The 72,089-nt window shown below is 41.1% G+C and overlaps 1 protein-coding gene across 2 annotated transcripts; it reads left to right on the top strand.

The window, feature by feature from the left end:
- Positions 1 to 24,732: 24,732 nt before the first annotated feature.
- Positions 24,733 to 41,422, top strand: LOC117704606 (uncharacterized). 2 transcript variants are annotated; one of them, XM_034496816.2, is made up of 4 exons: positions 24,733 to 24,876; positions 36,660 to 36,786; positions 36,979 to 37,039; positions 38,112 to 41,422. In XM_034496816.2, the coding sequence occupies exons 1-4, from the start codon at positions 24,874 to 24,876 to the stop codon at positions 39,052 to 39,054; spliced, it is 1,134 nt and encodes a 377-aa protein (XP_034352707.1). In that variant the 5' UTR covers positions 24,733 to 24,873; the 3' UTR covers positions 39,055 to 41,422. The 2 variants fall into 2 exon arrangements, with proteins under 2 accessions (XP_034352707.1, XP_076786051.1); XM_076929936.1 differs by lacking the exon at positions 24,733 to 24,876 and adding an exon at positions 24,919 to 24,995.
- The last annotated feature ends 30,667 nt before the right edge of the window (positions 41,423 to 72,089 follow it).

The raw sequence follows: 72,089 nt of genomic DNA, 5'->3' as shown, positions 1-72,089 counted from the left end.
TTACCTACAATATGACTCAGGGATAGAGTTTGTAATGAGGAGGATATGACAACAGAAGAAAGAAGCTGACTGATGAGTTTCAACCACAACACAGAAGACATAAAGAACAGAAAGTGGGTTGAGTGTATTGAGTACATTGTGACTCTGTTCACTATAGATTCATGGTCATCCTCTCATGACAATATATTTGTCTAAATTCAATGGTTACAACAGCCCCTGCACTGTTCAGATTCCAAAGACTCCTTTGAGTGTCGCCTCAAAGGAGTCTTGTGACTGCCACATCTTGTAAAATTAGAAAAGAAATGATATCTTTCAAATATACAATGGCACAAACAACCCTTTCGATTCCAATATGGAGGAATGTGTACATTGGACCAAGGCAAGAAAAACAATAGGACAAACACTAAATCCCGTAGTTCTGTCTCAGACATTTGAGGCTTCAGGTTCAAAGTGCTTACATGGCTCTGTCCCTGCAACTTCTCATATATCTCAGTTTCTGTACTTCCATTCCCTATATGCATCTCTCCATGGCAGATTCTCACAGCTTAGGTATCTCAACATCTTGTGGTCTCAAAATACAGGTAGGCATCATCCTCACAGCTTCATTAATGAACGCTCACAGTATCCTCACTGGGGCTGTGACTCTGCCAAACACAGAAGGCTGGGACAGTGCTGAACTGAAACCAGAAAGGAAGGAATTCAGGACCATAATTTCACAACTTCCTTGTTTCAAGAGCCAGCACAATATGGTTGAGCCTGTGAAATTTGGCTTCTAAATTGGGATGGACCCTGCCACACAAGTACCATTGTTGCAGCAGGTTTTATATGAAGTTCCTTCCTGGACTAGGTCTCACTTTGCCTACTGCTTTCATGAACTGAAGGCTTAGCAGGAGGGATTATTACTCCTAGGGCACCTTCTTGGGCTTTCAATCCAAAGCAATGGTTTTCATGTTAGTGGTGATAATCATGAAAATTTTTGCTTCTGTTTAAGCACTGACTGCCATCTGAAACTACCATGTGTGTTTTTTCTCTACAAACACAGATTTGCATTTCTTTTATTTATTTATTTATTTATTTATTTATTTATTTATTTATTTTTTATTAGATCTTTCATTTACACTTCAGATACCATCCCGTTTCCCCATTCCCCCCCCCCTTAGAAAAACCCTATCCCATGCCCCCTTTTCCTTTTTGCATTTATACATTTTTTTAAGAAATGTTAATCATAGGCTTTATAAGTTTGGTATTGTTCAATCAGAGGTGTAACCCACTACCCAACCTAGATATATCAACTATCTTTGACTGGTGGAGATACATAAACGTCTGCTTCCCTGTTTCCCCCCTCTATCTCTCTTTCATCACCTAGCTTCTCCTCTCCTTCTTCTTCTCCTCTTCTTACTCCTTTTCTTCCTCTCAGTACTCCTCCCACCTTAGCTCCTCCTACACATCACCCTTCCTGTTAAAAGGAAACTTTTCTCTCAAAATACAATTAGAGCATAATTATGCCTATTTGTACCAGTGAGGTACAAGATAGTCCTAATACCCAGTCCATCCTTTTGTTGACTAACCAGCACCTCTGTCATCTATCCTAATTAAAACACTTAGTTCTGAACCTGGCTTTTTCCTTGGCTTTAGGATGAATGTCAGCTGATGACCATACACTCAGATCTTTTCTCTCAAAGTAAATAGCTATAAGTTTTCAACCCCATCAGAAATCCAGAATGACTGAGTTGACTATAATTGTGGGAAGCACCAAGCATAGCTTCTAAAACTTAGCCAATTTATAGAGACCTCTGAACACCTGGACACTCGCTCTACTTCGAAACGTTGGAGCATCTGTTCTTCTGCCTTCTGGCCCAGGGTCATCTGACAGACCTTAGTGCTGCAGAATTATTAAGGGCTGATTACTCTGTCTAGGCAGATATAATCAGTCGACTATTCTGCAAGTGTGTCCTTTTCTGGACAGTAATTTGTCTGTAGAAGGAAAGTGGCAATTCTTGCCTAGTGGCTGTCTCACCACAACTGGAGTAACTCCAAGGATGCTCAATTTCTTCTTAGAGTTTAACATAGGAAGCTGTCCGGAGCAGACAGGTCTCTAATGAAAATGAACATTAATACTGAAATGTTTGTCATGTCAATTCTAAGGATTTCTGATGTTTTGAAAACCAGCTATCCATGTAAGGTAATCTGGAGTGTTGCCTGTTAACTCCACTCAGCTATTTCTAAATAAAACATAGAGAACACCCTTATAATAAACTCCAAGTCATGAATTTGCTATAGTCCCTTAACTCACAGGCTGACCATCTCAAATCAGTTAAAAAAGTTAAAGAAGGACTGGGTCTAAGCTTTGTATTCCTAAGTGTGTTATACTGGTACAATGCCTATGAGAGTAACAATATTCATCTCACTCTTATATCACTAAAAAGCTCATGCCACTGAAAACCTTAAAATTTGTAAACAAAGTAAATTGGTGCCATTTAAGAATTTATATCTTCATCTTGATATTAATTATACAGATTTCTACTAATAGGTTATGGCTATGCAATAAACCCTAGCTAATCCTCTCTATTCCAACAAAACCACTACTTTTTCCTAGGGAGACAGCCCAACATTTACCACCTTAGTCCCCATGCCCAGGGAATAGGGGCGCTGACTCATCATTAGCTTCTTCAAGCTGATTATGGGCGTTGAGATATTAGAAGAGGGGTGGGGGGGGAGTGCAAGTTGACAATCCTCTGATGCTGTGTCTTCGCTGCCTCCAGATAGAATTCACGGACCTCAGAGGTTTGAGCAGGTCTGCCCAGCTTGCTTGTTGAGTAGATACACCAAGGTTGATCATTCTGCAATATACAATTCTCAAAACACAGATTTGCATTTCTTTCTACCCCAATTGTTGCTTTTTTTTCTACTGTAGTTCCTTTTTTGTTTGTTTGTTTGTTTTTAGAGACAGAGTTTCTCTGTATAGCCCGGGCTGTCCTGGAACTACTCTGTAGACCCGGCTGGCCTTGAACTCAGAAATCCATCTGCCTCTGCCTCCCAAATGCTGGGATTAAAGGCATGCACAACCACTGCCCGGCTCTACTGTAGTTCTTAATAAGTCAAGGTAAGAACCATCCAAAAGGTTCAATATTCCAACTAAGAATCAAGCCATTATCTTTTAATTCTGCCCTACTCAGTTGCTCAGGGCATTAGCAGAATAAGAAACATTTGTGACCAAAATAGCACACATGCTGCTGGGTCAATTCCTCTGTTTCTGCATGAGTTATAGATTGACCATCAGCCAGTTGATCCCGAAATATACCTCTTGCTGATTGCATCTAGATCGGTGTCTTGTAAATTATTGGCTAGCCATGACATCCTGAGACTTGAGTGAGGGTCTCCCTTCTCAGGGTCTTTCAAAACCATTTCCTTGGTCACATGTTCTTAGTAAAACAGTTTCTATGTAGACACACCTTCCACTTTATTGTACACCTAGAAGTAGAATGATTAGACAGATTGTTGCCTTTAAATCTTTCCCAAATTGTACTGTGCTCTAAATATGCTGACAAAGATTCCCCTGGTATTAGATTCCCATAGTCTGATCTAGGTTGACAAAGTCAATCTGCACTGTTTCCATTCTCATCTCTTACTGTGGTTTGCTTTCCTATCTGAAAGTTGCCGGATCCTCTCAACAGAAGTTGGACCCTCAAGTGACCCAGGATACCTTGGAGAGGAAACATTAACAGGAATAGAAAACTTGAGATAGAAAATACCTCAAAACCACACACACACACACACACACACACACACACACACACATACACACACATACACACACTGGAAAGAAAAAGTATTGTAGATAAAGGGAGCACTGGAGAATTGAAACAATACAATAACTCTTAAAATCATTTCAAGAGTTTAGAACCAGTGCCATGCAATCTTTTTCAAAGCGAATATTGCAAAATATGATAGCATGTGCTATCAATCCCAGCACTTTAGAGGCAAATTCATATCCATAAATTTGAGGCCACAGTGTTCTACACAGTCACTCTCATAACATAACCCATCTCAAATAGACCTTCCCCCCTCCCAAAAGTTTGGATATAGTTGCCCTGTCAAGAAACAGGAAACAAGACCTAAAATGATGAGAGGTAAATTTCTTTTCTAGGCCAGTATTACAGGCTCCTCTGAATTAGCAGTGAAAAGCAACCCTGAGTAAAAGAAGAGGAACTTTTTATATTCAAACTCAAGGCTAAAGTACATAGTGATTACTAAACGGGAATCTTTGCAGTTATTGATTTAATTAAACATGTGCCAGTTCTAAAGCTGTACCAGGAACAATGGAAACAATTTATACTCTGTAAATCTCAAGATTATACAGGAAAAACAAGTAAAAAACAACAACAAATTGACCTTCAACTTGGAATGTGATTAGAGAAAACACCATAATTAATCAAATTTTATCTTTAGGATTAATTAGAAGAAAGATGTTGTCAGCTGGCCCTTAACATATCTAATTTTGACTTGTTATCTTTGTTTTAGTTGAGATCTCATTTAGAATCCCAGTCGACCTTGATTCATAAGTAAACTATAATATATACTACACACTGAATCTGGAGTAAAAAGCAGTATATAGCTAATCCTGTGAAAGGGTTAAAAATTTTCAAAAACTACTAACAGGCAGAGCAGAGCCAAGAGTACAGGTCAGCTTGGTCATGAGCTCTGTGTTTCAGGAACTTGGCTGACCACAAGATAAATGGTTGATTACGTACAGGCTCTTAGAGAATAGCCTATACAAAATGTTCTCCCTGATTGTTCCTTGTACCCTGTCACAAACTGAATAATGAGCTGGGACTTTCCACAGGTGCTCTCCAATAACCCTCCTTCACTCCCCCTGGGTTGTGATTCCCCCCCTGAGTTGTGGTTTTTTGACTTTAAATTCTCTGTGTCACCAAAGCCTGTGTAGGTCATGGGTCTTGACCTCAGTATACTGATGAAATATACCTCTTGCTGATTGCATCAAGTTCGGTGTCTTGTGAGTTAATGGATGGCCACGAATTCCTGAGGCTTGGGTGAGGTCCTCCCTTCGTGGGGGCCTTACACCTGCACTTTTGTGCCACCATTCCTAAGCATGGCAGTCTTCTTTGGAAGATGGACCTAAGAAGTTATTTGATATTGGTTGGCTTAGAAGTAAAGGGGAATTTTCTTTTTTTATGTTTATGAGTATGTTGTTGTTGTCTTTGGAGGCAACAGAAGAGGGCATTGGACCCTAGTAAAGATAATTGTGAGTCTCCTTGTGGTAGCTGGGAACTGAACTTTGGACCTCTGAAAGCGAACCCATTGCTCTTGACTGCTGAGCCATTGAGGGACCCTAAGGGTTTTTCCAGTCCCACACCCTCTTTATAGCTTCCCCTCCAGCCAGGGGGCAAGGCTAGGCCAAGTTCCATTCTCCACCCACAAGAACATTCTTGAGTAAATAGTTCTCAGAATGTACTGATAGTTAGTTACCTGACCCTCTGGAAAGTCCCAGGTAGACTTCAAATGGGTGTCATGCTTGCTAGCCAGTAGATTTAAAGGTCAATATGATTAACCAATAAGTTTCAACTATAACCTTGCTGATATAACCTGTACCCCTAAAAAGTATAAACTGCTTGTAATAGTTTTTGAGGGTTACCTTCTCGTCACTCATCCAGTGACTGATTGAGGGTTGACCCTGATGTGCTGGAAAATAAAACTGTTGCTTTTGCATTGATCTGCATCTCAGTGTCTCACTCGAGGGCATCTTGAAGTACGTACCAGTAACTGAGGATCTCTGTATTACATTATCTCTCAAGCTCCCAAGGAGAATGTTCTTAAAGGGTTGCTTCTTTATGAAAGTCTATACTTGTCAATCTTGGGATCATTCCTAACTTCAAAGGTGTGGAACAGATCATAATTACTCTAGAGATAAAGTTTGAAAAATATTCCTGGTTTCTATGGTTGGAAGGGAAGATTTTCTGTGTTCTGATCTTCCAAAGAATCCTTCTTTGTATTTACTTGTCTATTGTTATCATAAAACACAGCATGGACAAGCAGATTATAATTGAAGGCGTCAAACTGGGCTTACAGTTCCAAAGAGTTAGAGTCAATAATGACAGCATAAACACCTGGCATTGAAAGATGTAGAAAACTTACGAAAAGTATAGAAAGTTTTTATGACTCCTAGACCTGAGCAAAAAAAAAAAAAAAAAAAAAAAAAAAAAAAAAAAAAAAAATGCAGGCCAGCTGGTTCACTAGTTCCACAAAGAAAGCAGAACTGAATGTGAGATTTTAGGTCTTCACTGCACTAGGATATGATACACTCTACATTCCATTCCAGGAGGAGTACATTATCCCTGAGTCAGAGGACACTTGCTGGATTAACATTTAGGAAAGGAGGAGAGGGGCTGATTAACATTCCTCAAACCTCAGGGAAGAGAACCCACTAGCAGGTGGGGAAGGCTCAAAGCACAGAGGCACATTCCACAAGGTGAATGGAACAAAGAAAGATGAAAGTCATCTGGGTGGTTCCAGGAACTAGCTGACTGACTGAATTATGGGCTGAGACTGTTTTTGTGATATGTTCCCTTGGTTACTCCCTCACCCCTCCCCGTTTGTGGTTTTACCCTTTAAAAGTCCCCCTCTCCCGGGCTGCTGGGTCAGTTCCTCTGCTCCTGTTTAAGTTATGGATTGACCATCAGCCGGTTGATCCTTAAATATATCTCTTGCTGATTGCATCTAGATCGGTGTCTTGTGAACTATTGGGTGGCAGTGACATCCCGAGACTTGAGTAAGGGTCTCCCCTCTTGGGGGTCTTTCAGCAGCAATCTATTTCTCAAAGGAAGCTCCATTTTTTATTGGTTGCACAACTGCAAAACAGCAGTTATCTTGGGATCCATGATCCTTGAAACACACAAACTCTGGAGGATATTTCACATAAAACTCTATGTTACAATGGTAGTGAAGACCTCCATAGTCGGGAGACCCTTCCTCAAGTCTCAGGAAATCATGACCACCCAAAGATCACAAGAAACCATACCTGGATGCAATCAGCAGAGGCTTTATTAGGGAAGTAGGCCGGTGGTCAAACCACAAGCTCTCTCTCAAGAGCAAGGTTTGGCCTCGAGTGGCGGGCTAAGGGGTCTTTTAAAGAGGAAAACCGCAAACCAGGGGAGTGAGGAGGGGGTGAGGGGTTGCCAAGGATACATAACATAAGAATAGCGAAACATTCCAGAGAAACCCACCCTGAAAGGTTAATAGCCATGGAAATTACTCAGTACAATCATTTTTCTCAAAAATGTCGTTTTCCATGTCACTGCCCTACCCTGTCATTTACCAACTATTTATTAACTATTTCTCACTAGAGCCACAGCCCTGTCATTGTGTTTTTACCACCTGAATGACTTTCATTCTTTACAGCCAGTTCCTGAAACTGGCCTGGCTTGTTTCAGAGAAAAGTTTCCATGTCCCTAAAAGAACTTAAAACACACACACACACACACACACACACACACACACACACACACACACAAACACACACACACACACACACACACACACACACACATATATATATATATATATATAAATGATTTTTATAATTTTTCATTCTTCAGTAGGATATGGAGTGCTAAGAAGAGGGAGGAGCTAAGAAAAGTGCAGACAAGGACAAAGAGTGTTGGGAGCCGACTTTTAGCAGAAAGTGGCTATCAGCTTTGCCACCATCTTGAGCCATATACCCTGACATGTGACTTGTATTACAATAGCCTACAACAGCTGAGCACACTCTGATAACATCTTGCTTTGGATACCCAGGACTTTCCTTGGGTGTGTGAGATTAAAGGTGTGTGAGATTAAAGGTGTGTGACTTAAGAGTGTGACTATTAAAGGTGTGTGAGATTAAAGGTGTGTGACTTAAGAGTGTGATTTAGAGATCAGATTTAGAGACAAGACCTAAGGGCATGATTAAAGGTGTGACTTAGAGGCATGGCTTAGAAGTGAGACATATAAAGGCATGAGGCAGACAGAAGACAGATCAGAGAATCAGATCAGAGAGAGAGAATCAGACACTTTAGAGAGAAGGAGAGAAGGAGACACTTCAGAGAGTACAACTTGGAGTACAAGTTGGAGTAGGAATTATGCATTAGGTAGCAGGAACTTGGAAGAGAACTTGGAAGAAGTACCTTGGAACTTGGAGGAATTAGGGACTAGGAACTAGGGACAAGGAACTCAAGACTTGGGACTTGGACTAAGAAGAGAGACTGAAGAATAAACGGGATTGAATCATGCTCTGTCTGGTCTCCATTCTTCGAGTCCATCCTCACTCTTTCTCTTGCTGAACCCTGACCTGTGGACCAGAGTGGCAGCTTGGGCAGGGATACAGTGGCCACCCAAACGCGGGGCAGCCAAGGCCTCAACATTTTGTTCGGGCATCGACAAAAGAGAATGAGTTTGTGAGAATGAGTGTCCTCTTTGTCCTCAGCACTTACATATCTTTGAGAATACATGACCACATAATTCAAATTCATCACAAGTTTACTCATAAATTCATATCATAAATAAAATAAGGAAATTACAACCAATAATGTTTCCATGCATGTCCATTAGGAGTAATTATCTGGCTAAACATTCATTACCTGTCACAGCTCCACAGGTTCATGAAAAGTTAAAAACCGTAACTAAGTTAGTGAAGTTTTGTATAGATAAACCTAGTCAATATTTTATCTTCTTTCCTAGCACCTATAATAAATCATTTGTTCTTTTCAGGACCTTTTGTTAATGGTTTACAACCTCCTGGAATGTTTTCTAAGTAGTAGAATATCTGCAATTAACTGGTGAGAGTGGAAGAGTGGCAGAGTTCTCCTTGTAGTTTTGACTATCAGAAAGGACCTAATATCAGTTCTACTATAAAAGAGCTTAATAAACAGATATAACATTAGGAATTCTGATAGGATCATCATTACACAATGGAGTACTACTCAACTATTAAAAACAATGAATTCATGAATTTCTTAGGCAAATGGATGGAACTAAAAAATATTATCTAGAGTGAGGTAACCCAGTCAGAAAAGAACACACAGGGTATGCACTCACTGATAAGTGGATATTAGCCGAAAAGCTCGGAACATCCACAATACAATTCACAGACCATATGAAGCTCAAGAATAAGGAAGACCAATGTATGGATGCTTCGGTCCTTCTTAGAAGGAGTAAAAAATACTCACTGGAGCAAATATAGAGACAAAGTGTGGAGCAGAGACTGAAGGAAAGGCCATCCAGAGACTGCCCCACCTGGAGATCAATACCATATACAGATACCAATCCCAGACACTATTGTGTATGCCAAGAAGTACTTGCTAACAGAAGCCTGATATAGCTGTCTCCTGAGAGGCTCTGCCAGAGCCTGACAAATACAGATGTGGATGCTCACAGCCAACCATTGGACTGAGCACATTGGACCCTGATGGAGGAGTTAGAGAAAGGACTGAAGGAGCTGAAGGGGTTTGCAACCCTATAGGAAGAACAACAATATCAACCAACCAGACTCCCACCCAGAGCTCCCAGGGACTAAATCACCAACCAAAGAGTACTCATGGAAGGCCCCATGGCTCCAGCTGCATATGTAGCAAAGGATGGCCTTATCTTCCATCAATGTGAGAAGAGACACTTGGTCCTGTGAAGCCCCAGTGTAGGGGAATGCCAGGGTGGTGAGGTGGGAGTGGCAGGGTGGGCAGGGGAGCACCCTCATAGAAGCAGGGGGATGGAAGATGGAGGATGGGATAGGGGGTTTCCAGAGGGGAAACACGGAAAGGTGATAATATTTTAAATGTCAATAAATAAAACATCCAATAAAAATGTCATAGTAGATGAGATTATCTTTGTAACTGAGTTCAGTTTTCTATAGGTATGTCATGGGACTATCTTTTCTTGTCAATAAATGTGGAACATAAAAAAAGACTTTAGAAGTCATCTGTTTGTTTATATAACATCACTTCAAGACAGTACTTCTTTGTTATTCTGCACAAATCTGCTCAAAAGGGTGGGCTATTACCTAGTGATAGTTATATATTTTAATAATAACAGGGAAAGCATGTTAATGGAAGGAAGCTTTTCTAAAATTATTTTCTCCTGGGCCTTGCTTATTAGAAAAAATCTGTCATGGATTGCTTATTAATCTAAGGCAGACTCATCTCAGGAAATTATTGTGTTGTTGACTCCTGACTATTAGTTTATCTTCTGTATGTGAACCTTCATTCATGTACATTCACACACACACACACACACACACACACACACACACACACACACCAATCCTGAATCCTCTGGAAGAGGGGGCAATGTACTTAACCAGTAACCAATCTTGCCAGCCACTCTACCCAGTTCTAATAAAGTAAAACAAAATATCATACACAGGACATCACAGATCAGGGATAGGAAGACCATGGGACATTTTTTGAAGAAAGACATAGGCATGTAATATAGCTGGTCTAAAAAGATGCCATGTGAGCTACAGGTGACAGAGCTAGAGGAGCAGGATCCCAGTGAATTCCACCAGATTGACTGTGTTGTATGGTTGTTAATGGTCAGATTAGAGCCTAGCCCAATTCTCATTTGGCTTTCTCCAGGAGCTGATGTGAGCAGCTGCAGAGACTCACAGCCAATCATTAGGCAGGGCTTGGAGAACAAGAAAGACTGTAGGGAGGAAGAATTATAGGAGCTAGATGGGTTGAGCACAACAGGAGAACATGGCTCACAGATTATACTAAGCGGGACTTATTCAGGCTCAGAGATTGGAGTGGCAATTACAGAGGCTGCAGGGGACTGAATGAGGTCCTCTGCAAATATATTATGGTTGTGTAGTTTGAGGTTTTGGTGGGACTCCTAACAATAGATTAGAAGGCATTTGTGACTCTTATTCCTGTTCTTGATATCCTTTTCTTCCTACCAGTTGCCTAGTCCTGCCTTGATATGAGGGGTTTTACTGCTTACTACTGTAACTTATTATGCTGTGTTAGGTTCATATCCCGGGGAAACCTGCTGTTCTCTGAAAGGAAATAGAAAAGCAGTAGTTCTCTGAGAGAGGGGAAGGTAGGAATAGGAGGAGTGCAGGGAAGGTAAGATATGTAAGGATATATTGCATGAAAAAAGATTTTTTTTAAGAAAATGAACTAAGTTATCTACATGTATACACTTGTTCCATGATGTGCGTGTGGCAGGACAACTTACAGGTGTCTACTCTATACCTTAATCCCAGTACTTGGGAAGCAGGAAGATCTCTGAGTTCAAAGCCACCATGATCTTGAGACATATTTTTTGGACAATATGGGCTACTCAGAAAAATTTTGTCTTAAAAACAAAACAAAATGAAACAAATCAAAACAACAAAACAGCAAAAAAGTAGGTAGATAGATAGAGAAAGAATGAATGAATGACTGAAAAGAAGAAAGTCAGTCTTAAGATAGAAAAATGGCTTAGCAGTAAAATGCAATTTCTTCTACTCTATCTTAGTTTACTTAGGGATAGTCTGTAATGGTGGTGAAGGCATGACAGCAGGACAAGTAAACTGGCTGATCAGTTTCAACCAGAGGAACATAGACAAAAAGAACAGGGAATGAGGTAAGGCTATAGGTAAGGCTCTCATCCCATCTCCAGAGAGGAAGTTCCCTCACAAAGACTTCTCCTATTAGGTCTTCCAAAAGTACATAAAAGAAAGCTACCAATAAGATACCTGCATTTAAATGTATTATTGTAAGGCCCTCATGAAGGGAGGACCTTACCCAAGCCTCAGGAATTCACGGCCACCCAACAACTCACAAGACACCGAACTTGATGCAATTAGCAAGAGGTATATTTCGATCAACATGTTGAAGTCAAGACCTGTAGCCCACACAGGGGCAATGGGGTCTGACCCCAGGGCTTTGAAGACAGAATTTAAAGCCAAAAACCACAACTCAGGGGGGAACCACAACCCAGGGGGAGTGAAGGGAGTTATTGGAAAGCACCTGTGGAAAATACCAGCCCATTATTCAGTTTGTGACAGGGTCCAAGGAACAGTCATGGGGAACATTTTGTATAGGCTATTCTCAAAGAGCCTATTCGTAATCAACCATCTATCTTGTAGTCAGCCAAGTTCCTGAAACGCAGAGCTCACAACCAAGCTGACCTGCACTCTTGATTCTGCTCAGCTTGCTAGGAGTTTCTGAAAAATTTTAACCCTTTCATTATCCTATCTGGAAGAATTTACTTTCAGTCAACTGCATTCTGATCCAACTCACTATAGGCTTATTCTCAATGCATTTAGTCTAACCTCAAAGATCTCCATATTTTATAATAGTGCCAGTAAAGGTCAAATGTTGAACATTTTTACTGACACTCCAGACAGTGTCTTTGCTGTGATAGCCTGTAAAATCAAGAAACAAATTAAATGACACAGGATATATTCTTAGAAATGTAACTTCTATTCTCTAATAATTGCTGTCTCAGAGACTTACTGCCTCAGTCTGGTAACCTAGACCTAGTTGGAAGCTTCTAGCCTCTGTACAATTTAATCTAGGCCTACAATGTTTTCAGCCTCTGAGACTCTGCTGAATAACCTCTCTCCTTATTTCTTTCTGATCTCTGGCTGGTTGGTTCAACTCAGCTCTTCTGGTTCAAACTCTTCTCCAAGCTGACTGATTCAATCTGGTTTCATCTTCTCCTGAATTACTCTGCTTAGTCTCAAACTAACTGTGGCAATCTGTTGCAATCATTTGGGTCCTTCTCGTTTTTCTGTTTGTTCTGTATATCTAAGTTGTTTTCTCTGCAACCAGTCCCTATACCTGTTTTGGTAAAACTGCCTAGTTCTCTTCTCTTCACTCTCTCTTAAATAGCTTCTCTTTCCTGTCTCTTCTCATGAGAATTGGGCTTACCCATTCTGTCAAATCTTTCTCTGATTAGGCACTTTGCCTTCCTCTCAATTAGACATCACTTTGAAACATGAGTTGACTTATTCTATGAACTAACTTCACCTTCATTATTTCTGAATACAAGTTTGTACTAAGCCTGGGGGAATCCAGCAGTCTTGTGGTCTGCCTTGCCCTTTCTGAGTTCCATATTCCAGTCCATACTTTTATCTGCAATCTAGGATCTGTACCCTACTCCTCAACCCAGAGCTCTGGCTGCTTCCTGAGAGGCCTGTGCCCACACCCAGACAACCACATGAAGTACCCACAGCCCAATCCCCTGCCTGCTGATGCCATGGCAATCCACAGGCATGAGGTCTAACTCTTTCTTGCTGATCTCTATCTTCCAATCTACAACTCTACCTGCAATTTCAGATCTGCATTCTACTTCCCTGGACACAGGTCTGCCTGCCTCTTCAGAGGAGTGCTCCCATTCACAACAACCAGGTGAGACACCTGTGCCCCAAACCCTACTGCCACCTGGGAAGAACAGTCCCAGAGGACTCCTACTCCCAGGGACTACCAGGCCAGAGAAAACCAGAGACAATCAGATAGCTAAAGGCAAGGACAGGAACAGAATGAACAAGAGTCAGTACAAAAAGACATGATCAGAACCCAGCACTCCTACTCCAGCAAGCTCTGGACATCTTAACAAACATGAAGAGCAAATTTCTGACTTTATATCTCATCTTATGAAGATGATTGAGATCTTGAAAGAGGAAATAAGTAAATCTCTTAAAGAAATAAAGGAAAGCTGGGCGGTGGTGGTGCATGCCTTTAATCCCAGCACTTGGACTTGGGAGGCAGAGGCAGGCGGATTTCTGAGTTCGAGGCCAGCCTGGTCTACAGAGTGAGTTCCAGGACAGCCAGGGCTACACAGAGAAACCCTGTCTCGAAAAACAAAACAAAAAAAAAAAACAAAAACAAAAACAAAAAAAAAAAAAAAAAGAAAAGAAAAAGAAAGAAAGAAAAGAAATATCGGAAAATATAATCAAATGGGTGAATAAATTGGACAAAATGGTCCAAGACCTAAAAATGGAAATAGAAACAATAAAAAAAAAATCACAAATAGAGGTAACCCTGGAGATGGATAACCTAGGAAAGAGCACAAGAACTACACATGCAAGCATCACTGACAGAATACAAGAAAAGCAAGAGACAATATCAGGTGTGGAAGTTACCACCATAGAAGATATTCATACACCAGTCAAAGAAAATGCAAAGTGTAATAAGCTCCTAACAACAACAACAACAACAACAAAACCAAAGCGACAATAACAGAAATAACAGAGGGCTAAGATTCCTAGTTCAAATCGCCAGAGAACACCTTCAACAAAATCATAGAAAAAACTTCCCTAACCTAAAAAGAGATGGCCAAAAGCACACAAGAAGCCTACAGAACCAAAACACTAAATGCACAGAACGAAGAAAGAATATTAAAAGCTGTAAGGCTAATAGGCCAAATATCAAATAAAGACAGACCTATCAGAATTACACCAGAATTCTCAACAGCGACTGTAAAACCAGAAGGTCCTAATCATAAAATAAATATCTGATTTGCAGGCAACCAGATTAAAAATGTCTTTTGACTTCCAAAGTGTTGCAACTCATATGTTGAGAAACTGTGCCTAGATCTTTGTCAGACTGCTTCAGGTCATTATCACATCTTAAGATATGAATTCTTCAGTCTCTGGGTTTAGTTGTGGTCTGATTTTTAGTGTTGTATTTACCTAATCATCAAGATCATATATTAATAAGGACATTGTAGTAAAATATTTGGTAAACATTAAAATGTCTCATAGCCTTATAAGTTTAACCATTTTTAAAAACTGGTTTTAAAATAGCATTTTAAATGTTTTGTAAAACTCCAAAACTTTATTTAAAGAAATTTAAAAATCCAATTGTGTGGCTTTGCAATATCAAAATAAAGTCCCTTTTTAAAAGAGTGAAGGCACAGAGTGCAACCTTAATATTTAGTAGTCAAAACCAAGTTTTAACAGTGTGAACAATTTTGTGCTTTTTAAAATCAATCCCAAGTGAGTCACTTTTATGTTACAAAGTTTGGCTGCCAGCTTGATACGTTCTTATATACAAATGAATGGAGGCGCAGTGGTAATACCTCATTAAATACGCCTTGTCTTAGAGCTAATCTTCTGTAAACCTGGTTTTTAGGACAGTACAGGAATTATACAAAATTCTTATCCCCATTTAAGAGCATTTTGGAGAGCAGTTTCTTTGGTTGGCTCATGCCTTCTGTTGCTGCCCAAAATGGCTCCAATCCTGAGTTATAAGTTTTAAATTGCGTTTTTGTTTCAGATATTAAAGGTTTTTCATTTCAATGGAGGAACACCTTGCTATCTGTTGAATCTAATTCGTACGGGCACAATGTTTCTGGAGTGGAACTAGGCCACTGGCTTCCCTGACATAGTGAGCTGAGAAGCCACTGACTGGTTCCCCTTTAAGAGAAGATTGTGAAGGTCACACAGGGACTGGTCTTTGTTGCCAGCATCCCCTCAGTTCCCATATACAATTTCAGGTCAGAATTTGTAATGTGAGAGGATGAGAGGATGGTATTTCTGTTTTGCTTCAATAAATGTGCATTTATTTCAGTTTTTAGTTCTTCACATAGTTAGTTTATAGATGTATTATGGCAGCTCATTTATTATATACACAGCAGTTTTGCATGCATTTTGGATACTACTGGTGGTTACTGTATCTCCTGCAATTTTATTTGTAGAAAAAAAAAACTTAATCCAAATATGTTAAACAATTGTAGAACTCCATCTGCAAATATGATGCATTCTTGGAAGAAACATTGTCTTTTTATTAAAATAAATAATTCATTTCCAATGCAAAGATTAGAACAAGTGTTAACATGCATTTAGTGGTATTTGATCAACATAAAGCATTAAAAATAAAATGCCAGTTTATATAACCTTACTTGTTCACATGTGTATGTTGTAGTTCATGTTGAATATTTTTTTTTTTTTTACTGTATCTGAGATAGAGGCTATTGTGAAAGGAAAATCTTAATAGAGAATATGCATCCATAGGACTGGTCTTTAGGCTAACATATATGGGATTTTTTTTAAATTGATGATTGATGTGAGAGAACTCAGCCAATTCTACACAGATATCAGAGAATAATTTCCAAACTTTATTCCTAGAGTAGTTATATGTCCCATGCCTTTGAGGATAGAAGTGATCCCAAGATTGGCAAGTCTTGACTTCCTTAAAGAAGCAACCCTTTAAAGAACATTCTCTTTTACTTCTAATTAGGCTAATATCAGATAATTTCTTCTCCTTTATAAAAGTGTCATGCTAGAAATGGTGCAATAAAAGCCACCTGGATTAAAATGTATACTGCTCTTAATTCAAGAATCAATATGTATTATTTATTATAGTGTTTTAGTGAATTAAGGTCAACTGGGATTCTAAATGAGACAACAAACAAAGAAAACAAATCAAAATTTTATTTGTAATGGGACAAGTTGAAAACCTTTTTTTCTTCCTGTTCCTAATTAATCCTAAAAGTAAAATTTGATTAATTTCTTTATAGCTCCCTGTGATTTTTTTCTCTAATCATGTCCCAAGTTGAAGTTCAGCTTGTTTTTTTTTTAACTTGTTTTTCCTCTTTAATCTTGAGATTTACACAGTGTAAATTGTTTCCATTGTTCATGATGTTTTTTTAGAACTGGAAGATAGTTAATTAAATTACTAATCACAAAACAACTCCATTTTTGTGATCACTTACAATATACATCATCTTTGAGTTTCAATAGAAAAGCATCCTCTGCTCTTCCTCAGGGACTCTCTCCTAATTCAGAGGAGACTGCTGGATTGGTCTGGATATAAAGTAATTTTTACCTGAAAACATTTTGATGGTTTCTCCCTGGTTCATGATACCACAATAATATACACCCTTTAAAAAAACAGTAGGCTGGGCAGTGGTGGCGCACGTCTTTAATCCCAGCACTTGGGAGGCAGAGGCAGGTGGATTTCTGAGTTCGAGGCCAGCCTGGTCTACAGAGTGAGTTCCAGGACAGCCAGGACTACACAGAGAAACCCTGTCTCGAAAAAAAAAAATTAAAAAAATGAAAAAAAAAAATCAAATGAAAAGTAGGTCTATTTTGAAATGGGTTATACTGTGGAAGTGGCTTTGTAGAGCAAATTGAGATATTCATTTTTGAAAATGATTGTATGGTTACTGGTTCCAAATAACTGATATGATGTTCAGGGTGATTGTATTGTCACAGTTCTCCAGTGTTTCTTTTAACTATGTTATTAATTTCATTCTTCTTTACAGTGTTTGTATGTTGACTATATAGCATGGGCTTTCTGAAAACTAAAAGTGATCTTCCTGCTTCTGTGTTCTATTTGCTGGGATTGAAGAAATGTACTACTATGACCAGCTTGAACAATAAGTTTCTCTCTCTCTCTCTCTCTCTCTCTCTCTCTCTCTCTCTCTCTCTCTCTCTCTCTCTCTCTCTGTCTCTCTCTTACTCTCTCTCCCCTCTCTCTCTCTCTCACACACACTAAGTTTCTCTCTCTTGAACAATAAGTCTCTCTGTCTCTCCAAGACACACACACACACACACACACACACACACACACACACACAAATAATTCAGTTGTTATTTTATTTATATGAGGATTTTGACTGTGTCTTAGTTAGGATTTTACTGCTGTTAACAGACATCATGACCAAGGCAACTCTTATAAGGACAACATTTAATTGGAGCTGCTTACAGGTTCAGAAGTTCAGTCCATTATCATCAAGGCTGGAGCATGGCAGTGTCCTGGCAGGCATGGTGCAGGAGGAACTGAAAATCTACATCTTAATCTGAAGGCAGCTAGAAGACTGGCTCCTATGTGGTTAGGAGGAGGTTCTCAGTGTCTACCTCCTCAGAGATATACTTCCTCCCATGAGGCCATATTGACTACAAGAAGATTATACCTCCTTTTTTTTTTTTTTGGTTTTTCAAGACAGGGTTTCTCTGTGTAGTCCTGGCTGTCCTGGAACTCACTCTGTAGACCAGGCTGGCCTCGGACTCAGAAATCCGCCTGCCTCTGCCTCCCAAGTGCTGGGATTAAAGGCGTGCGCCACCACCGCCCGGCAAGATTATACCTCCTGATAGTACCATTCCCTGGGCCAAGCATATTCAAACAACCCCATTCTAAGTAGCCCCCATAAGCTTGTTCAAACACAGGAGTATGGGGGGCATACCTAGCGATAGCATAGTAAACAAATATATTTAGTCCATCATCCAAAGTTATTTTGGTCTATAACAGTCTCAACAATGTTAAATGTCCAAATGTCAAAGTCTCTTCTGAGATTTAATCAATGACTTAACTGTGATCCCCAGAGTACAATAGGAAACCAACTGGACAAACTCTTTAAACTCTGCATCCCCATGTCTGATGGCAAAGCAGTCCTTAGTCTTCAGAAGTCCAACTCCTTTTTCATCTTTGTTGACTGGAACAAACTTCTTTCTCCTGGGATGGTCCCACTCCCTGTTAGCAACTTTCCTCAGCAGATAGCCCACAGCTCTGGCATCTCAAACACCTTGAAGTCACCTAGGCAACTTCAATGTTATAGCTTCTTTCTCCAGTGTCTGGGATCCACAAGTGATCTTCTGGGCTTCTCTAAAAGGTTTGAGTCACATATTCAGGTCTGCCCTCTGTAGTACTCTAGTCTCTGGTTGACTCTACTCCACTGCTACTGTTGTTCTTGGTGAATATTCTATGGTAGTGGTATGTATCTCCAATACATTGGGGTCTTCTGATGCAACTAGGTCTCATCAACAGCCTCTCATAGGCTCTTTTCATGGTAACAAACCTTAACTTCTTTGTGTGACCCCCTTCAGTCCTGGTCTGTCCACTGTAGCTGAGGCTGAACCTTCACTAATAGCCAGGGTAATTCTAACACATTATTACCAAGTCTAGCTGCAGCAGGATGTAAAACCTTGGTTATCTCTGGAACACAGCTTCTTTGTGGTTTTGTAAGATTTCAGGTCTTGGTCCAAAGATAAAATTAAAATCCCACTGCCCTAAGACACATTCAGGAAGGACCACATTCCTTAGTCAGAGGACACTTGCTGGATTATCAGGCAGAGGAGGAAGGGAGAGGCTGATTAACATTCCTCAGACCATATGGAAGGGGACCCACCTGCGGGTGGAGAAGGCCCAGAGCACGGAGACACATTCCAGGATGGGAGGTGGTCAGGAAGCCAGACCCTTAATGTAATAAACCTGGGCAAACGGAAGAAAGTAAAGTGCGAATCTGGAATCTGAGTCACCCAGGGACTGGACCTGAGAAGGTCAGCCTTTGTGATTGCCCTCCTGTACTCTGTATAATAACTACTCCCAGATTTTTTTTTTTTTTTGGGGGGGGGGCTCGCTTGCCAGAGTGTGAGAGAGTCCTGGTGCACCAAAATTATTAAACCTCATGTTGTTGCAGCGAATCCTCTGTCTGTGTGTGATTCTGGGGGAATGCGTCCCCTGGTTTGGATCTTAGAATCCAACATTCCAACACTTTCAGAAAATATTTCACAGATTATGTATCAGTGATTTGGGGCTCTTCTTAATCACCACTAAATTCTTAGCTCAGGCTAACCAGTAGTCTCTTCTATTTTTTATTCTAAAGCCAGAGCCACATGGCAAAAGCTGCTTCTGTTGCTTGCTTAAGCTGGATCATGGCTCCTATGTCCTATTACATTATCACCAGTTTTCTGTTTTCCAACTCCTTCACTGCCTAGGTTTGGCTGTCCTGGAATTTGCTCCGTAGATTGACCTGGAAATCTGAGTTCTGCTTGGCTCTATCTACTGGATGCTGGGATAAAAAGACTTGTACCACCACACCTGGACTTATGCTTTACTTTATTTGAAACTTACTATGCACCAGGCTGGCCTTACACTCAGAGATCTGCTTGTCTCTGTCTCCTGGAACCACCACGCTTGGACCCAAGCTTAACTGGTTGGGATCTTGCCCCAAAGTTACCACTCCCTTAATCTGTTTATCTCCTTAATCATAGGTTTTTTAGCTCCAATTCATTTCCTCATGCCTTATTTATTTATTTATTTATTTATTTTTTTTTTTGGTTTTTGTCGAGAGAGGGTTTCTCTGTGTAGTCCTGGCTATCCTGGAACTTACTCTGTAGGCCAGGCTGGCCTTGAACTCAGAAATCCGCCTGCCTCTTTAATCCCAAGTGCTAGGATTAAAGGTGTGCGCCACCACTTCCCAGCTCATGCCTCATTCTTGAATCATACATTTTATATTTTTGCTTCTCAGCTTGCTCCTTTTCATCAAAAGAGTCTTCATAATACTAGAGCAGAGAACACAGTCTTTGCTGGGCTTTTTTGAGAATTCCTTTGTCATTCAATTAAGATGAATCTCTTTACTTTTAGCCTCAGGTAGACTTTCCAGACAAGGGCAAAACCCAGCCATGTTCTTCACCAAAATACCACAGAAACAGTCTCTAGTCCACATAAGGATGTTCTCCACTGAAACTTCTAGGGCCAGGTCTGCACAGTTAAAATCACTCTCAACAACAAAGTCTTCCTCCATATTGCTACTAGTCTATCCCAGTAAGCACAACTTGAAGCATTCCGCCGCTTTCAGCTATGCTGTGTCCCTCCAGCACACTCCCACCCAGCTACTTTATTATCTGTGCTTATCAGAGGAGGCAAGCAATATCTCTGAATTCTTTTTTCAGTGTTAAAAGAAAAAAACTGTACTCGCTGCCTCCTAAGTATCAAAGGGCTGGGCTCTTGGGCTCCTGATTCATAGAATAATCAAAAGGGATCCTGGAATAAATGACCAAATTCATATGTAACTAAAAAAAAAAACAAAAAAAAAACCTGGGCTTTTGGTCTGCACGAGATGAGCTAACAGAAAATGATAGCAGTACTTTAAAAAAAAAAAAAAAAATCTGTAACAAGAGCTGAGCTATCTGGAGATCTCTGGAGAGCCAACACGGCTCTAAGTATTTTTTTCTAACGGGATTTCTGAGATCAGAAACCTCAAGAATTACTCAGGGAGGTGACATAGCTCTATTAAAATGTTTTCTAGCAGCTATCCAGAGAAGGCAGTCAGAGAAGAAAGCACAGCTCTTTTAGAATGTTTTTGTTGTTTTGTTATTTGCTTTCTGATTTGTTTGTTTGTTTTTTGAGACAAGGTTTCTCTGTGTAGCCCTGGCTGTCCTAGAACTCACTCTGTAGACCAGGCTGGCCTTGAACTCAGAAATTCACTTGCCTCTGCCTTCCAAGTGCTGAGATTAAAGGTGTGTGCCACCACTGCCCGGCTTGCTTTGTGATTTTGATAACCCAAAATTATTTTTAAAAATTTTCTATCAGTATTTTTGACTTGGTTAGTAGATCCAAGCTTTTTTTAATTTTTCTTCTTTATTGAATATTTTATTTACATTTCAGATGTTATCCCCTTTCCCCATTTTCCCCCACCCTGAAACCCCATATCTTATCCCTCCTCCTCCTGCTTCAATGAGGATGTGCCCCCACCCACCCACCGCCTCGACCTTGAATTCCCCCACACTGAGGCATCCAGGCTTCATGGGACTAAGGACCTCCAAGTTTTTTTTACAGCAGTTTTTCTGACTTTGATTATAAAACCCATGAACTATCTAGAGAGTTTTTTATAACTTTTACTAGCAGAGAGAGCTGTCTTGACCAGAAAGCTACCTTTCTCAACCAGAGAGTTTTTAGAATAGCAAGTAAAATCTTTGTACAGCAGAGCAGAACACAAACTCATCTGGAAAGCTATCTCAGCAGAACATTGGCTACCAAGCTCTCAAGCTTGGACTCAGGATTTGACTTCAAGTTGCTTTGATTCCCTGATGCTTTCAAACACCCCTTCTCTTAGGAACTCAGATCTATTCCAGGTTGGTCCTTGGCAGTTGTCCTCTGTCCTTTCTGTATGTGAGAATTGTGGCATTGCTACATTTATTGGTTAGATCATGGATAATGATTACCAGGTAGCACTGGCCACTGAGCAATCTTCTTTCACAGCGTCATTTACTTGATTTTCAGCTCAGACCTTGTAGTACAAGATGAACTTCCCACAGACATTTCTGTCCATCATTTTTATAATTTACATATGTGTTGGGAGCCAACTCCAGCAGAAAGCAGCTATCATCTTTGCCATTGTGGCCATCCATTTTCATATTTCAAGGCCATATATTTTCAGGTTGATACTTTTCCACCTTGAGTAGAGACTTATTTTTCTAGCATGATATTTTTGCAAGCAGTCCACAGCTGAGCACACTCTGGTAAACATCTTGTTTTTCTCAGACATATCCTGGACTTATGGTTTAGTGCCCACAGCTGCAAGGCACTCGTGGTTAAGTGTCTCCAGCTGCACTCCCCTGCGTGTGCTTGCATACTCATAATTGCTTTTCAATAAACGAGATTTGATCAGACAACTGTCTCGTCTCTGTTCTTTGAGTCTCTTGACCCTCCATCCTTACTCTCTCCCTTGCAGACCCCGTTGACTGACCCAAGGGCCAGGTCACATGTTTCTGCATGACTTTGAGCTAAGAATGCCCTTAAAAATCTCTGCTTTTATCTTGTGACCTAAGTTTATCTAAGTTCATAAGAAGATTTAACTTAGCATGCTTAGGAGTAGGCAAACCTCTATGTGAACGCATCCACATTCCCTAAGTAAAGTCCCAACGCTTCCTTTTTTAGAAGAAAACCATTTCTTTGGAAATGGCTCCCATGCTCTCCTTGTCTGCCACAAGAAAAAAAAAATTCGTACCTCTCCTGTCTAGATAGTTGTACTGGCTATTCTTAGCAGTCAAGATAAATATATCTGGAATTATCTAAAATCCAAATAGTTGACTATTGTGGGGGATTTTTTTTTTCTTTTTTCTTTTTTTTGGTTTTTCGAGACAGGGTTTCTCTGTTAGCCTTGGCTGTCCTGGAACTCACTCTGTAGACCAGGCTGGCCTCGAACTCAGAAATCCGCCTGCCTCTGCCTCCCAAGTGCTGGGATTAAAGGTGTGTGCCACCACTGTCTGGCTGTGGGGGATTTTTCTTAATCATAGCTTTTGAAATTCAAGAACCCTTATATAATCTGGATCTTTGAGTTGATAAGATCCACCTTTAATCTAGGCCACAGCTTACATATTAAGGACGCTGAAGATGATAAATACCTCTTTCTCTTTGTCTGCTTGCCCTACCTCTGGCTAGCAAGTTCATTGTTTTAAACTGGCATTAGGGCTCATTTCTTCGCAATTCTGATATAAACTGAAGGCCAGCTGAGGCATGCGGCCACATGGACTAAAGCACAAGTGGATTCTTCAGCTTTCCACTGGTAGACAGGCAGTGTTGCGCTAGTAGAACCACAGAGCTCTTGAGTCATTCTAATAAATCCATCTCCGGCATCATAGAGAGATTGAGTCTATGAGTTCTGTTTATCTAGAGAAACTTTACTAATACAGCTGTGGGTATTGTTGCTGTTGTTTGTTTTACCAATGCACTGAGGAAGATGTGCTGGCTAACAAGAGCGCTCCACGGCGTTTGTCATGTGGTTCATACTCTGAGGGTTGACTCCTAAGTATTAGGTGAACAGAACCTTGAAGAAGACACAAAACAAAAATCTTGTTTCCTAATATCCCTCTTAAATTGTTAATATTCTGGGCACCTTTCCAATTGTGGGACAGACTGGTAACTCCACTGTAAATTGAGAAATGCCCTATGCAAGTGCCACACCAACCCCCATAGAATCTGTGGGACAAGTTCCACAGACTGAGGAACAAGTTCCACAACTTCAAAAGAAGGAGGCCTCCTGTAACCAGTTGTGGAACTCTTGCCTGGAACAAAACATTGAGCCGTAGTTCTCACGGCAATTTATTTGTTTACCTTCTATTCTTTTTCTTATTTACGAGATGTTCTTGATAGCCTAGATTTTAAGCAAGGAATTGTATAAGAAACCATCCCTTGAGATGGGGTCACTAGCCATGAACTTATCTCTGGGAAAGCCAGTGCTTTAAAAAAAAAATAGCTTCAATGTACTCCTTGAAGCTGCACAAAAGATTAGGAGCTAGATGTTAAATAATAACTGACCATAAAATTTTATTAACTTGCTCTTGGAAATATGCCATTATCCTTGGATATATATATATATATATATATATATATATATATATACTGTGCCAAATAACAATGTTATTATCTGTCCTATCCGGGATTGCTCCACTAAATACATCTTCTAAGATTTGTAATACTTGTTTCATTATGCATAAAAATCTATGCTTGAGAGCTGAAAAATGCACTCAGATTCAAACTGCCTCTGGGTTTGTTTCTGTTGGTCACTGGAGAATCCTTACCCACCTAGCCTTTGAGGACCCTGGTCCCAGGGACCCCATATCTGACTGGGGTGGTACACAACATGCAACGGAGGGACCTTGATAGCAGAAGGAAGAAGGGGAAACACCTACTGAGTGCTGTGATTGGAGCTCAGGTCAGATCCAAAATTGCAACAAGGTAGCACAGGGTAGCTGTGCTTACGGTGTCTGGGCTTGGGAGAAGCAGGTAGCTATATATCCAGAGGCTGGAGTTGTGGATCCTCCCCTGACCTGGGTGGGAAAACAGACACAATCTGTACTGAAATGCAAAGCTCTTCAGATCTGCAAAATGATTGGATTCTGACTGGCAGCCTGTGCCTGAAACACGTCCACTGTGTCTCTTCAGCGCACTCTAACCCTAAGGGTGGTGCTTAAGAGTCACTAGCCAATCAGCACACTTAAATGGTCCTGCCGATCAGAGGAGAAGGCGGGCTGTTCCGGGAGTCTTCCGGGAGTCTTCCTATAAGTTCCTGTCTGAGCCACAGCAATAGAGTGTTTCTGCTTGGCTTCCCTTTTTTCCCTCGGGTGCTGTGTGCTGTGAGGAGAGCTCAGGAAAGCTCAGAAGCCCGGATATGGTAAGCGCAGGGCCATCTCCCACAAAGGGGAGGGGCAGGCGGCCGAGCCGAGGGAGCTGGTGTGGTGGGTCGTCCCTGGGCCTCCGTGGTAAAAAGCGGCCTGACAGAAGCAGCCTCTGGTGAGGTTCCCTGTGGTCCTGTTCTCTCCCTGGACCCGGAGGTGGGCTCTGAATAACTTCCCTAGGGTGGCTGCATCTGCATTTGGGGAAGGGCTTCTGTGTAGAAACATCCTGGGCAAGAAGCCCAACTCGGAGAGCCCTAGTTTCTCTAGTGGCTTTAGTAAGTTCTGGCCTTAGCGTTTAGCCATTTGTTATGTAGGTGTAACGTCCCCTTGGAGTTAATTTTGTGGAAACTGTAAAAGGCATCTCGTGTGCTGGGTAGCACTCCAGTATTAAGCTGTGATTTAGAAGAGTAAAATTGATGATGTGAAGGATTTACCAAAACTTACCAGTGACACCAAGTAGAATGTAGCTGAGGGAAAACTGCCTCTAAAACACCCCACAGATACACAGTATGCTATCCAGGCCTCTTAGAGAATAGGATGCTAGTATACATGTGTTTGTTTACCAGGATTGTCTAGACATTTGTCTACAAACCGTAACAAAGGAGACAACTCTGCTTTACAATCATGAACTTAACAGGCTTCTAACAAGCTGCTCAAGGGAGTGATATAGGGTCACGACCAACATTAAAATTCCTCTTTTCTTCTTGAGAAAAGCATAGTTTTGCCACACGGGCAAGACTGCACCTGGTGACAAGTCTTTGGAAAGGAAAAACACTGTTGTGTTGAGGACTGGCCTGGTGAAGCAAGGCTCTCTATGAGGCCTTCATGTATGGAGAATAGCACAGCTCCTTCTCAAACCCCAGAGCCAGGAACAGCCTGTGGCTTAGGCCTTAAGAGTCTCCCCTAAGGCCCTGATGTACTGAGAATAAAATAGAGCTCCTGTTTAGGAGCAAGGAAGGTCTTGGGAGAGCTGGTAGTGGTCTGGGGCCAGCATGTATTAATTTATGCATGTTGTGGTGGCTGTTTCTGGTTGTCAGCTTGACTACATCTGGAAGCAACTACAATCCAGAAAAGGAGGGTAAACCTGTGATCTAGATCTTGAGACTGGAAGACAACAGGCTTCTGACCCAGATCTTGACATGGGATGACACAAGCTTTTGATCCAGATCTTCAGGCAGAGTGGCCATGAAAAACTTATTCCCAGATAAGATATTACACACCTTTAATCCCAGGAGACAAGCAAGCAGATCAAGAGTTCAAGGCCAGCCTGGGACAAAGGAAGCTCCACTTCCAGGCTTGGTGGTATACACCTATAATCTAGGTCACATGTTCTGCTTGAAGCCTACATAAGGACCAGAGGAAAAAAAGCAGGCCTTCTTCTTCACTTCCTTGCACTTGCTTGCCAGCACATCTGTTGGAACCTACTTCTTGAGGATTCCAGCTTAGACAGAAGACAAGCTGGAATACCTACTTTTGTGGGACTGAGCAACTCCTAGATTTTTAGACTTCACATTGAAAATTGCCTATTATTTGGTTAGTTGGGAGTGCAGACTGTAGGTCATTTTATAATTTGCTGTACTATAGAGACATTCTATAAATTCTGTGACTCTAGAGAACCCTCATTAATACTCATGTGAAAAAAAAAAGACCAGATTCGTGGGTGTAGAAAATGGGTATGTTAGCTGGAAGGAGTCAGTATGGAAATTCTGTTTTAGTGGTGTGTTTGTGTGTATGCGCGTGCAAAATCCTTGTTGACACAGTTAAGTCAGCTCAGAAATTTGAAACACATGTTGTTGGCAGTGGTCAGGTTAGAGTTCTCAGCAGTTAACAGATGGCTTAGTGGTTAAGAGCACAGACTGCTCTTTCTGAGGTCCTGAGTTCAACTCCCAGCAACCACATGGTGGCTCACAGCCATCTGTAATGGAGTCTGGTCCCCTCTTCTGGTGTGTCTGGGGTCACGGACTAGCCCAGAGCTCTGAGGGTTCCAGGTTAGTTGATACGGTTGTTCTTACTATGGGGTTGCAATTCCCTCAACTTCAGTTCTTCCCCTAACTCTTCCATTGTGGTCCCTGACCTCAGTCAAATGGTTGGCTGTAAGTATCTGCATCTGTCTTAGTCAATTGCTGGTAAAGCCTCTCAGAAGACAGCCATACTAGACCCCTGTGTGCAAGCACAACATGGCATCAGTAATTGTTTCAGACTTTGGTGCCAGCCTATGGGATGGATCCCAAGTTGGGCCAGTCACTGAATGGCCTTTCCTTCAGCCTCTGCTCCATTTTTGTCCCTGTATTTTTTTTTTTTTTAGACAGGAACAATTCTGGGTCAAAATTTTTGAAGGTAGGTGGATGGCCCTATCCATCCACTGGGGGGCCCTGTCTACCTACTACTGGAGGTGGTCTCTTCAGGTTTCATTTCCCCACTGTTGAGAATTTGGGCTAAAGTCATCCCCTTTGAGTCCTGGGAGCCTCTCATACCCCAAGTCACTGAGATTTTCAGCTATTAAAAACAAGGACATCCTGAATGTTGCAGGCAAATGCATGGAAGTCAAAAATCATCCTGAGTGAATTAATACAGACCCAGAATCCTTAGAATTAGAATCCTTGCTAATAAGTGGATATTAGTAAAAAAAATTATGGAATGCCCATAATACAATGCACAGACAATATGAAGTTTAAGAAGAAGGAAAGCCCAAGTGAGGATATTTAAATTCTACTTAAATTCTACAGGAGTTAGAGGGAGAGAGGGAGGGAACTGGGTGGGAGAGGAGTGGAAGAGGGGAAAAGGGGGAGCATGATCAGATTTGGGAGAAGCCCAGAGATCTAGGAGAATGAATGGAAGTAAGGAGCTTCAGGGGACAATGGGCAGGGAGAACCTCTAGACTGTGCTTTCCTTCTCTATTTTAACGTCATGAACAGTTTTCTTCAAGTGTTTGCCTGTTCTTCTTGCTTCTTTTTGGAATTTCTTGGTCTTTCTGTTGTTTGATTGTATTTGCCTACATTTACCCATTTCCTCTTTAAAGACAGACTGTATCACTTTCATACAGTTGCTTTTAAGGCCCTTTTCTTCTGCTTTCAGTTGTTTTTTGTTTTGAAAATTTACCCATTTTATTGATGCATTGCAATTGTTCTACTTTTTACCATATTATGTAGAAAATGAAAATGCAATCTACTTTGTAAGACCAAAGACAACAAGGAATCCAAAGATAAACTATGTTTTACATAATGGACCCCTTTCCCATAGTTAGTATTAAACTTTAAATAGCTATTTATTTTGTTAAAATGATTATTTTACATACTTCCTAAGTACACCTGCATTACAAACAGATCAGTAATTCTCAGAACTGTTTCTAGAAGCTTGTTGTAAAAGGAAGCACACAACCAGAAAAGGGAGAAAGAAAAAAGTTTAAAGCACACACAGTAACTAGCATATCAAATACACTTAATAAAGTAGGAATTCCATTGCAATATTAAGGATTCAAAGCAGAAATACTAACATTAATATAATATACTTTTACATATAGTGAGAGTATTTTTCAAGCTGAATTGAAACCACATATTATATAACGTTTAGCAACAAATAACCATGGAAATATGGAGACATGCTATACCATCCATCAGTTAAAAAAAAAGTCAAAATACAAAACAGGCTGAGTCATTCCTGTGACCAAGAGGCCATTTTATTTCCTATCCTAAAACTTGACTAGTAGATTTCTGCATAATAATGCAGAATAAAACATACATTACTGTGCTGACCTGACTAAGCCTCTCTAGTGGAGGATGATGGATGAGCAACCACAAAAGCAAGCTCTGAATGGCCAGAATTGTGTTAAATGGGGTTTTTACTCCTGGGGTTGGTAGTTCAGCTGGACATGACAAGGGTAATCATCTCTTAGTTGCAACTGGGAACTCTGGAGTGACTAAGTGTCCTGGTGTGCCTATGCAACCCTTGTTGTAATATGTAGGACTTGATTGTGACTATAGTACTGTAGTTCTTGTTTAAAGGGCTGGGTTATATTTATAGGTCTGTCTTTGTGTCTAATCAGTTGTGCCTTGTATGTTGTATGATTTTTTTATTGAGTATAATCTAATAATTGATATTCACCAATTTTTTTTTGAAAATTTATTATGAGTTTCTTGAGTTTTTGTTTGGGGACTTTCTGTGGAAAAACAGTTATAGTTTTCTCTTCTTGATCCTAATGACCTGCCTCTCCTCATTTATTACCAAATCTATGTTTTTCTGTTTTTGTAGTCATCAATGTTTGTGCTTTTATTACTTACGTGATTGGTGTGGTTAACACGTTAGTTTAGAGTTATTAAAACATTTCATATATTATTTTTAAATCTGTTCTAATTAGCTTCAGTTCTCAACATTTTAAAGCTATAGTCCAACGAGGGAGGCTCAGTTGATGGTGTGCCTCCATCATAATGGCTGTTTGCTGTGTCGTTGAGAAATTGTGTTGATTGATGATTGATATGGAAAGGCACTTCCATTGTAGGTGGCAATATCCCCAAGCAAGTGGGCCTGGGCTGGATAAGAGAGCTTACTGAGCATGGGACAGTGACCAGGCATGAGGGCAAGTGATGAAACAGTGTTGGTCCATGCCTTTATTTTCTAGCTTCAGTTTCTGTCTTAAGCCCTCAAAATGATGGACTGTGATCTGATAGAAGCATCCAGAGAAATTGTTCATTACCTGAATAGCAAGTTAGAATGAAAAGTGGTACATACAAAGGGATATTGATGCTTGACAAAACCTAGGAATATTTTCCTTTAGAATTATATAGAAAATATAAGATTTGAGATGGCCAAAGGCATAGAAAGCTGTACACGTACCTTCATCTGATGTCCTGTAGGAGGTAGGAAGATTAGAGTATTAAGCGTAATACAGAGGAAGTTGATGTCATAGAAATTCAGTGGGAAATAGATGCTATGAAAATTTTAGCTAGAAATCATGTGTTGTATTTTGGCCACAAATGTTTCTTACTGTGCCCATGCCCTGAGGAACTGAGGAAGGTAGAACTGCAGGATAATTGTCTGATTTCTTAGTTGTAATATTGAATCTGTTGGGTATTTATTTCCTTGACTCATTCAGGGTGATAGTGGGAAAAAGAGCAACAAGTGGTGTAGATAGAAATGCAAAGTCTGTGGTTTGGAGAGAAAAACAGGCTAGGTAGTTTCAGATGCAGTCAGTGCTGAAACAGAGGCAGGAATTTTCAAGAACATTATCACCATTAAAGGAAAGGCAGTGTCCATCCCATTTTAGAAGCCAAACTTCACAGGCTCAACCTTATTGTGCTGGCTCTGGAAACAAGATGCAAAATTATGGTCATGGATTCTTCCTTTCTGGTTTCAGTTCAGCACTATTCTACCCTTCTGTGTTTGGCAGAATCAGAGCCCCGGTGAAGATACTGTGACAGTTCATTGCATGGTCTATGGATGATGCCTAGTTGCATTTTGAGACCACAAGATGTTGAGATACCTAAGCTATGAGAATCTGAATGGAAGTACAGAAACTGAGATGTATGAGAAGTTGCAGGGATAGAGCCATGTAAGCACTTTGAATCTGAAACCCTTGTGGCTGAGTCAGAGCCTCAGGATTTAGTGTTTACTTTTTTTTGGTTTTTTGCCTTAGTCTAATGTATACATTCTTCTGTATTGGAATGGAAAGGGTGTGTGTGTGTGTGTGTCTGCCATTTTATGTTCAAAAAGTATAATTTGTTTTCTGATTTTCCAAGATGTGGCAGTCATGAGATTGCTTTGAGTGTCAAAGGAGTCTTTGAACGTGTGAACACTCTAGGGGAATATAAGGATCATTGAATTTAGACTAAATATATGAGAGGATGACCATGAACCTATAGTGACCAGAGTCACAATGGACACTCAGCCTGTGTTCTGTACTTTATGACTACTGTGTGATGGTTAAAACTTATCAGTCAGCTTTTTTCTTCTGCTTTCATATCCTTATCATTATAGACCTTATCCATAAGTCACATAAGATACAGTAGAAGCTGTTGTTATACAGTGCTAAGGTATTTTGCTAGCCTGACATTTTTATATTTTTAGGTTTTTTTTTTCTTTTTTATTAGATATTTTATTTACACTTCAGATGCCATCCCCTTTCCCCATTCCCCCCCCCGTAGAAAACCCCTATCCCATGCCCCCTTTTCCTTTTTGCATTTATACATTTTTTTAAATGTTAATCATAAGCATTATAAGTTTGGAATTGTTCAATCAGAGGTGTAACCCACTGACCCACCTAGATATAACAACTATCTTTGACTGGTGGAGATACATGAATATCTGCCTCCCTGTCTCCCTCCTCTTTCTCTCTTTCATCGCCTAGCTTCTCCTCTCCTTCTTCTTCTCCTCTTCTTACTCCTTTTCTTCCTCTCAGTACTCCTCCTACCTTAGCTCCTCCTACACATCACCCTTCCTGTTAAAATGAAACTTTTCTCTCAAAATACAATTACAGCATAATTATGCCTATTTGTACCAGTGAGGTACAAGATAGTCCTAATACCCCGTCCATCCTTTTGTTGACTAACCAGCACCTCTGTCATCTATCCTAACTAAAACATTTAGTTCTGAACCTGGCTTTAGGATGAATGTCAGCTGACAACCATCCACTCAAATCTTTTTTCTTACGGTAAATAGCTATAAGTTTTCAACCCCGTCAGAAATCCAGAATGACTGAGTTAACTATAATTGTGGGAAGCACAAAGCATAGCTTCTAAAACTTAGCCAATTTATAGAGACCTCTGAACACCTGAAAAGCCCCTATACTACCGAACGTTGGAGCATCAAATCTTCAGCCTTCTGGCCCGGAATCATCTGACAGACCTTGGTGATGCAGGATTATTAAGGACTGATTACTCTGTCTAGGCAGATAAAATCAGTCGACTATTCTGCATGTGTGTCCTTTTCTGGACAGTAATTTGTCTGTAGATGGAGAGAGGCAATTCTTGCCTAGTGGCTGTTACCACACAACTGGAGTAACTCCAAGGATGCTCAATTTCTTCTTAGAATCCACGACAGGAAGCTGTCAGGAGCAGACAGGTCTCTAATCAATATGAACATTAATATATAAATATTTGTAGCGTCAGTTCTATGGACTTCTGATGTTTTGAAAACCAACTATCCATGTAAGGTAACCTGGACTGTTGTCTGTTCACTCCTCTCAGCTATTTCTAAATAAAATATGGGAAACACCCTAACAATAAACTCAAAAATATGAATTTTCTATAGTCCCTTAACTCATAGGTTAACCATCCCAAATCAGTTAAAAAGGTTAAAAAAGAGCTGGGTCTAGGCATTGTATTCCTAAATGTGTTATACAGGCACAATGCCCATGAGCGTATCAATATTCGTCTCATTTTTATATTAATAAAAGGCTTGTACCAATGAAAACCTTAAATTTGAGATCAAAGTAAATTTTGTACCATTTAAGAAATTATAACTTCATCTTGATAATAATTATACAGATTTCTACCAATAGGTTATGGCTATGCAATAAGTCCTAGCTAATTCCCCCTGTTCCAACAAAACCACTACTTGTCCCTAGAAAGACAGACCATTATTAACCACATTAGTCCCCAAGCTCAGGGAATAGGGGCACTGACTCTTCTTTAACTTCTTCAAGCTGATTAAAGGCGTTGAGATTTTAGAAGAGGGGTGGGGGGAAGAGTAAGTTGATAAGCCTCTGATGCTGTGTCTTCACTGAATCCAGATGGAATTCCAGGACATCAGAGGTTTGGGCAGGTCTGCTCAGTATGCTTGATGAGTAGATACACCAAGGCTGTGTATTCTGCAATATACAATTCTCAGAACAAGTTTTAGTATCAAGAAAAAAAAAATTCCCACCCCAGGGGGCTGACTTTTTTTTTTTTAAAGATGTTGGTTCTGAAGACTTTTTTTCCCTGCTTGTTAAAATTGGTTGTAGTATTTACGTTTCAGATTTTATCCCCTTAGCCTACTTCCTCCTACCACCCAGAAACCTCCTATCCCATCCCCCTCCTCATGCTTCTATGAGACAGTGACCACACCTACCCCCCCTCACTATCCCCTCTCCACCCTCACATTCCCCCCCCCCACTGTGTGTTCATTTTTTTTTTTTTTTATGGGACCAAGAAACTCCTCTCCCACCTATGTCTGACAAGGCCATCCTCCCCTACATATACCTCTGGAGTCTTGGGTCCCTCCCTATGTGTTCCCAGGCTGGTGGTTTAGACCCTGGGGGGCTCTGGTTGTTTGGTATTGTTGCTTTCCACCTGGGGTCAATAACCCTTTCTACTCCTTCAGTCCTCTCACTAAGTTCTCCATTGGGAAACCCCTGATCATATCAGTGGTTAATTGTGAACATTGTCCTCTGAGTGTGTTAGTCTTTGGCTGACCTCTAAGGAGACAGCTATATCATGTTCCTCACATTATGCACTTCCAGCCATCCACAACAGTGTTTAGATTAGGTGGCTGTACGTGGGGTGAATACCCAGGTGGAATGGTCTCCTGATGGCCCCTCCTTCAGTTTCTGTTCCATGTTTTGTTTCCCTATTTGCTCCCTTGAGCATTTTTGTTTCTTGTTCTAAGTAGAACTGAGGCATCCCCTTTTGGTCTTCCTTCTTCATGAGCTTCATGTGGTCTGTGGGTTGAGTCTTCGCTAATCCAAGCTTTTGGGCTAGCATCCGTGGAGATATGTTTGTGTAACTATCTTCTTTTGGGGTTTTTGGATGATTACTTTCTTGCTTTTTCTAGGTTGTAGTTTCCCTACTTGTGTTGGAGTTTTCCACCAATTATTCTTTGAAGTGCTGGATTTGTGTTGAGATACTGTGTAAATTTGGATTTGTCATGGAATATTTTGGTTTCTCCATCAATAATGATTGACAGTTTTGCTGGGTATAGTAGTCTGGGCTGGCATTTGTGTTCTCTTAGGGTCTGTATGATACTGGTCCAGGATCTTCTGGCTTTTATGGTCTCTGGTGAGAAGTCTGGTGTAATTCTTATAGGTCTGCCTTTATATGTTACTTTGCCTTTTTCCCTTACTGCTTTTAGTATTTTTTCTTTGTTTTGTACATTTGATGTTTTGACTATTATATGGCGGGAAGTATTTCTTTTCTGGTCTAAACTATTTGGAGTTCTGTAAGCTCCTTGTATATTTATGGACATCTCTTTCTTTAGGTTAGGGAAGTTTTCCTCTATAATTTTGTTGAGGATATTTACTGGTCCTTTTAGTTGGGAGTCTTCCCGCTCATCTATACCTATTATCCTTAGGTTTGGCCTTCTCATTGTGTCTTGGATTTCCTGTATATTTTGGGTTAGTAGCTTTTTGTATTTTGCATTTTCTTTGACAGTTGTGTCAATGTTTTCCATGGTATCTTCTGCACATGAGATTCTCTCTTTCATCTCTTGTATTCTGTTGGTGATACTTGTGTCTATGACTTCTGATCTTTGTTTTAGGTTTTCTATCTCCAGGGTATTGTCCGTTTGTGATTTCTTTATTGTTTCTACTTTCATTTTTAGATCCTGCATGGTTCTGTTTAATTCCCTTTCCCATTTGGTTGCATTTTCTTGCAATTCCTTAAGGGATTTTTGTGTTTCCTCTTTAAGGGTTTCTATCTGTCTACCAGTGCTCTCCTTAAGTTCTTTGAGAGTGTTATTTATGTCTTTCTTAAAGCCCTCTATCATCATCATGAGAAGTGATTTTAATTCTGATTCCTGCTTTTCTGGTGTGATGGGGTGTTCAGGGCTTGCTCTGATGGGGGAGCTGGGTTCTGATGATGCCATGTAACTTTGGTTTCTGTTGCTTACGTTCTTGCTCTTGCCTTTTGCCATCTGGTTAACTCTAGTGCTGCCTGTACTTTCTGTCTCTGACTGAAGCCTGTCTTTCTAGTTATCTAGCTTGTGTCTGATCTCCTAGGGGTCCAGATGTCTCTGTGATCTTTTCCAGCTGCACTGATTACAGTGGTACCTCTAGGATGCCTCAGGATATGGTGCCTCCAAGGTAGTAGTCCAGCTAGGTGTCTGCTGTTCTGGGTGCAGTGTCTCCTCTAGAATATCTCAGGATATGTTGTCTGAAGCTCTGAGTTCATTTGTTCCTCTGTGGCTCTGGATTGAGTGGACCTTCCAGTATGTCTCAGGTGGAATCCGGGGTCCACACAACAGCAGACCTGGCAGAGGTGTGATTCAGGCCTCAGATCTGAGAACTAGTTTCTAAGACACTGTCCAAGTTCGAGCGCCTGGGATCCCTGCTTCCTCTGGGTTCTTGGAGGTTGGGGACAGAGCTGCCACCCAAGATCTGCTCAGTGCTCTGGCCCAGACCGGAAGGAACCAGTGTTCCAGGCCGGAAGTGACTTCCTGGGTCCTTTTGGTTCCCAGTTACTCCCTGTTTAGGGTGGGCCCTGCTGTCTGCTTACCTAAGATACTGCCTGAGTTCAAGCGCCTGGGATCCCTGCTTCCTCTGGGTTCTTGGAGGTTGGGGACAGAGCCGCCACCCAAGATCTGCTCAGTGCTCTGGCCCAGACCAGAAGGCTATTTTTAGGTTTTTTATTTTGAAGCTCAAGTATCCCTGTATGGTCCTGGCTGTTCTGAAAGTAGGTTTGCAGACCAGGCAGCACTTGAATTTAGTGAAGTGTCTCCAGAGTGCTATGATTAGATGTGGGGCAAAATGTCTGGCTTGTTTTGTTTTTAGATTATTAAGCTGATGGGCTTGGAAGTAGGTTATGTATGTGCAAGCACACGCTGGTGTACTGAACTTCATCCACACTTGAATTTTGAAACTTGGCAGAGAGTTATTATATTTCTCATGATATCATGTATTCATGACATTAATACTACTAGATGTTCTGGGATTGTAGCTAGTTGGCATTATTACTACCTGTGGGGTATGTTATGAAGTTTTTGAATGACTATGAGGATTTTCCCTGTATGTATGACTATGTATAGTATGAGTGCCTGATGCTCACTGTAGGCAGAAGATAGATGACCGCAGAACTCCTGAACTTGGTACGATGGATAGTTGTGATCCATCCTCCATGTAAATATTGGCAATTTACTCCAATACAGGCAATACACCTGGTGATCCACCTCAACTGCCCTGTTTCTAATTCATGATCAAGATTTATAGTGCTACTGTTTTTTTCTGTTCATGTATAAATATGAATTCCCTTTTATTAAGATCTTATTAATTTTACTGTTGAAACTGGGTCACCTGAGGTTTTTGAAAAATGAATAAAGAACTGCAGTAAATGTATAATTCTTTGTAGGAACTTTAGTGAAGACCTCTGAGTTCTTTCTATCTTATGGTTTGATTGATTTTTGCATGGGAGTTAGTGTCCTAATACGTACCTGTTCCTCTCCCTGGACTCATATTTTAGACCATGCTGACATCCACCTCAATAACATATACCTGTGTCTGCCTCCTCACCAGTGGGATTAAAGACACGATTGAATAGCTAGAATGTTCATCATTTTTAAGTTAGTAATTATTAATACAATTTATCTGATGTGTGTCCTCAGTACTATTGAACTGTTTGCTTGTGTGCCTTTATGTCTATTAATTATCATTTTGCTTGCAAGGCTTTATCCTATTCAAGAGGTGCAGAAATGACAGAGGTGAACTTCATTCATTATTCAGTGTCCTTCTAAAATGCCTTTATTACATTAGAGCATTTGTGTCCGGAATTAGGTGCAGGAATTACCAGAATTATATGGCTGTATTCTCACTGAAGTATACATTTACAGTGTTCTCAGTAATATGTTTCCTTCTGTACACATGTACTGGATATTTTAGGGTAGAGTGACCTATGATGATGTGCATGTGAACTTCAATCAGGAAGAGTGGGCTTTGCTGGATCCTTCTCAGAAGAGCCTCTACAAAGATGTGATGCTGGAGACCTATAGGAATCTTGCTGCTATAGGTAATACAGTGAATTTCCTTTCACTTTTTAAAATGTAGTGACAAATGTTTCTTTGTTATTGTTATTCTTGTAATTTCAGTTGAGAATGAGGTGAATAAGTCAAGTATGGTTGTAAAGTTCACTGAAGTTAGTAACTTATATTTTGCCTAATTTCCAATAGTGTAACACATAGTCTTTGGTACTATATTCTAGGCTACGTTTGGGAAGACCATAATCTTGAAGAACATTTTCAAAGTTCTAGAAGACATGGAAGGTAATTTTCATGTACAAACTGTTAAAATATGCCTTGGAAGAAATTTTATTATGTCCTCCAGGTTTTAAAAAAGGCAACAAAGTAAAAAAAGCACTGCTTTACGTTATGGGTGATTACTCAATTCTCACAAAACCATGTGTGTCAATGTTAGGTATCTCATGTGTGCCTGCACAGCATTCCTCTAAGTACAAGGACAAGGAAACAATGCCTTAACAGAGCTCACCATTTGAATCACAGCCCAGTAGTTATGCTGTAGGACTGTTCAATCTACTACCACTTAGACGTTGCAAGGTATACACACTGAGTAGGTGATAAGTGTATTTCCAAAACCTTCTAATAAGGAAATAGTCCATACTAAAGCTGGTATTTATCACTGCTAAGTTTAGTGAGATGAGTAGTTTAGAAAGCCAAGAATGCTGTTGTGGAAAAACCTTAATCCCTGTACCACATCTATATGAGGAAAGAAAGCCAAACTGTGAATGCAAAGTGGAACTCGTTTACTTGTTATTCTCCTTTTAATAGGGATGTCATAAGTCACAATAGGTGTAAGCCATGTGAAAATAGGAATATTGAAAGAAGCAAAAAACCTCTTTGTCTTCCAGCACATTTCAAAGATATGTTGAACTCCCCAGTTTGCATAGACTTTCTAAATATGCTACAAGTTTACTAATAGTTTTCCAACCTTACTGGGGATATCTACAAAATCACACTGTGGAAAATTGAATACGAGGGAAGTTTTCTGTTAGCCATGGTTCACTTTGCAAATGTAGAATTACATGATAGCAAGGTTTACGAATGCAATCAGTGCAGTAAAGCTCCGAGTTCTTCCTGTTCTCTTCAAATAATGTGAACAACCTCTTATAGAAAAGAGGATGTTGTAAACGTGATCCATGTCATCAGTGTTCTTCCCATCCCATGTATCTTCAAAGATGCACAAGAATCCACAATGAAGGAGAACTCCATGGATGTAAACAAAGTGATAGTACACTAAGATCAGGTTGTTCTTTACAATTAGACCAAATTGGAAAACATGTTTACACAGATGTTTCACATGTGCCAATTATCTTTGCAGGCATGAAAAAAGTCATACTGAAGAAAACCCCTATGAAGGTATCCAACATTGTGAAGCCTTTGCACATCACAGTAGTCTCAAAATACATAAAACAACACTTGCTGGAGAGAAAACCTTTGTGTGTAACCAATGCGGTAAAGACTTTGTGTCTCACATTTCTCTTCAGAGGCATAAAAGAGTTCATAAAGGAGAGAAACCTTATGAATGCAATCAATATGGTCAAGCTTCTGCGTGTCAAAGTGGACTCCAAATGCATAAACGAATACATACAGGAGAGGAAAGTCATGAGTGCAATCAAAGTGGTAAAGCCCTTGGATGTCAAAGCGGACTACAATATCATAAAAGAACACATACAGGAGAGAAACTTTATGAATGTAATCAATGTGGTAAAGGCTTTGCATATCACAGTTCTCTTCAAAAACACTACAGAACACATACCGGAGAGAAACCCTTTGAATGTGACCAATGTGGTAAAGCCTTTGCAGGAAGTAGTCATCTCCTAAGACATAAAAGAGTACATACTGGTGAGAAACCCTATGAGTGTGACCATTGTGGTAAAGACTTTGCACGGCACAGTTCTCTTCAGAGGCATAAAAGAATTCATACAGGAGAGAAACCTTATGAATGTAATCAATGTGGTAAAAGCTTTGCATGTCAAAGTGGTCTCCGAATACATAAACGAACACATACTGGAGAGAAACCCTATGAATGCAATCAATGTGATAAAGCCTTTGCATGTCAAAGTGGTCTCCTGTATCATAAAAGAACACATACTGGAGAGAAACCCTATGAATGTAAGGAATGCGGTAAGGCCTTCATACATCACAGTCATTTTCAAATACATAAAAGAACACATACTGGAGAGAAACCCTTTGAATGTGACCAATGTGGTAAAGCCTTTGCACGAAACAGTCATCTCCTAACACATAAGAGTACACACTGAAGAGAAACCCTATGTATGAAAGCAATGTGGTAAAGACTGCACAGTAGTCTCCAAGTGCACAAAAGAACACTTAACTGGAGAGAACCTCTATTAATGTAACCAATGTGGCAAAGCCATGTCAAACTGGTCTCTTGTATCATAGAAGAACACATACAGGAGACAAGCCCTGTGAATGTAATCAATGTGCTAAAGCCTTTCCAAATCACTGTAGTCTCCAAATATGTTAAAGAACACATACTGAAGAGAGACCCTTTGAATGTAACCAATGTGGTCACACCTTTCCATGGAATAGCCATGTCCTAAGACATAAAAGAATACAAATTGGTGAGAAACTGAATGTAATCCATGTTGGAAAGCATGCCAGTGGTATTCAAAGGCATAAAAGAAACCATACTGCAGGGAACCCCTGTGAGTGTATTTTAAGACTGAATTCTTTGCACATTTCTGTAGTCTTCATCATCATGGAAGAAATAAATGAGTTTAAATTATTTCTGGAAATAATTTAAATTTATTATTTAAATTATTTAAATAATTTAAATAATAAATTGGAAAGTATAAATGAGTTTAAGATGGTGAAGTCTTTTCAAATTCACAAGTTGTTATTATGAAAGTATTCGTACTGTAGTCTATGAGTGTAAGCAATGTGGTAAAGCCTTTGTGTTATGAGGTCCTCTGAGATCCAACACAACTCAAACTCAGGTAATGCAAGTGACTAGAATTTATTGTAATGAAGCTGCTGCTGCTGGATCAGGGCCAGAGAACATACTTGAAAGCTGAACTGTGACAGTCCCCACACCAACCTACCCACACTGAGCCAGTATGTCAAGGAGCTTTTAAGTTTGAAAACCAGAAACATCTGCACCAAGATACAGCTACATTTTATGACGAACCAGGATTGAGGGATGGGTGCTTTCCTCATGTATTTTTCTGTGCCAGCTGATATAGAATGTGAGTGTTACAGTCTAACCAATCAAATCCATTTGTTCTTTCGTGGTTAGGAACCTCTATTTTATTTTGAGGAACAAAAGATGAATAGCAGACATTATTTGGGACAGTCATTATGTTTTCAGGAACAAAAGGTGCATAATAGAAGCTGGTCCACTATTGGGAAGTCCCCAGATACCTTAGGGCCTGGGAATTTGAACTTAGTTTCACCTTATGATTAAATAGAAACCGATAACACAAAGGCAGTTCTTAGGACATGTTTCTTTTGCTTGTTCCCAACATTTGCATATCACAGTCGTTTTTGAATACTTAAGAAAAAATTTACACTGGAGAGGAAACCCTACAAATGTCATCAATACAGTTATATGCAGTTACTAAAAAAACACATAGTGGATTGGAATCTTATTAATATGCAGTTGGTAAATCATTTGCATGTAGCAGTAGTCTGAAAAAATGATGAGAAAAAGCGATCCTGTAAAGGAACCCATAATTGTAGTCAGTGTGGTAACATTTTGTACTTTATGGTATCTTCATGCAAGAGTTAAACGTTTTAGTATATAATCCATCTTTAAAGACTTTCATAGTAGTCTTCGAGGACCTAGAAATTCATACTGAAGTGAATCTGTGACTCTGAAGGATTTGGTAATGTCTATAGCTGAGACACATTCAGTTACACAAGGTTATTTTTCTGGAGAAAAAAAAATATGACAAGTCTCAACAGTCTATTCAAGCATTATGATGTCGCACTTTATTTTGTTTGCACTTGGCAAATTCAATAATCTCTGTTTGTTTTGTTTTGACTCGTAATAAATTACTCCAGATGTAGAGCTTTATGGGTGTGTATTAGTGCCTTTTCTGTCATTGTGATAAAACACAATTTATAAAGGAACTCATGAAAGATTTTAATTTGGTTTATGGTTTCAGAGGGTTATTGGATAACCACGAAAGTGGCAACACAAGTGTCAAAAATTCCCTTCAAATGTTGTGGTGTGTTATCCACTCAGTAGTCAATGCTATATTTTAAACCCTTGGTTCTCATGTGTCAAACCTCCTGAGTACAAGTTAAAGCATAGATAATATACCCCAATGTGTCCTATTTTGTCAACAAATTTTAACAATGCTAATGTTAAAATGCTTAATAGAGAGAATATAACAAACATAACATACTTCCTGTGTGTCCAAAACAGCATTGTCATGTGTCTGGTAGAGATGCAATGAGATAGGATATTCAGCAATCAACAGTATATCACAGGATAGCTTGATTGCTATGGATATGTACATATCATTTGATGTTCTATGCTTCTTCATGTTCCCATTACTTATCATTTGGCACATCATCTTGAAGTATGCCACCAAAGGGGATCATCTAGAGATGTTAATGTAACAGCACTGAGATTTATTTTCAATAAAAAAATTTATTGGATATTTTCTTTGTTTACATTTCAAATGTTTTCCCCTTTCCAAGTCTCCCCTTCGGAAACCCCCTACCTCATCCATCCTACCCCTGCCTCTATGAGGGTGCTCCCCCACCCACTCTTGCCTCCCTGACCTGGCATTTCCCTACACTGTGGCATTGAACACCCTCAGGCCCAAGGGCATTTCTTCCCACTAATGCCAACATGGCCCTCTTCTGCCACGTATGCAGCTGGAGCCATAGGTCCCTTCATGTGTACTCTTTGGTTGGTGGTCCAGTCCTTGAAAGCTCCAGGGGGTCTGGCCAGTTGACACTGTTGCTCTCTCCATGGGGCTACTACCCCCCTCAGCTCCTGCATTCCCTTCTCCAACTCCTTCATCAGGAACCCCTGTGCTCAGTCCAATGGTTGGCTGCAAGCATGCGCCTCTATATTTGTCAGGCTCTGGAAGAGCCTCTCAGGAGACAGCCATATCAGGCTCCCATCAGCAAGCGCTTCCTGGTATTTACATCTTTTTTTTTAAAGAATGATTTATTTTATGTATATGAGTACACTGTTGCTGTCTTCAGACCCCCATATAGATGGTTGTGAGCTATCATGTGGTTGCTGGGAACTGAAATCAGGACCTCTGGAAGAGCAGTCAGTGCTCTTAACCACTGAGCCATCTCTCCAACCCAAGATTTATTTTTAATAAAGCATTTCTGTGTGTGTGTGTGTGTGTGTGTGTGTGTGTGTGTGTGTGTGTGATTATGTGTTTTTAAGCCATGACAGATATGTGGAGACTGGGAGATAGCATCATAATGTCTACTTTGGCCATGTTTATAAAATGAAGGTCAGGTTGCCACCATTATATACCATAGACATTTCCTACTGAGCCATCTCACTGATGCCCAAATAAAATTAGCTCAAACATTATGTTAGTAAAATACTGTCATCTTTTCAGATTGTAAACAGCAAGTCATTTTTTACTATTGTCGTTTCCATAAGAAAAAATAAAACCCAATCAAAAATGGGGTATAGAAGTAAACAGAAAATTCACAACAGGAATCTCCAATGGCAGAGAAGCACTTAAAGAAGTGTTCAAAGTCCTTAGTCATTAGGGAAATGCAAATAAAAACAACCCTGAGATTCCACATTCTTGCTAATACCAGCAAGAATGGCTGAGACCAAAACCTCAGGTGACAGCATGTGTTGGTGAGGATGTAGAGAAAGAGGACCACTCCTCCATTGCTGGTGGGATTGCAAACTGGTACAACCACTCTGGAAAACAGTCTGGAGATTCCTCAGAAAATTAGAAATAGATTTACCTGAAGATCCAGTATACTACTCTTTGGCATATACCCAAAAGATGCATGTGTTCCACTATGTTCATAGTGGCCGTGTTTGTGATAGCTAGAAGCTGGAAACAACTCAGTTGTTCCACAACAGAAGAATGGATACAGAAAGTGTGGTTCATTTACACAATGGAATACTACTCAGCTATTAAGAACGAGGACATCCTGAGTTTTGTAGGCAAATGAATACAACTAGAAAATATCCTGAGCAAGGTAACTCAGAACCAAAAGCTCATGCATGGTATATACTCACAAATAAGTGGATATTAGCCAAAAAAAAAAAAAAAAAAAGTACAGAATACAGCCTACAGAACTCAAAAAGATTAACAAGCAGAAGGGCTCAAGTGAGGATGCCCCAATCACACTTGGGAGAGAGAAGAAAGAATTCACAGCAGGTGGGGAGGGAGGAAGGGACCTGGGTGGGAAAGGGGACAGGGAAAGGGGAAGAGAGGAACATGATCAGGTATTGGGTGGGGGTAAAGGACTTAAGCCTTGAGGGCCAACAGAAAGAATGGAAACAGCTGACTTTAGGAAGTATGAGGTGGGGGACCTCCAGAATGTACCACAGACCTGGGAGGTGGGAGACTCTCTGGACTCAAAGGAAGGGACCTTAGGTGAAGTGCCCTACAATGGAGAGAGGAAACTTGTAGAGTCCACCTCCAGCAGACAGACAGGGCATCAAATGAGGAATGGGGTTGCCATCCCACAGTCAAAACTCTGACCCATAATTGTTCCTGTCTGAAAGAATTACAGAGATGGAAATGGTGAAAAGTCTGGGGAAAAGGAGGTCCAGCAACAGGCCCAAATTAGAGTCTAGCTCAAGGGGAGGCCCCAAGGCCTGACATTATTACTGAGATTAGGGTGTGCTCAGAAAAAGGGGCCTAACATAATTGTCCTCTGAAAGACCCAACAAGCAGCTGAAAAAGTCAAATGCGGATATTTACACTCAACCAGTGGACAGAAGCTGCCGAACCCTGTGGTTGAATTAGGGAAAAGCTGGAAGAAGCTAAGGGGGAGGGCATCCTGTAGGAGTACCAGGAGTCTAAAAACTTACCTGGATCTCTGAGATCTCTTAGACACTGGGCCACTAAGCAGGCAGCCTACACCAGCTGATATGAGGCCCCCAACACATACACAGCAGAGGACTGCCGGGTCTGGACTCAGAGAAGATGCATCTAACCCTCAAGAGACTGGAGGCCCCAGGGAGTGGGGAGAGGGTGGGGACATCCTCATGGAGACAGGAGGGAGGGAGGAGGTATGTGATGTGGAGTAGTCAGAGGATGGACCAGGAGGGAGATAAAATCTGGACTGTAAAAAAAAAAAAGATTAAATAAAATAAAAAGAAAAAAAGCAGCACATTTTGGGGAGCAGCATCCATGGGCAGGTGACAGAATCAGGGACTCCCCCTGGCTCAGTTGTTGAGGAACCTGTCTGAATACCAAGCTGCACATATGGTACACATTTATGGGGTATGGGTGTGCATTACTATCCCATGAATGCCCTTTGATTGGTGGTTCAATCTCTCAGAACCCCCAAAGATCCAGCTCAGTTGATTTTGGTCTACTTGTGAAGTTCTTGTCCTCTCTGGGTCCCTCTGTACAATACTCTTGGAGCTCCCTCCAATGTTTGGGGATCAATCTCAGCTTTAGTTTTGGACAGCTGTAGTCTGGAGCCTTTAAGAGGACAGTTATGCTAATCTCCAGTCTGTAAGCATGACAGTATCATTAATGGTGGCAGTCTTGTCTATGGGATCTGTCTGAAGTTGGACCATTGCTGGCCATTCCCTCAGACTCCACTCCTTTTGTTTGTGCACCTCCTGTAGGCAAGAAGGTTTTGTGAGTTAGTGTCATCCTTTCTTCACTGTGAGTCCTGCCTTGCTACAGGAGGTGGTTACCTCAGACTCCATGTCACCCACTTCCAGGAGAGAGTCTCAGCTACAGTCACCCTCATAGACTCCCTGGAGATACCGCTCCCCTCCCCCAGCCTGCTGCTGATTTCCATTCACCCTCTGTACCCTCTTTCCCCACATATGATCCCCCAACATTCCCCTCACCCTGCCACTCCCTCACAGTTGCCTCCCTCCGTTCACCACTGAAGACTGTTATTTCCCCTTCTGAGTGGGATTAAAGCATCCTTCCATGTGCCATCCTTGTAATTTAGCTTCTTTGGGTCTGTGGATTGTTCCATGGTTATCCTGTACTTCCTGGCTAAAATCCACTTGTAAGTGAGTTCATACTATACATGTCCTTTTGAGTCTGGATTACCTTATGCAGGATGATAATTTATAGTTCCATTCATGTGTTGTCCTTGTTTTTAATAACTGAGTCGTCTTCTATTGTATAAATGAACCTCACTTCCTTTACCCATTCTGTTGAGGGACATCTGGATGGTTTCCAGTTTCTGACTAGTATAAACACAGCTGCTATGAATAGAACGGAGCAGGTATCCTGTGGTATGGTAAAACATACGTTGGGTATATATCCAGGAGTTGTATGACTGTGTAATGAGTAGAATTTTTCCCCCAGTTTTCTGAAAAGCTGGCACACTAAATTAATTTCCACAGTGATTGTAGAAGCTTGCACTCCCACCAGCAATGGAGGAGTATTCATTCCACTTGCTCCACATCCTTGTCAGCATGTGCTGTCCCTTGAGTTTTTCATCTTAGCCATTCTGATGGGTGTAAGGTGAAATCACATCATCATTTTTATTTGTATTTCCCTGATGACTAAGGCTGTTGAACATTTAAGTGTTTCTCAGCCACTAGAGAGTCCTCATTTGAGAAAACTCCGTTTAGCTCTGTATTCCATTTTTAATTGGGTTATTTGTTTGTTGTAATCTAACTTGAATTCTGTATATATTTTGGATTTTAGCTCTCTTTTGGATGTATTTTTCCATTCTGTAACCTTCCACTTTGTCTTATTGATGGTGTCCTTTGCCTTACTTTTCAGTTTCATGAGGTCCCATTTACTAATTGTTGATCTTAGTGCCTGAGATACTGAAATTGTGTCCCGTACAGGAAGTTGTTTCCTGTACCAAGGAGTTGAAGAACTCAGAATGTGGGCACTGAGGCATTATTAATGCCTGAGGTGAGGAAGGATTAAATATATCAAAGTTCTAAAATACTTAATTGTTTATTCTTAATACAAGTAGTCATTACATGGCTCTTTGAGTTTTATATGCACTTGAACTTCATACATATGTTAGCTATGTTAGATTGGTTTAAAAAATAACTTATATTTGGTAATATCTACCTTGTACACATTGTAGGTAGATAGGTCTGTTTGCCTGTAGTGCCTCTAGTTCAATCAGGACATGGTGTATGTATTATTGTTACCACGTACAGTTTCCAGGAGAGGATTTAATTGTTATGAAAAATACAAATTTGCATGAAAATAGCATTACAGTCTCTTTTGTCACACATTTGTCAATTATAGAAACTTGTGTTTTTAATGTTAAATACAGTGTATCATTGAAACACTGAATCAGTTATAAAACCCTTGGATGAAGTAAAATATTTTTAAAATTCTCCAGATATTTCAGAATTGTTCATAATCAAGTATTAGGGACTGTATATTCAATTTGTAGCAAATGTCTTTTAGAAATTTTATTCTCAATATTTTTTCTTTTCTCAAATAAATTTGAGAACTCTTTGCCTGACTCTACTCTTTTGTGTAGCAGTGTTTGGAGGTTGTGGTCTGTGATGGCAATTGTGGAGTGTGCAAGTGTGTGTGTGCTTGTGTGTCTGTGTTTATTTGCTTGTGTTTAGTACTTGTTTTGCAGTTACTGTCTTAATCTTATATATGATGCTTTACAACTAGTGTCTGTTTTGTCTCAAGATCTTATCTTATGTTGTATAAGCCTCTAATTCTTGCACTTGGAGGGGAGCATCTGAAGCAAGGGCAGCAGAGGATACAAGGGTTTATTCCTTCAGAAACAGAAGACAAGAAATCTTTTAGGCAAAGCATTGTTAAAACATGTGAAAGATTTACCTTGGAAAATAATTTTGAAGGAAACCTGAAGGAAGCTGCTCAGAGCTTATTGGTGTAGTGTTACATTGGTGTTTTCTACTTGGCATATGTCAACTGGACAGAGTTATACAGAAGCAGGTGTTCAGCATAAACCACATAGATTTGCATATTCCAGTAAAGTTGATGAGCCTGTTACACCAGGCTAATTTGACTGAGAGAGCTGTCATTCCACCTAGCAGCTGGAAAGGGGGATTAAAGTCAGGACCACTACAGAGCTCAACACAGGGACTTTGACTCAGGTGCTGTGAATCACAGGTGGAGGAAAAAGAAGAATGAAAATGTGTCTGTACCATGGTCTGCTTGGGTTACAGTAGTCATAGCAGGAAGAAGAAGCTGGTAACAGAAAAGAGATCTATCTGGCTAACCACAGACCCCCACGGAGAGTGGATATATTAATAGCTTCATTCTAGGGGTTGTGGGTCAGGATGGTGGTGGCCATAATTATTCGCATTCTCATGACATTTTATCATTTCCAGCAACATAAATGGAGGGCTTAATGGTAAGTTGACCTGAGTCATCACAGAACAACAGAAACCAGAGGCTTGCCCTTGTAAGATAAAAGTTTGGCTGAATCACTGTCTCTACATAACTCAGAGTCTTTGGTGTCTGAATATAACCAGACATGTCTCCTTTCTCTTAGCAGAAACAGAGGAAATGGCCAACAAATAACTGGCCCAACTTGAGATACATCCCATGGGCGAGCACCAGTCCCTAACACTACTAATGGTACTCTGTTATGCTTGCAGACAGGAGCATGTTGTCCTTTTGAGAGGCTCTACCCAGAAGCTGACTCAGATAGATATAGATACCCACAAGCAAAGAGTAAATGGAGCTTGGAGACCCTTATGGAAGCATAGGAGGAAGGATTGAAGGCCCCAAAGGGGATAGAAACTCCATAGGAAGATCAAGAGACTCAACTAACCTGGAGACTTTTTGGAGGTTCTCAAAGTCTGAACAACCAACCAAAGAACATAACACGGGCTGGACCTCGGCCTCCCTGCACATATATAGCAGCTGTGCAGCTTGGCATTCATGTGGGTTCTGAACAATTGGAAAGGGGGCTCTCTCAAAAGCTGTTGGCTGTATGTGGGATATGTTCTTCTTGATGGGCTGCCTTCGCTGGCCTCAATGGGAGAGGATGTGCCTAGGCTCATGGAGATTTAAAGTGCTAGGGTTGGAAGATATTGAGGGGGGCCCCCATCCACTCAGAGAAGGGAAGCTATGGATGGGAAGGATTGTGGGAGGGGAAGACAAGGATGTAAAGTGAATAAGTAAGAAAATTTAAATTAAATTAAAAAAAACTGAAAACAAACCAAACCAAACAAAAAACCCAAAGTCTAATACTTTCATGAGCTTCTAGAAACTCTGTGAGGACAGCCAATTTGAAGCTGTACAGCTTTGCATTAGATTTTACATGTTCACTATAAAATATGGTCTTATACATTTGTCTACAAATGGATGGCAGAGGTAAAACTAGAAAATCAATTAATTGTATGTAACATCTTTCATGGTTTAAGCATCTATTGTCTCCATCCACTCCTTCCTCATCACATATTTGCTCTATCTTGTTCTTCAACATGTTATAGTATACCCACTTATATATTCATAATAAATATATAACATTTACATTCATGCATATTTACATGTCACAGACTAGGTTTCACAACTGAGTCAGAACATGCAATTTGTTTTTCTGAGATCGGGAGATCTCTTCTAATAGTATACATCCTAAATACATCAGGATTATTTTTGCCAATTTTGTGATTAAATTTTTGTTCAGAGCTGAATAGTATCCCATCTTATGTGGGCCTGGTATTCATTATTCAAGTGATCCTAGAAAATTATTAGCTTAGTTCCATTTTTCTGCTACATGAATTCAAGCAGTAATAAATATGGGTGGGAATGTAAGTATCTATGTAGGAGATTATGGAGTCCTTGGATTTATATCCAAGAGTAGAATTCATATCTCAAAGATATACAAAAAATTACAAGAATTTATATTGAGCTACAAAAGACCACAATAGCCAAGACAATCCTAGTTGTAAAAATATCTCAGGAATATTACAATATCCAGTCTCAAATTTTATAAAGGACTCAGTGGCAAAGACAGCCTGCTACTGGAATAACAAAATAGACAGACCAAGAGAATAGGAGAGAGAATCCCAAAACCAAACAAGAAAATCACAACCTCTTAAATTGCTACAACAAAGACAAAGACATACATTGAAAGAAAGACTAATGGTTTTTGTCACAACACCAATCTTCATGAAGAAGGATAAAATTAGATTGATACCTTCCACTTTATACAAAATAAATTAGAATTGTAACAATTCTCAGAGATGTTGAAGACCACCTTTGTTATATGTGAGTTGAAATCATGAAGTCATGCGAAGACACAGATTTTACACAATCCATCCAGGTTAATGACACTTATAATGGCATATATTTCATTGTGGAACACACCACTAAAGAGCTGATGAGAACTGTTATGAAGTTTGAGTGTTTGCAGCAGAACTGGTTAATACTGTCTTCAAGGAATCAATTCTTGACCAAACCATTTGCATACCAGCAGCTTTACTCATGGAGACTCCACACTTGAAAACAGAGTAAGAGATGTGCAAGGAAAACTGAAACTGACTTTGACCTGGACAACTCACTGAACACTAGGGCAAAGGGGAAGGTCTGTTCTAATGTAAGTTGTGGCTCCAAAGCACCTTTAGCAGTTTAGCTGTGAATCTCCTGGTCAATGCTAGTACTGATAATAACCATTTTCTGGCTGAAAGCCTCGATGTCCTGTCTTAAGAAGATCCCACCTAATTTTGGAAGGGTCATATCTGAGATTCAGAGGTAGTAGTTTAACATTCCCTGTTGCAAGATTGTCAAAGCCCAGACCCCAGAATGCCAGGAGCAGTAACCTCACGTGTTCACAGAAGACCTATTAGTCAACAGGGGACTTGACCTACCAGCATGCCAGGACAAGGATGTCAGGAGCACAAAGGAACCTGGTAAGGCCTAGGAATCAGCCAATGGACTACTAGCCTTCAGACTGATAAAAAGCATAGGTTCATTTTGTCAAGCATGTATTTAAATGGCAGAAGGACTGGACCAGTCACCTCCCAGAGTTCTTTAATTAGATTCACAGGAAATAATACCATAACTCCAAAGTTACTGTGAAGCAGATTGGAGATGTGTGAATGAGTGTAGTCAGACACTCAGTATGAATGCTCTAAAACAACCAAGAGCTAAAGTCAGAATGGAGTCCCTTTTATTGGGATGCTGGGGACCTACAGCTCATGCTGGATTCATTGGGAGGGATCTGATATCAGGTTATGTGGTCCCACCAATGCCAAAAGGCTTCTGAAATGTCTCTGTGAGGAGAACCTTGGAGATGGGTGGAATGATTTCTCACACCTTCCTTTTCCCCTTCACATGGGTGACTGTTGTATTTTAGAGAAAGGAGATAGGTGACAAACAGTAAACTTATGCACAGCCTCATACCTGATAAAAGTGCTGGGAATAAGAAATCACTGAATGCACAGCCCTAAGCAGAACATGGATATCTTCCCTGCAATGCTAAGAAAACACCATGGAAGAGGGTTGCAAAGTGAACAAGAGCCAGGAGATGGGCTGCAATGCTGTGACACACTGGTTACTTGATATGATATGGCTATTACACTTGTAAATGAACCTATGGTTAGGAGGATAAGTTATCACCAACTTTTTATACCAAGGAGTTTTTAACATTTGGTGTTTGTCAAGAGAAGAAATGCCATGTTCTGCTGGAGTGATGTTTTCATGTTCTCGTAAATAAACTCCATCAACAATCACATAAGCAACCCTATTTAAACCCAGTTCATCAAGCACACAAAACAATGACTTAAAAACAGGCTACTCATTGAGAAGAATTAGAGGTTTAGCAGGTATTGGAAGAAGGGTGATGACAATGGGTCAGGGGTGTTCAATGAAAAAAAACCACCTTATACTCGTGAAGAAATAATAAAGTCATAATTGTATAGAATTGATTTTTATTAAAGTAGACACAAGATTACAGAAATATCTTAGTAAATATTAAGATAAAAATTCTGATAGGGATTAACAACCAGCATGCTACATCTGTGGTTCTTAAGACAGTGGTATTCATGGCTGGAAACTCATTCTTCCAATACATGGACTCCTGGGCTTATCATAACACTTTTAGTTTACTATCTGTACATCCCTGGTAATTATACTTTCAGATAGATGTAAGCCTTTCCCTTCTAGGTTTACTACTGATGTTTCTCCATTTCTACTGCTTCGTCCACAGTTCTCTTTTTTTTTTTTTCTAAGAGAAGAAATATTCTATATAAAGGTACAAAGCAAATAAAATATGCCCCGAGTTTAAAATCATTTTGAATTTATTTATTCACATTACATTACCATATCAGCACTCCCTCTCCTCTCAGTACCACTTCACACATACCTTCCACCCATTCCTTTCTCCCTTTTTCCTCTGAAAAGGGAAAGCCACCCACTGGGTATCACCCCTCCTACCTCCCCACAGCCACACCTCCATTCTCACCCATGAGGCCACTGCATGATTAGATACATCCTCTCCCACTGAAGCCAGATGATATGGTCTAGTTAAGGAAACCAGATCTAGATATAGGAACTATATCTGCCTATAGGTAGGCAGGAAACAGATTCAGGTTCAGCTTGCACTCCAGTTGTTTGGGTATCCACATAAAGACCAAAGTGCACATCAGCTATGTGTATGCACTGGCCTAGGTCCAGCAGGTGCTCACTCTTTGTTTGGCGATGCATCTCTGGGAGCCTCTGTGGGTCCAGGTATCTTGTCACTCTTTGTCTTCTTGTAGAATCTCTATTCTCTTCTGGTCCTTCAATCCTTCCCCCAGATCTTCAGTAAGGCTTCCCAAGCTCCATCTAATGTTTGGCTGTGGGTCTCTACATCTTTTTCCATTGGCTGCTGGGTATAGCCTCTTAGAGAACAGTTATGCCAGGCTCCTCTCTGTAAACATAACAGCATATTATATATGATACCTAGGGAATACAAATAAAAAGGGATTAGCCAATTGGCTTATAGTCTGTGATCCAGCTAGTCTAATAATGCCTCTCTCTGAAAAGAAAGTCCAAGAGTCCAGTAGGTGTTCAGTCCACATGGTTATACATTTCAGTGTACATCTGAATCCTGAAGAGGTAGATGTTAATATCCATGAAATGAGAGTGGGGGCAAGCCAGCAATGAGCAAAAGCTTCTTTCTTCCATGTTCTTTATCTAGGCTGCCATGAGAAAATTTGGCTTAAATTTAGGGACGGTCTTCTGACATCAAGCAATCAAATCAACTAAAAGTCCTTTATGAGTGTACCCAATGAGTTGGGTTTTTAGTTAATTCCAGATATACTGAAGTTGACAACTGAGTTTAGTTTAGCCATCACAAAAATACTTAGAGTTCCAAACAGGCATGATACCATGCTTTTCTTTCCAGGAAAAATAGAAGCCATCCTGGACTTTTCCCTCATGACCATGACAACTAGAGAACAAACCAGTGGTAGCTAGGTCAGTTGCAATGATGTATTGATATTCCCTAGGGAGGGTCAATAGCTTCTCACCTGGAATTCTATGTATTACCCCCTCATAGCTGAGCATGGTCTAGGTAGATGTTATGCTATAAAAAATAGAATGTTAATGTAAAAAAGACTTGAAGATACAGCTTTCAAGAGGTCACCATTCATGATGGGGTGTGGATTTGCAGTTATTCTTCTCTTTGGGGAATACCTATGCTTCTATAAGTAAACCTCATCCATGTTCTATAAACAAGCCCAGTTAACTCATTAGGCTCACCAAAAATTAAATTAGATAAAATAATTATGTTTAACATAATCTCAAAAAATAAAACTATTTTTGCCATGACATTTTTACATGTCAGACTGGCTCCTATTTGTAAACACTAACTTCCATGCTTTGATCATCAGAAAGACCATGAGAAAGACATCATGGGCAGTAGTCCTTGAACTCCTTCTGTTGAAATGTAGACATGTTCTGGGACTCTAGCCTGTCTGTCCATGGATGCTTGAAGCACTAAGAACAGTTTCTCTCAACGTTTGACTATTGAACATGTGTCCTTAGCTTGGGAAATGGAAACTGGCTTAAGGAAAGTTCCTACATTTCAGTGATAAGAGTAGAAAATATCTTTTCAAATATAATATTATTTTTCTACTTTTTTGCATTACATTATACTGCCCCCATCCAGTCATCCTCCCAACAGTCCTGTCCCCTGACCCCTCCTCTTCTTCTCTGAGCATGTGAGGGCCCCCTGTGTTTCCCATGCTCTCAGACACTTCAAGTCTCTTCAAGCTAGGTGTTTCCTCTCCCACTAAGTCCAGACAGGGCAGCCCAGTATCCCACACATGGGCAACAGCTTTTGAGATTGCCCCCATTCCAGTTGTTGGATACCCACATGAAGGCCAAGCTACACATCTGCTACATATGTACAGGGAGATCTAAGTCTAGCTGGTGTATGTTCTTTGGTTGGTGGATTATGTTCTGAGAGCCCCAAGGGTCTAGGTTAGTTGACTCTCTTGGTCTTCCTGTGTTGATTCTATCCCCTTGGGGGCCCCCAGGCCTTCCTTCTGTAAGAGACCACCAAGCCTCATGTACTGTTTGGCTGTGGGTGCATGCATCTGTCTGAGTCAGCTGCTGGGTGGAGTCTCTCAGAGGACAGCATGCAACTGTCTACAATCATAACAGAGAGTCATTAAGAGTGTTAGTATAAGAAGATGCTCTTAATCCTCAAGAAACTGGAGGCCCCAGGGAGTGGGAGGTCTGGTAGGGTTGGGGACTTGAGGGGGTTGGGACATCTTGTGGAGATGAAGGGGGGAGGTATGGGATGTGAAACAGTCAGAGTGTGGACTGGGAGGGGGATAAAATCTGGAGTGTAAAAACAAGATTAAATAAAAATTTTAAAAAAGAGTGTTTATTCCGGGCCTCTTCCGTGTCCCCTTCGCCCGCGAAAGAGACATGTGAGGCAGTGTTCGGGTGGTTACCACATTGAGGCTTTATTCTTGTATCAGCAGAAGTGGAAGACCCCAAGCCCGGGAAAGGCACTGCTATATATACCCTAGAGTGGTGTGTTCACTTCTGATTGGCTGTTCACTCATTATCCCATATTACGCCCCGGGATGGGCAGTGACTTTGGCGTGCTTTTGCCTTTTGCACCTGCGCAGTTAGTTGTTTACTTGTGGGAGCACAGGATGCCTGCGCCATCTTGTAATGGCGAATGCTGTCACGCTCACCGTGGATCCTAACATCTCCCCCTATCAATTTTATTAAGATGGAACAGCCTTTTGCCTATCAAGCGTGGCAACAACTCAGTGAGGGAAAGCAGAGGCCTGATCCCCTGTGCAAAATGAGATATTGTAATGCGTTTCTTCTCTTGTCATCGTGCAATGAGTAATACTTCCCATACCCATCTCAATGCCTTTTGACGGGGAAAGGGAGCCTCCACCCTGGGGCGCCACCAGGGGAGGAGGTTTCTTGGCATCAAACCCTTGTGCAATCAGGCATACTTTCGGGAAATCTATCCACACTCGTGGAACATTCCCTGTCGAGTACCCACTCGCACACACCTCTAAATATTCAGGTACCACAGTTATTCAGGCAAGGGCTGGCTAGACTTAGACCTCTCATCGACCCAGTGCAATGGGCTGAACCCTTGGGGTGCATCGACTGAGGGTCTCAGTCATCAGTTACTTTCTTAGCATAGATAGCCAAATTTCAGGGGAAGATCCTTGCTCCAAGGCTACGAGTGCTTGGGCGATAGCAACCTTGTCACGTTTTTGTTGGGCTCTGAGCTTGCAGACCAACCATAACATGAACACCAATCCACAACATAGGGCTGCACCAAACAGGCCTATCCCCACCCTTTAAGAAAGAAAGAAAAGGCAGAGGTAAGCCAAGAAGTAAAATCGCCAGGGGTAACAGGGTCCACTCGTGTTCCATCAAGGCTCGGAAATCCGGATCTGCAATCACCGCTGCATCTGGTCCAGCTCCCTAGTCCAATTCCCTTGTAAATAAGCAGAAAGGTTATGGCTTTGAATAAATGTATCATTCATAAATCTCAGAGGTGTAATACATAGATGTGGGGTTGCTGACACGCAGCTCATTTGAACCACACCTGTGAGTTGTTCTACATGGGCTTGGAGCAAATCAACTCTCTGATTGACCAACAGAATGTCCGATGCCAAGTGTGCATCCACTTTCTGTAGAGTAGTTGAAGCCTCAGAAGTCCTTTCTGAAATTTGATTAACAACAGTAGCTGCTGTAACTTGATTAGCCATGGCTCTGCCGGCTGTCACAGCTGCAGCTGCAGAGATGGTAATAGCAGTGATAATGGCTGCAGTAATGCCAAAGTCTCTTTTATGTCTTATTAATGATGTAATAGGGAAAGTTTCAGGATCAGCTTCTACTGGGATGGGCACAAAGGTAGGCACGTGCACAACCAAGGCTAGGTCTAGTGATCCATTCCAGCATTGTGCTAAAAAGCATGTAACATTCTTACAATCCAAGATATCAGAATTATTTTAAAAGTTGGATAACATAAAGAAAAATGGGGGGTCTACACACACCGACACCGGTTGTGCAGATGCATTCCTAAACACCTTATTAATTTTAATGTTATTCAAATGGCTAGAGATATTAGATCGTGTAGCTGAAACGTTTTGTACTTCACGAAATATACCATTCAACAAGGCAAAGGCAGATACACTGGCACTAGCTCCAGCCTCATTACTCAACACCCAATGATAAAAGGGCCAAATATTTTCTATGCCAGTGCTCTTACCTGTATTATTTATTATAGCCAAATCGAGAGGAGGGGATAAATTAAATCCTCTGGCAATTTGTTTTTTGGGTTTAATCTTAGACTGGCAAGGTGAAAACACCACTGGAAAGGACAAATCTGGATAGTACCACGGTATCATCTGTTGCAAAGTGGCATTATTGGTATGCTAATTGGACCTCCCAATTATAGTAACATTACTTCTAATCATGGTGGTGGTAATGTTTATAGGTGCTGATTAATTCAGACCGACATTTCCCAGTCCTTCCATCTGTCCTGAACTAATCTGATTCAAGACAGCCCCTAACACTCCTGTCTCTACCTTACTGTAAGTCACAGGATCCACCCAATTAGCAAGAGTAGCTTTCTAAGAATCATATAAGGTGTATGCAGTTTACTTGTCTTATTATCCTTGCTTGCTGCCACAAAACAAAGTGTAAAGTTTAATGGAAAACTTGTAGCATTATATAACTCAGGCTGCTGGTGGGTGCGCTGAGAGCACGGGGCATCCATGTAACACTCAGTAGCTGTAAACAACGGCAGCACTGCAGAATTTGAATGTACTGGCATGGGAACAGGCCAAGATCTAACTATGGCCCATAGTGGTATACTTATCCCCAAATCGAACATCAGCATCAGGAGAATCAGAGCCATTATCTTGCAATCTAGCTTCATTCTTCACGATCTACACCAGCTGCATGGGGACCCAAATTGGATTGTCTTCACCCTGTGAAAAAACACAGACAGCTCCCCTCCCCTGCCATGGCGGGGGTCTATTGCGTCCCCGACCTTGGAGAAGAACAGCAGCCATCTCTAAATTTGCTGTCGCAAGTCCTGCATTAGTGAGGGAACCTCCCAAGCCGCAACAGGCTCTCAACCAGTCTTGCAACCCTCTGTTCCTACGAGGGGCAATGACTGTGCGGCATTCCACTGTGGCATTTTCAAAGACCATTTGTTCTATCAATGGCATTGCCTGCTCTGGTTCCCCAAAGATTCTGCCAGCTGCCTCAGTCATGCGGGCCACAAAGTCAGAGAAGGACTCACTGGTCCCCTGAGTTATTTTGGACAAATAAAGATTACTGCCTTCCTTCCTAGGGAGAGACTTCCATGCCTTTATTGCAGCTGATGCTATCTGTGCGTAGACCTGCCAGGGATGAGTGGTCTGGTCGTTTGCATGTACGCCAACTCCAGCCAGCATGTCAAAAGTTCATAATTGTTGTCCCTCAGTGTTTGCATTAATCCTGGCTTGTGCTTGCAATGCCTCGTGCCACAAGGCCTTCCACTCTAGGTATTGGCCCATATTGTTAAGTACCGCCTTCACTGTGTCCTGCCAGTCTCCTGGCGTCATAGCAGCTGTGCTTAATCTCTCCACTTGGGATACAGTAAAATTAGCCCCAATTCCATATGCATGTACTGCCTCAGCTAATTCTTTGACCTGCCTATACTCTACTGGGGCATGAACACGTGCTCCTTCTGCCACTTCAAAGACCGGAAATGCAAGCTGTAGCTGTCTCCGATCTCCTGGGCTGAGAAATGAATTAGAGGCACTGCCCAGGGCATAGGCCGGAGGCAAGGGCAGGGCCGAAGGGACCCAAGGTCTCTCCTAGTCCTATCCCAGAACGGCTGTCCTTTGCACAGGCGGCTGCCTCCTCCTCTAGGCTTCCTTCTTTGGAGCTGCTAAGGTCTATAGAGGCAAGCACCTTAATGGGGTAATGGGGGGGGGTCCTTTTGACCTCCACTCTCTCTCCACCAGCCGGTGAAGGGTCCTTAACCTTAACAGGCCCTGCAGTGGCCCCTGTTCCTTTTGAGAACTCTTTTCTTTGACCTGGCCTGTCTCTGTTGCCCAGGCTTTTTTGCCTGCTTCTCCTTTCCAGGCTCTTTGGCCTTATCTTTTTTCCCCAGGCTCCTTGGCCTTATCTTTTTCCCCAGGCTCCTTGGCCTGATCTTTTTCCCCAGGCTCCTTGGCCTGATGCCAGCTAACATGCTCTGTTTCTGATAGCCTGGAGTGGACCTCTCCTGAAACCTCTTGACCTGCACTACTAGCTGTGCTGCGAGCTGGATCCCCACAACACAAATAAGCTAAAGGCAAAAGCAACACAAGCAAGAGGCCAACTAGTGCAGTGGCGACAATGGGTGACAATCAGCTCGCAATGAAGGCTTCCACCCCAAACATGTCTCTCAGAGACGTACCTCGATCCTGTAGTCTTTTAACCCGCCCCGAATCTCGGGGGGTCTCCCGCAGTGCCTTGAAGATCCCGGGTTTCGGCACCAGATATTCCGGGCCTCTTCCGTGTCCCCTTCGCCTGCGATAGAGACACGTGAGGCAGTGTTCAGGTGGTTACCACATTGAGGCTTTATTCTTGTATCAGCAGAAGCGGAAGACCCCAAGTCCGGGAAAGGCACTGCTATATATACCCTAGAGTGGTGTGTTCACTTCTGATTGACTGTTCACTCATCACCCCCTGTTATGCCCCGGGATGGGCAGTGACTTTGGCGTGCTTTTGCCTTTTGCACCTGCGCAGTTAGTTGTTTACTTGTGGGAGCACAGGATGCCTGCGCCGTCTTGTAATGGCGAATGTTGTCATGCTCACCGCGGCTCCTAACAAGTGTTAATATAAAGTATCTGAAAGGTACAAAATCCGAGTCATTTATGCTGAACACCTACATCTCTGGGAGTCTGGGAAGTTGGAGTATGTAAGTAAAGGACACTCATGTGACAAACCAGGAGTAAACAGTGGCATCAAGTTTTTCTCTGTATGTTTCTCAGGCAAACATTTCACATGTTTCTGACAATGCAGTGCCAGATAAATTCAATATATCCTGTGTGACTCTGCGAGAGAGAGAAGTTCCTTTGGGCTCATATCTCCTTGCCTTAGAAGCCCATCATTCATTTCTCTGTAATAAATAATACTGCAAGTGTCACCTGTGCTTGGTCTTCTTCCAGGACTTTTCATCTTTTGATGTTCATTACCTTAGACATATTTCATGCCAAAGCACTTGGCAGCATATCACACAGTGAGTTCTCCTGGGGGAGAAATCATAGGACCATCAATTCAATTTGATCCAGAAAGAATTTGATAACATGTTTGTCTCTGTAGATGGCATTGCTAGATTAATTAGTCCCTTTAAATGAAATAGTTCCAACTACTTGTCAGTTTGTAATGTGGGGTTTGGCTGGCCTCATTTGCTTATTAATATATTTTTAGATTATAAATGATATTTGTATTGTTCTGTGTGAATAAATCATTGAATGGTTTGGAAAAAAGCAAACAACATTTAACTAAGCAAGAAAATGGTTATTCTAATTAGATTTTAATATTCTTTTACTTATCATTTAAATGGATATATGTATTTGTATGTGGGTGTACATGACCCACTCTTCAAATTTGGAGGTCAAAAAACTATTTGTAGCAGTCATTTCCTTCCTCCCAACAAATGAGTTCCAAAGATTGAACTCATGGCATCCAGCTTGGTGGCAGATGTCTATACCTGGTCAGCCTTTGAGTATCCATCTAATTACATTTATATACAAAATCTTTTCATTTTTTCTCATAATTTAGCAATCATTTCAGAATATATCAAGCAACTTCTGAATTTTCTAATTCCATTTACAGAACAATAAAAACTCTACCAAGTTATTTAAATTTCAACTAATATCCATAATAGTGAAAAGAAGATCAATGATAAGACAAAGTCACCCTTTTCTTCATTCTCCTTTCTATGTCATTAGATATCATTCATAGATGTCAGTCCCAAGGCAATTAGAAGATGAAAGTTGAGGGAGGAATTTAACACACATCTATATGAGTACAAATGGTTTCTGTTCATATTACTTGGCACCTGGGTGCTGACATGCTTTTCAATAGGATAAATGCCATTTTTTAATATAACTGTATTTGTACAGAGAGAAAGTAAGAATATTTAAGATTGAAACAACAGAAGAATGAACAATTACTATGAAGCTCATGACTCTGAAGTCAGACAGAAAGAGGAGAATCACAGAGAGAATATATGTAAGCACTCAGAAAGAAAGGACATGCAACGCAAGACAAAGAAGAACCTGAGCAATGTAGACTTTAAAGTATTTAGACACATTTCAATCATTTGAGGACCTGGAACAAACAAATAAGAACTGAAAAGATACAGCATAGCACACTGCTGTGTATTGGTTACTTTCCCTGTTGCTGTGACCGAAAACACAGCAAAGAACAAAGCAAATTTGGCTGTCCTGTAATCCTGATAATCATACCATAAAATTCACATCACAAGAAAAAGAATGCAGGGCTGGAGAGATGGCTCAGTGGTTAAGAGCACTGTCTGCTCTTCCAGAGGTCCTGAGTTCAAATCCCAGCAACCACATGGTGGCTCACAGCCATCTTTAATGGAATCCAATGCCCTCTTCTGGTGTATCTGAAGACAGCTACAGTGTACTCATATATCTTAAAAAAAAAAAAAAAAGAAAGAAAAAGAAAAAGAATGCAGAAAATGCTTCACAAAATTTGTAGACAAATAGATGGAATTAGAAAATATCCTCCTCAGTGAGGTAACCCAGACCCAAAAGGACATGCATGATACAGAGTCACTGATAGTGGATTGTTGCGGCCCCGAGCTGCCCCACGCTTGGGGGCCAAAATGTTGGGGACCACTTTGTCAATGTTGGAACCCACACTGCCAAAAGCCTTGGGGGCTAAACTGTTAGAGCCCACACTGCCCCAAGCTGCTCTGGTCAGTGGGTGGAGGTTCAGCAATAGAGAGAGTGAGGACGGACTCAAGGAATGGAGACCAGACAGAGTGTGATTCACTCCTGTTTATTCTTCAGTCTCTCTTCTTCTCTCCAAGTCCCTAGTTCCCAGTCCCTAGTTCCTAGTACCAAGTCTCAGGTCCTAATCCTGAGTTCCTAATCCTAATCCTGGTTCTAGTTGCTAGTTTCTTTCCCAGTTCCAAGTTCTCTCTCCAAGTGCTAAGTGCCTAATCCAAGTGTCTAGTGTCTATACCAAGTTGCCTGTCTTGAGTCTCAAGTGCCTACTCCAAATGCCTAATACTTAATAATAATTTCTTCTGTCTGCCTCTCACCTTTTATATGTCTCACTTCTAAGCCATGCCTTTAAGTCACGCCTTTAAATCATGCCCTTAGGTCTTATCTCTAAATCTGATCCCCAAGTCACGCCCTTAAGTCACACACCTTTAAGTCTCACACACCCAAGGGAAAATCCTGGGTATCTTAAAACAAGATGTTATCAGAGTGTGCTCAGCTGTTGTAGGCTATTGCAATCAAGCCTTTTGTCAGGGTATATGGCTCAAGATGGCTGCAAGGATGATAGCCTCCTTCTGTCGGCTCCCCACAGTGGATATTACCCCAAAAGCTCAGATACCCCCAATACAACTCAAAGACCATATGAAGCATAACAAGAAGGAAGGTCATAGTGAAAGAGTTAAAATTTTTTAAACCTTCCACAGATGGAGTCAAGAGTGCAGATCAGCTTGTTCTGCACTCTGGGTCCTAGGAAACTAGCTATCCACAAGACAAAATAAGTAAGATAAGAGTTCAGAGCTGGGAGTTCAAGACAGCATGACCAAGTGCTATGGGTACCAGGAACTAAAAACTGACCATAAGATAGATTGAATAGGGCTTGAGCTGGGAGTTCAAGTTAGCATGCCTGTACACCCTGGATACCAGGAACTTGGCTGACCACAAGATAGATGGCTGATTACATATAGGATCTTAGAGAATAGCCTGTTCCTTGTACCCTGTCACAAACTGAATAATGGGCTGGGACTTTCCACAGGTGCTCTCCAATAGCCCCCCCTTACTCCCCCTGGGTTGTGGTTCCCCCACTGAGTTGTGGTTTGGGGCTTTAAATTCTCTCTGTCTCCAAAGCCCAGGGGTCAGACCTCATTGCCCCTGCGTGGGTCATGGGTCTTGACCTCAGTATACTGATTAAAATATGCCTCTTGCTGATTGCATCAAGTTCAGTGTCTTGCAGTTAATGGGTGGCCATGAATTCCCGAGACTTGGGTGAGGTCCTCCATTCGTGGGGGCCTTACAGTAGTGCTCCAAACCCTCTTAGAAGGGGAAACAAAATAATCATGGGAGGCAGAGATATGAAGGAACCTAGGTAGGAAAGGGGAGAGGGAGGCAAAAGGGGGTCAGGACCAGGTACAGGAAGAGACAGGAGAGAAGTTCAGAGGGCCAGGAGAAAGAACAGAAATAAGTAGCAGTGGGGGGTGGGGAACTTGGGGAACCACTAGAAAGTCTCAGATGCCAGGGATGCTAGAGACTTCCAGGACTCAACGTGAATGACATTAGCTGAAATACCCAACAGCAGGGAGATAGAACCTGAAGAGATCACCTCCAGTAGATAGACATGGGCCCCTGTGGAAGGATGGGGCCACCCACCCATCTAAAAAGTTTTTAACTCAGAATTGTTCTTGTCTAAAGGAAATGCAGGGACAAAAATGGAGTTGAGGCTGAAGGAAAGGCCATCTAGCGACCTCCCCACCATGTGATCCATTCCATCCACAGACACCAAACCCTGATACTATTGTTGATGCCAGGATGTGCTTGCAGACAGAAGCCTGGTATGGTAGATACTCACAGCAACCACTGGACTGAGCCCAGGGACCCTAGTGGAAGAGTTAGGGGAAGGACTGAAGGAGCTGAAGGGGACTGTAACCCCACAGAAAGAACAACAGTAACAATTAACTGGACCTTTTAGAGTTCCAATGGACTAAAACACCAACCAAAGAGTATACATGGGCCAGTCCATGGCTCCCGCTACATGTGTAGAAGAGGACTGCCTCATCTGGCATCAGTGGGAGGGGAGGTACTTGGTCCTCTGGAAGCTTGATGCCCCAGAGAAGGGGGATGATAGAGAGATGAGGCAGGAGTGGGTGGGTGGGTGGGTGAGCACCCTTTTATTAGAGGAGGGAGATGGGGTGGGGGAGTTCAAGGAGGGAAGATATAAATCCAAGAGTGAATCACCAGGAGCAGTTGAAGACAGCATCACAGAAGGCTGAGTGATGCACTGTGTTAATACAGGAAGGGCAGGTTAGTGCTAAGAGCTGAGCACTGAATTTGGTTGTGAGCAGCAGGGTTTCTGTGACCTTAAAGACAGCAAGAATTTCAATAAAGTGAGAGAGACAATAGTCTACTTGATGCAGATTCCAAACAAATCTAAAAAAGCACAAGGACTCAGTATGATCTCAAGACCCTAGGAACTTCTCCTACAAAAAAAGCAGAAGGGGTAGGGGTAGGAGTGTGATAAAGAGAGATTGTATTGGTTTGTATGGGTTCATGAGTATGTAGGTTTTGGTGCATACTTGTATGTTTCCGTGTTGAGAGCTCAGTGGTCAAACTTGGTTGTCATTCCTCAGAGACAGTCTACCTTGCTGTGTTCATTTAGGTTTTTGACAAAGTCTCTATCTGAAACTGGGGCTCACTGATGGATTTAAACTATCTGTCCAGCTTGCTCAAGGGGATTGTACAAAACTATACAAAAAAATGTTTATGTAACATTCTAAAACACTGCAAGTTTTATTGGATCTCAGAGCCATAGATCATAATTCACCTAGAGATGATTTAAAGCATAAGACTGCTATTCTAATATTAACTCTGATGTGTGTTTATACTGATTTTTGAGAGAACAATCTAACAATCTTTCTTGCCTTAGGTATGGTCAATATTTATACTCTATGCTAATACATAGCTTTAATCTTAAATTGTATATTGTTTCAAGACCCTGACCTGGAACAAGGCACGGGTCTATTTGTGAAAACAGCAAATGCCAGTGTCGAAAATAATCTTCTAAAATGAATATCTCTCATACATTTTGAATTAGATGTTTAGATATTTTTTGAAAAATAATGGCATATGCTCTCTCCTTCTCTTCTCTCTCTGCATTCACTCTTTTTCTCTTTCTTCCCTAACCCTCATGGTAACTCCCCTGGCCTCGGTCCTTGGGGCCAGTAAGCTTGCAGGAGAGCAGCTTCCCAATAAACCTGCATTTAATATAATCTTTAAAAAAGATAAAAAAAAAATGGTATGTGTTGTTCTGTTGTTGGTTTTTTTTTTGGTCTGGTTCAGTTGGAGCCAGTGACTAATCCCTTTTAAACCTCTGTTAAAAATTTCTATAAAGTATCCCATAATTCTTTATGTGATGATTTCTGAGCAGTTCCATAAAGAAAGAACAGAACCCCTTTCATGAGGGCCCATAAAAGTGGGAAATTAAAACTGAACTCATGCTTAGTTAAATTTCTTCAAGACAAAGGAATTTCATTCCATAGTCTAAATGCCCCAAGGATGCATTTAGGTGACTAGGACTTTATCTCTAAAGTTTTAATCGATGTAGGGAATCATCTGTACTTATATGTGCAGTGATGAGATTACAAGCAAAAACCTTGACATCACTGTTTTTTGAAAGGTGCTAAGGAATCAACTTCAGGTTCCCGTGCTTGTGAGAAAAGTCCTGTGCCAACTTAACTATCAACCCAGCCTTCAGGGAAATTATTTCTCAGGAGAAAACATAATAGACTTTATGATATTGAAAAGTGTCCTCCAAAAATACTTCCAAGCCTTACCCCCAAAAATGTGGGATCATGACCTTTTTTGAAATTAGATTTGTGGTAGTTACTTAAGTATACATAAAGTAAAATTCCTGGCATAAGCAACATCAGGTAGTAATCAATTATTTCGACTCACTCTATAAGAGTATTTTCTCCACATAGTTTGTTCCTTTGGGCTTCAGAAAAACATCTTTCTGAGGAACCTTAAGGGCTTTTTCCATCTCACACCCACCTTACAGTTTCCCCCTCCCACCTGGGGTCAAGACTAGGTCATATTCTATTCTCCACCCACAGGAACATTCTTGAGTAAAAAATTCTCAGGATGTACTAACTGATGGTCATCTGACCCTCTGGAAATTCCCAGGTGGACTTCAAATGTGTGTCATGCTTGCTAGCCAATAGATTTAAAGGTCAATATGCTTAGCCAATAATTTTAAACTGTAACCTTGCTGATGTAACCTGTGCCCCTAAAAAGTATAAAAACTGTTTGTAGTAGCCATTTGGGGTTGCCTTCTAGTAACTAGCCTTGAGGGACTAATTGAATGTTGACTCTGACATGCCTGAAAATAAATGTCTTGCTTTTGCATCAATCTGTGCCTTGGTGTCTCACTTGGGGGCATCTTGAAGTAAGGACCACTGACCAAGGATCGAGGTCTTACATTTCCATTATAGGAGGCTGTACATTATAGGGAGCGAATGGGCTCAGAATACAGTGGACCAGGAAGAACAATGATCTCCACAAGACACAATCACAGATCAAAGTCAGCCAATATCATTATTGGTCATCCCCAGTGACCAACTCATTAGATTGAGGTTTCATATCTCAAAGATTCCTTAGTCTTCCTCAAGCAACAATACTAGCTAGTCAAGGGGCTACTGGAGGATTTAAACATGGGTTTGTCAAAACATTTCAGAGTCTAACCAAAACAAAGGTCATAGAAGACTGAATCTAGTTGAGTTCATATTTATGAAGACCTTGAGCAAATAATGTTCATGGGAGAAGTATATCTGCAGAAGGATGAGGAGAAAGAAAGAAGGTGACAGGAGGGGAAAGAAGAGGAGAAGAGAATGGGCTCTTGGTTTTGTTGATGGATTGTATTGTTCTCTTTCTTTCTAGTTGGTTGATTTCAGTACTAGTTTGGCTATTTCCTGCAATATCCTCCTCTTGGGTATGTTTGCTTCTTTTTATTCTAGAGCTTTCATGTGTGCTGTTAAGTTCCTAGTATAGGATCTCTCCAATTTCCTTATAAAGGCACTCAATGCTATGAATTTTCCTAATAACACTGCTTTCATTGTATCTCATAAGTTTGAGTATGCTGTGTCTTTATTTTCGTTGAATTCTAGAAAGTATTTAATTTCTGTATTTATTTCTTCCTGACCAAGTGATCATTGAGTAGAGAGTTGATCAGTTTCCATGAATATGTGGACTTCCTGTTGTTTCTGTTGTTATTGAGGTCCAGCCTTAGTCTGTGGTGATCTGATAGAATGCATGGGATTATTTCAATCTTATTTTATATTTTGAGGCTTGTTTTTTGTCCTATTATATGGTCAGTTTTGGTGATGGTTCCATGAAGTGCTGAGAAAAAGGTATATTTTGTTTTAGGGTGAAATATTCTATAAACATCTCTGAAATCTATTTGGTTCATAATTTCTGTTAGTTTCACTGTGAAAGAGAGGCAACAGGAGCATGGTATCTCTGATTTTTAATGTTAGACTCTCTAGCTCTAAGTGTCCCCAGAACTGAATCTAATATCTTCTCTCTGCCATCTTTACTTGCTGCTGATACATTCACTTCTATGACTAGTAGGAAAAACATGTGTTGATGGCTTAAAGCAGAAGGTCATTTCCTCTGAAGGGCACACCCTGGTAAAGGTTGACTACATCATGGGGATCATAAGAAGAAAGGTCCTGTTGACAAGTCAAAGTGGCTCTTGAGTTTGTGACAAGTATCCTGATGGCCATCAAAATATTGAAAAGGGGCATGAGTACAGGCTCCTTGATCATGTCTGAGATTGAGATTCTGGAACAAGTACATCATCCTCACAAAATTCAGATGCTACAGGTCATCAAGACCAAGAAGAAACTCTTCCTGATGGTGGAATACATGGCTGCAGTAACCATGCTGAAACATGGCACCAACTATGGCCATTTGGAGGAAAAGTAGGCACTCTCTTTAGGGAACTTACTTTGGATGTCAACAAATATAACCACACTCATGATATTTCCCACCAACATATCAATCCTGGGAGTATACTATTTAATTGAAAGGGGCACAAGAAAATCAATGATTTTGGTTTGTGGAAAAGGCTTCTGTGGAATGACAGAATATTGTGGACCTGAGGTATTAGGTCACACACAATATGAAGGTCTTTCCACTTACATTCACAGCCTTAGTATATACACTAAATTTTAGTGGTCAGATACCCCTACTTCAGAGAGACAGAGGATTCCATTTTAATGTTGCAAATTATATCCCAAAACTGTTCAATCCTGTTTCAAGTCTCTCCAGAACTGAAAGAATAGCTAAACTGATGAATGACAGAAGACCCACAAATTGGCCTTCCATCTTGGAAGTCATGGCACACTAGTTTAAATGTTACACTTCTCTAGGTCCTTCCTCATTTTTGACATATTGTTAGCATGCACATTAAGGGGGTTGATGATAGACTGAATCTATCATCCCAGAGAGAAAATTCCATCCTGTACTCCCTCCTAGTAGGATGACCCGACCTGTGGGCCTAGTAATTCATGGGGGTGAAGAGGACCGCATCCTGAAAAAAGAACGAGAGAGAGAGAGAGAGAGAGAGAGAGAGAGAGAGAGAGAGAGGACTCAAGGAAGCAAATGCTTGTCAAGAGTCATATATTTGGGTGCAAAGTGCTTATTTATAATACATTTTGCAAAGGGGGCTGGTAAGAGGGATCCAGGTGATGGGAAAGTACAGAATCTTCTTGGCCTGTGCCATGAAACAATGGCGGTCTAACTGTTTACTCAAAAGATATGGTACACTGCTTTAAGTCTATAAGTCTATCTATAATTGTCAAGCCGGACCTTGTGGTTGCTAGGGGGATGAAGCTGCAGGGGATATTGTGCAGGTGGGGAGAAGTAGGGGGTGAGAGTAAGAGGCGAGGGTCCTGGCTTCTGACAGTAGGAGTCCACACAAACATAAACTAGATGTAGACACCAGAGGACAGTGTCCTGAGGCTGAATTCTGGAGAGGGTGGGTGAAGGGGGCAATGGAGTACTCAGGAGAGATCAGCATGAGGGCCCATGCAAGCACAGGACCAGCACACGCAAGCATATGTGCTGCACATTTCTAATAAGAGGCCCCTTTCTTGAGTCTTATTTTCAGTGCTGTTTAAGGCATTTAACTCTGAAGGTTCATACTAGAGAGTGAGACCATGTTGCTGTTGATCCAGACAGGTAGCAGGGTCAGGTACAAATTCTGAATGAATGTGTGCCAGTAAAATGTATGTCCATATCATAGGCTGAAACTAGGGGCAAAATGTTTTGTGAGCAGATGAGAGGCTGGAGCTGGAACCATCTAAGAAGACTGAGGGAGGAGTATGATAAGTAGATCTGAGCTAATAGTCCTTCTGCCTCTCTTCTGTAGGAAGTTCCATGCTGAGCAGTGGAAGTGCCAGAATAGTCCTGGCACAGTGCCTTGCTATAAAGATGCCTCAGCAAACCTGCAAATAGAGGTATACGGAGTGCTGGCAGACATCACAGAAACTGAGAAATCTACCAGGCTTCAGAAAATCTCTCATGTACCCAGGCCACTTTTCTACAGTTCTATCTGTGGGCTGAGAACTCAGTGGATATGGGAGCAGAGGTTCCCAGAAGGCCTGACCTGTTTGGTTTATCTAAGTGTCATGTTGGGGATCTGGATTTGAGCCACCAGAAGACTGAGAAGCAGAGAGGGTCTATCTGAAGTTTGGGAGTGAATACAGAGTGTACAGAGACAGCTCAGACCCACAGTTCTGGTGGAGGCTTCTATAGCATCCTGACTCCTGCACAGACACACTGAAAGAGATACCTAATTGTTCACAAATCACTGCAGCTCTAATCTCTGAGTGTCCAAGTTGCTTTCAAACTTGAGTCATTTGATAAGAAGTACTCTTTATATCTGGTTGGAAAAACAAACACACACATACACAAACCCCAGATACATGTATACACACACACACACACACACACACACACACACACACACACACACACACAGAGAGAGAGAGAGAGAGAGAGAGAGAGAGAGAGAGAGAGAGAAAGGTACACTCTTTCTAATGTGCCTTCTGCACAGTTGAAAATAAATTGCCTGAAATGAAGAGAGTTTGCATTCCAAATAAGGTACTTTCTTATTTTTGTGTAACTGCTGCTTCTGGAATCATCCTATCATCCTTCTAAATCAGTTTTCTCTGGTCTCCAACCCTATCCAGCCCTATCTGAAACATTAACCACACTGTACAGCTAGTTCAAAGAAGCCATGGAAGCCAGTATGGGCCTTGTTTCTCACTTTGGCCCAGGGCATCCAGCCATGTACAGTGTTCAGCTGACCTATCAACTGTCTTTTGGCAAGATACAAACTGAGGTCTGAAGTGCTTGCCACTTGAGTCCAGAGAAGGTGTTGGTAAAAAGTATTGCAGTGGGCAGGGAAATGTTGATGGGAAAACTAATGAGATCCCTTGCTCTGAATGTGTAGGCTTTCCTCCGGGTAGCCTATGGTGACTTGGCACATTCCCTCTAAGTAGAAAGACTCAGAGGCCCTCATATGTGGTTAAACAAGAATTGGAATCCTAAACCTACTGACTCTACTCTCTAGTGCAAATTATTTGGTGTATATTAATCATTTAGTTCTACCACAAAGCTGGCACCTAGCATGACTATGTCTTTGCCTCCTCTGCTGCTTCTGCTGTACTGCCTCATTAAATCTCCATTGCAGGCTAGTGCAATGGATGGTGCTTCTGGTAAGGTTTCATGAGCATTCCAAAACCCAATGCTTTGGAACTGCAGAAAAACACCAGGAAAATCACTTAACATGGAACAAGGCTTGAGGCCAGCTTCACCTTCAGGGGACTGTAAAAGGGCCAACTTTTTGAGCACCAGAACATGGTGGAACTGAGGCACCCCTGTGATGCTTCCTGGCACAAGCAATCCAGAATAGGTGGTCAGTTACAGGGTAATGAACACCTGAACTCTTTGTAATCCTTCCCAAACCCTCTCTATTCATGTCTGCTTGATGGAGGAGGCTCCTTCTGACTGACAGAGAAGTAGGGCCTGAGCCAGCCACACTAATGGGTAGTCTGAGAGGAACAGAAAAGGAAAATATATTTTAATCCAGCAGCACCTAGCACCTTATCCTGACCCCTTGTGACAAGTGTTGAGAAAACTATCTGAGGCAGCTTGGAGAACATCCTCACTGAAGACAGTCTCTCTCTTTTGGAAGGACCTAAGACACCAGCATTGTACTGGATTTTGGCCATCCCATGGCTCCATAGTCACTGTTTTTCTTGTAGCTGGTAGATACAATCACCATATGCTTTCTTCTCTATGTTGCACTAACATACCATAGCTGTGTTGGAAGCAGGGAATTTCTTGAAAAAGTGAGAAGTGGAGATCATACCATCCAGCTTTTGTACTACAGGGCTCTGTCCACAGGAATTTCCAGTAGTCCTTGAGGAGAGATTTGCATTTTTCTCAGCATCACTACCATCAGTCAAGATGTGAGCTCAACTTACATAGTAAATGCAGCAAAAAGTGTGTCATTTTACACAGTGATGAAGAATATCCCCACATTAAGAATATTTGGTCATTTCCAGCAACACAAATGAAGGACTTAAGGGTAAGTGACCTGAGTCATCAGAGAACAATAGAAACCAGAGGCTTGCCCTTGTACATGGAAGAGAAAAGTTTGGCTTTATTCCTGTTTCTGCATGTTTCAGGATCTGTGGGGTCTGTGCTTACCCAGATAGACCTACTTTCTGTTACCTTCTTCTTCTTCTTGTTATGACTACCTCTGTAACCCAAGCAGAATGTGGTGCAGATTGGTTTTCACTCTTTATTTTCCTCCAACTGGGACCCACAGCACCTGAGTCAAAGTCCCTGTGTTGTGCTCTGTAGTGGCCCTGACTTTAATCCCGTTTTCCAATTGGTAGGTGGAATGACAGCTCTCTCAGTCAAATCAGCCTGGTGTAAGAGGGTCATCAAGTTTACTGGAATATGCAAATCCATGTGGTTTATGCTTAACACTTGCTTCTGTATAACTCTGACCAGTTGACATATGCCAAGTAGAGGAGACCAATGTGACACTACACCCTGGCAAACTCTGGGCACTGGTTTCTTTCAAAATGACTTACCAAAGTAAGCATTTCACTTATGTTTTGCCTAATAATAATAATAATGCTTTGCCTAAGAAATTCCATGTCTTGTGTTTCTGAAAGAATACACCCTTGTACCATCAGCTGTCTGCCTGGGCTGGCATGGCCTCATAAGGGGAGGTGTGACACAGTTCCTGCCCCTGGAGCATCACCAGGCCATCAATTCTCATGATCCCCATGTGTGCTGATGGTTGCTGTTGCCCTGAAGCTAATCTACTGACTTTACTATTTTACTTTCTATGTTTCTTTCTGAGGAATACACTTCCCCCATTACTCAGAGCTAATCACACCATAATAAATGAAACAGATGTGGTTCTCTGGAATAAGGAAGGAAGGTCCTCATAAGGCTATAGATAAAGAGGAACCTGCCTTCCATTTGGCCTATAAGGCTGTAGCAAAGGATCTAGAAAACATAACCACAAAGGTCATAAAAACATACATGGTCCTTTGTAGAAGTGGTACATTGCCAGACTTGGCCTTGAATTTGACATCATAAGGAGATACATGTACCCTCTGGTCCATAACTGCAGCATTAATTAGCCAGGGTGAACTTGGAACATCAAGGATAGAGAGTTAAAGTGGTCTCAAGAAGAAAAGGCATGGATAGAAAAAAAAAGAATCAATAAAATACAAGTGAATGATAAATGGTTTCACTTTATAGAAGAGAGACAGATGATCTAGAAACAAATAGTATTAGAAGGAGAGTACATGAGGCTATGGAATTGCTAGGATGAGGAAGTAAAGATTAGAGAATTAAAAGATGATGTATAAGCATATACAAAGTTAGTCCTTTGTTCTGGCTATTTAAAGAATTGGAGATGATAATGCCTGGAGAGATAGTAGGGAGAGCTAACTGCTGTACTTACATAAATTTAAAAAGTTTGTAAGGAATGATTTTAATTTATTAGTTGTCATCTTTATGTTTTTACATGAAAATAGTTAGTAAAGACTGCTGTCTGCTGTACCAGGAAGCCACAAGAACTATGCCCAGCCCTGTGAAGACCAGGCTGGGTAAAACCTATAAGGGAATGTACTTTTGCTTTGTGTTTTGTTTCTACTCTTAGGAAGTGCGGACTGAGACTATTGATCCTAGACTCATATACTTCATGTAAATTTAAGAATTTTAAAAAATTATTAACAATGATCAAAGCCTTGATGATGTAATTTTAATAAATAAAAAACTGGGTTTAGGCTCTCTGGTCAGAAAGGAGAAGGAAAAATAATGAGAATCCTTGGGAACAGATAGAGTACCAGCTTGCATCCACTATTGACTCTGAGTCCTTATGGAGTTAGTGCTGCTCCCATTCCCACCTTTTTCAGGATACTCCTCACCCTGAGGCTGGACTTTGGCAGGTGTCCTTGCTTCACAAGCCCCCATCTACATTCCCCTGCAATCAATCTCAACTCGGGTATTACTAGGCTTTCTGAGTCTCCTATATCATGCTAGCAAAAACACAACTCCTGCTGCCATTTAGGAAAATCCCCCAATATGGAAGTCAGCTGGTGTCTCAACATCTTCAGGAGCTTGGTCTTTTTCTACTCCTATGTT

The sequence above is a fragment of the Arvicanthis niloticus genome, chromosome 2 (assembly GCF_011762505.2).
Source record: "Arvicanthis niloticus isolate mArvNil1 chromosome 2, mArvNil1.pat.X, whole genome shotgun sequence".
NCBI lineage: Eukaryota > Metazoa > Chordata > Mammalia > Rodentia > Muridae > Arvicanthis > Arvicanthis niloticus.
The sequence above is the reverse complement of the archived record's forward strand: the minus strand, read 5'-3'. Positions and strand labels throughout refer to the sequence as shown.

Coding starts and splice junctions, on each gene's coding strand:
- LOC117704606 (XM_034496816.2), top strand. Junction 36,787..36,978: donor TAGGAATCTTGCTGCTATAG/GTAATACAGTGA, acceptor ACTATATTCTAG/GCTACGTTTGGGAAGACCAT. Junction 37,040..38,111: donor AGTTCTAGAAGACATGGAAG/GTAATTTTCATG, acceptor TTATCTTTGCAG/GCATGAAAAAAGTCATACTG.